General features: G+C 40.1%; 2 protein-coding genes across 2 annotated transcripts in view; both read right to left on the bottom strand.

Moving 5' to 3' along the window:
- Nucleotides 1-18,594: 18,594 nt before the first annotated feature.
- On the bottom strand, nt 18,595-21,027 carry LOC148012513 (pentatricopeptide repeat-containing protein At3g09040, mitochondrial-like). Its single transcript, XM_087669161.1, has one exon. The coding sequence runs from the start codon at nt 21,025-21,027 to the stop codon at nt 18,595-18,597; it is 2,433 nt and encodes an 810-aa protein (XP_087525287.1).
- Nucleotides 21,028-63,384: 42,357 nt separating this feature from the next.
- Nucleotides 63,385-72,089, bottom strand: part of LOC148012512 (fimbrin-5-like) — a 24,094-nt gene continuing 15,389 nt past the window's right edge. Inside the window, exons 9-14 of the mRNA XM_087668937.1 lie at nt 65,396-65,542; nt 65,065-65,264; nt 64,319-64,473; nt 64,090-64,186; nt 63,882-63,973; nt 63,385-63,759 (exon numbers count right to left, since the gene is read on the bottom strand). Of these exons, the coding sequence (XP_087525063.1) occupies nt 63,631-63,759; nt 63,882-63,973; nt 64,090-64,186; nt 64,319-64,473; nt 65,065-65,264; nt 65,396-65,542 (820 nt within the window). The 3' untranslated portion in view covers nt 63,385-63,630. The remainder of the gene's footprint in view (nt 63,760-63,881; nt 63,974-64,089; nt 64,187-64,318; nt 64,474-65,064; nt 65,265-65,395; nt 65,543-72,089) is intronic.

Here is a 72,089-nt window from a genome sequence, read left to right as displayed (position 1 = left end):
ATCTTAACCATAGGAGAAAAGACCTCGTCAAAGTCCACACCATGCTCCTGCTTAAAACCCTTTGCTACCAATCTAGCCTTGTATGCCGGCTTGGGGTGTCCAGGGGTACTTTTTAGCTTGTACACCCACTTCCATGGCAAAGCCTTCTTGCCTGTAGGCAAGGAAACCAAATCCCAAGTGTTATTCTTATGCAGGGAGTCTATCTTAGACTGCATAGCCCTCTTCCAGGAGTGACTGTCACCCCTGCGCATAGCCTCATCATAAGTAAAAGGCTCTCCCGCATATGTAACCAAGACATAATGCATCGAGGGCTGAAATCCATATGGTGGACGTCTGTCTCTAGTAGACCGTCTCACGGCAGGCTTTGCTGCCTGCCCAGTTGCCTGTCCAACGCCCTGACCATGAGCATCTACTGCAACTGTAGGCTTTCCAACTGGCTGTGCGGGAGCTCTTGGCTCCTCTTGAAATATGACCCTGCGGATCTCAAGAACTCTCTCAGCCTGCCTATGCATCTTGTCTTCATGGAAGACTATATCATGACTGCGGATGACTTTCCGCGCCTGCGGAAATCCCAGAGACAGTAACCCATCTCGCCTGCATTCCCATAACCAAGGAAAATGCATTTGACACTTTTGGGATCCAGCTTACTTCTCTTGTCCCTTGGCACATGGCAAAATGCTTCACATCCAAAGACACAGAGATGCACATAAGAGGGGGGTTTTCCAGTCCATACCTCCTCTACAACCTGGAAATCCAAACCACTAGAACGTGATCTATTTATGACATGCATAGTTGTACTAACTGCCTCAGTCCAAAAGATCTATGGTAGGCCTGTATGGCTAAGCATACTGCGTATACGCTCCTGGATAGTTCTATTCATCTGCTCAGCCAAACCATTCTAGGGGGGTGTAGGGGGCGGTCAACTGACGCTTAATACCCCTCTCATCATATAACTGCTCAAAAGCACGTGAGACATACTCACCCCCATTATCTATCCATAGGCATTTTAGCCTATACCCAGACTGGTTCTCAACCAATGCAAGCCATCTCTGAAACACAGCGAAGACATCGGATTTTAGCTTAATGGGATAAGCCCAAAATTTCCGTGAAAAATCATCTATGAACGTAACAAAATACTTTGCACCACCCATAGACATCTGAATGTACTAATGCCAAGGGCTCACTCATGCGTGGCCTACCAAACTTCTTATACATAGACCTAGTCTGCCTGCCATAAAGACAATGCTCACATGAATCAAAACATGCATAATCAAGGGGCGGCAAGTACTGCAAACCAGAAAGCATTTTCATTCTCTTCAAAGACATATGGCCCAAACGGGCATGCCAAAGAGATACATGTGGGATAGAACCCACAGACAAAACATAATCAAGGGAAGAAGCTGATACGATCAAGGGGTAGAGACTGCCAGCCTTGGCACCTCTCGGAATCACAAGTCTGTCACGAGTGATCTTCCATGCAGAGTCTCCAAAACATACATGATATCCTGCGTCATCAAGCTGTCCAACTGACATGAGACTACGTGTCAAAGCAGGTACATGACGTACATCCTGCATAACAAAACTACTGCCAGAAGGAAACTACAGCCTAACATCACCAATGTCCACAATATCAAGAGAGCTGTCATCACCCAAGCGCATAGTACCCGAAACAGTATGGTATGAATGAAACCACTCTCGGCAAGGTGTCACATGAAAGGATGCACCTGAGTCCAAGAGCCAACACTGTGCCTACATAAAGTGTATCTCTGTCATCTATGAAGCACTAGAAGAAGCTGCAAGGATATAATCATCATCATCAACATCCTCAGGTTGCATAACATTGATCTCTTCAATTTTAACACTGGACTTTGCAGGCACTATGCTGCGATCAGAAGACTTATCCTGCACTTTGTCTTTCCCCTTATCTTTGTGCCTTTCATTGCGCAATTCATGGCACTCTGGCCTAATATGGCCCTTTTTCCCACAATGGTGACAAGTAACATCTGCATTCCTGCCACGGGATTTGCTACGTGACTTCCCACAAGCTTTGGACCGAGATTTTTGAGAATCCTGTCCATGGCCACTGCCACTGCCATGCTTTCCATATACATCATTCCTGTCTCTAACTGTCATAGCATGTAACACACGAGAGGCATCCAAATTCTTATGGTTAACCTCTTCTTGCTGAAGAGCACTCTCAACATCAGATAATTTCAAGGTAGCAGAAGAGGCACATAATTGAGTGCGGAATACATCCCATGACTCATTAAGAGTACCAAGTAAGAAAAGAGGAGTGACATCCTCTATAAAAGTGATGTCCTGTGAAGTCAAGTTCTTGAGTATAGCATGGAACTGGCTCAAGTGAGCAGACATAGTCACATTCTTCTTCATGCGCAGATCCATAAGCTGCTTCAGCCAATACATCTGACTCGCTGGACTTTTTTTGTCATAGAGATTTTTTATCTTTTCCCACAACTGCCATGCACTCTGTTCTTCCTCAAAGACATTATAGTGAACGTGTTATGTGAGAGACAAGACAATAGTGGACTTGCATAACTCATCAAGCTCAAGCCATTCCTCATCTGGCATAGTTGCAGGCAGATACCTGCTTAACCTCAAAGGTTTGATCTGCGATTTCTGCACCAACACCTGCCAAATCTGGCTCTTCCAATAAGAGTAATTCGTACTATCAAGCTTAGTGATGTTGAAAATAGCATGATCAGTGGACGAACTCGCCATAATGCAGGTTGGAAGACTGTAGACAGCTCAAAACTGCTTGCTGTTTACTGCAAAAAATGACCAAAAAATCACAAAAATCGAGGAAAAATGGCAAAGAAAGTGGAACCAAAGCTGCTGCCACTAAGTACTGGTGAAAGTACATCATTTCAAAGTGTTTCAACATGAAAAATCCATGTCAGTCCATACATACGTGCTTGCTGTAATAAATTTCAGATTTTGGTAAAAGAGAGCTAACAGTGCCAAAATCGGATCCCAAGGCAATCAGATACTGCCAAGACCAAATCCGGCATCATGCGAGCATAGCATAAGCATATGACAGTTGATAAGCATGAATCCAACACCCAAGTATGTCATACAAACATCTGCCAGTGAGTAGGCACACCCCCCAGTCAACGGGGCAAAGTGTTCCTACCACTACCAAAACTTGACACAAGTAGGTGTCAGTTCATAAAGATACGGATCCAAAATTGAGACTTAGCTCATAAGCATACAGTGAACCAAGACATATGATGTATCATCCCAAAAGGTAAGAAGTCCCAAAGTCTCAAGTGTCTGTAACTGCTCAATGGCATGTAACGGCTCAATGCATAAAAGTACCGCCTGCTCAATGTTTGATAAGCATTCAAGAATGCTCCCACTGGCACAAAAGTCATATGTATGAGATCAAGATCTCAAGCCAAGGCAAGACACAGTGCCAATGACATAAGTCCAAGACAATACATCAATAGTACATCCCGAACATGTAGGCGGTAGAGCATCCGTATGTAGCATCCGTAAGCATGTAAGACATTAAATACATCCCAATCCAAACTCTGACAAGCCAAGTAACATCCAAGACTACTCTAAATAATCCAAAATGCATCCAAGGTGGAGCTTCAATGAGCACTCAAGCTCAACGTATGCATAGGGTAATCAACCGTGACATGAGCATCAAGCCATAGGCAACGGGTATGCATAAACCCAAGAAGCATCACTATCAAAGCATATACCAATGTCAATAAGTGTGGGCTGAAATAAGCTCAAGCTTCCAAAAGCATCCGGATTCAATGACAAGCTCAAAGTTATCCCTCGATGATCAATACATCATAGCATAACCCAAGACGTACATCCGGAACCAATAGGCATATGTCAAAGCATGAAAGATAGCTTCAGTCCAAGAGTATTCAGCATGCATTTATTGTTATAAATTGTGTATTTCCAACCCCAAAATCAGGCCAAAATCATAGCATTACATGTAGCTTCAATCCCCCAATCAATCAGGATGCAATAGGCATCAAACCGGTTATGTAGTCATGCCCAAACAAGCATAGGCATACAAATACATGCTGTCTCAAACCTGAAATCTGTTGCAAAAGATTCTTTCATTAGAATTTGGCAAATCCAACATCACCATCGTGTCCGGAGTGTGCCAAAACCCCAACTTAGACTCTTACCTTGCCTGAATCGGGTTCCGAATGCCCGAGATATGATAAAAAGAGTGATTTTTGGGCTAGATTTTGAAACAGGCACAAAAAAAACGTGAGCTAGCTGGGGGGTCTGTTGTCCCATATGTCAACAATGGGGCCCAAAGGGGGCACAAATAAGGGCCAAAGAAGGCCTACACCAAGCCTCAGCAAGCCTTGATAGGCTGGAAGCAAGATCCAGGTGAAGGAAGCTCCAAGAGGTGTGAGCTATGGCTGCCCACAACTTGTTTACAGCCTGTGAGACCTGAGAACTAAAGTAAACCTTTCAGAAAATGATCAAATACCTCTGATGTAATGCCCTGAAGGTGCCCAACAATGCTGGAAAGGTGCTCAGGAAGTCGGGAGTGACGAGAGCTCGAAGGAGTCGAATATGGCTGCCAAGAAAGAGACCCAATGCAAGTAGGGAGTCGATGGGATGCTGAGAATGCCACGAACCAAGCTCAAGAGTCGGAAAGCAAAGCTCTAATACTAGTTGAAAGGGAGCGATGGATCGAAGGTTGGACTTGAGAGCTATGGCGGGAGAGCAAGAGCAAGAAAGGAAGAGACTAGAAATGGGAACTCCAACAGTCACAATGTGTGACCGGGCCTTCCTTTATTCAAATTGTCACTAAAAGAATAAAGAATAAAGTGACGGTGACGGGCGCCTGCCATCTACAGTGTGCAGTGGTGGTGACTGTCAGTGTAGTAATACACGGGCGGCTAGGCAGAGACGCCTTTACCCCCAATAAAAAAAACGTGAGCTGGCTAGAGGTTTTGCTGTCCCATGTGTCAACAATGGGGCCCAAAGGGGGCACAAATGGGGGCCAAAGAAGGCCTACACCAAGCCTTAACAAGCCTTGATAGGCTGGAAGCAAGATCTAGGTGAAGGAAGCTCCAAGAGGTGTGAGCTATGGCTGCCCACAACATGTGAAAACCCTATTTACCTAGACCTGTGGGCTGAGATAAATCTCTGAAATAATGAAGCAATACCTCAATGTCAATGCCCTGATGGTGCATCAATAAGTTGGGAAGAAGCTCAGGAAGCTAGGGAGTGATGAGAGCTCAAGAGAATGAGCTATGGCTGCCGGGAAGGAGACCCAATGCGAGTGGGGAGTCGATGGGAAGCTGAGAATGCCATGAGCCAAGCTCAAGAGTCGGGAAGCCATGCTCTGATACCAGTTGTTGAAAGGTGAGAAGGATTGAAGCTTGCACTTGAGAGCTATGGCGGGAGAGCAAGAGCAAGAAAGAGAGAGAGACAAGAAATGGGACCTCCAACAGTCACAATGTGTGATTGGGACTTCCTTTATTCAAATGGTCACTAAAAGAATAAAGAATAAAGTGACGGTGACAGGCACCCACCACCTGCAGTGTGCAGTGGTCATGAGTCGATTCAATGGCCCACCGCTCCTCAATGACACCATGTCTTATGAGCTACTAATTCAACCTGACACCTTGGCAAAATTTGAGTACAGTCCAAACTTTTATGACTGGTGGATTCGTGAACCCTCATCTGTAGTACATCCTTAAATAACCAATTTCCCTTGTAAATAATAATAAAATGATTATAAACCATGGAAACTCTACACACACACACACAATGACCTACTCTCATAAGCTGGGAAGCTTGATCCACTTTTGTAAGGGGAAGATAGGAAAGACTAGATTGAACAAGACCAAAATCAACATTCAAATGGATAATACCAAAGTCAAAGACCACAACCAGGACTTCTAAACATTTAAAGACCTCAAAAACCAAAAGACTAGCCTCAAGAACCAAAAGGTTAAGATATCGACTAACCAACCAAGAACTCAAGCAAAAAAATTAGTTATCTAGTAAAGGTAAAGATATGGGTAATACTTTTGTGATTCCAAAATATGCAAGGTCATAACCCAAATATTTAAACATGAAAATATCCTTCAGTAATGAAGAGTACCTAGATGGCTTATTGAAGACATCCTTAACTGAAACTTGGAAAACAAAGACCTTAATGCTCTATGGCTAGAGTGCATCACAGAGTCTCTCGCAAAAGCTCACAAGGTATTCTACCAAGAAACAAACATTAGGCTGAGCCGCATGGAGGCAAAGAATATCATCATCAAATATGTCAGTGTCCTCTCCCAATTGATAGCTATCCAAATTGGAATTATCATAGGATCCCATATGTTCCATACCCACCACCAAAAGGAAGATAGGGAATAAAAGAGCCTTAAGAGCACCAACATCCATGCAAAAGACGTAGAGAAGGTGGTCTCAACAAGGACTCACAAGATACATATATGCTTCAAAAATCCCTTTAGCAATGTGAGGAGGAATTTGACAAGAGGGAGAATCTCGTGAGAAAATAATGGGAAGATTATCTAATAACAATAAGAGCATCTCTCAAGGAGTTAATTCATAAGCAAGCTAGCGAAATTGCAACAAAGAGAGGTGAAAGTAGCTCCAAAAAAGGAAAGGAAAAGGCAACCAAAGAAGCACAATCGAAGGAAGACTAGAGAGGACAAAGGAATACAAAAACTTCTTGATAGATTCAAAAAACCAATCTAAGGATATTCAAGCTCAATTTTGCAAGCACGTGACAAGGCACTAAAAGAGATTCAAGTAAGGCAAGAGCAAGAACTCCAATACTAGTTGAACGAGCACCACTCGGTACTCATAGAGCTTCAAACCCAGTTGGAAGAGCGTGACACCACACTCAAGGATCTCCAAGGGAAACATGCCCGAGAGCTTCAAAAATCAACTAAAGGAGCTTGACTTAGCACTTTACAAGCTCCAGGATTAGCTCGAGGAAATTGAATTAGTATTAAGAGGGTCCAAGATTAGCTAAAAGAGTGAGAGACTACCATGAGTGCTTCAAGATCAACTCAAGGAGCAAGATCGGTCGCTTGCAATCTATAGAACTAAAATAGCTAAGTTGAGCACCCAAATAATGGTGATCAACTGCTAGCTTGCTGAGGCCAAAATTAAAGTAGCCCAAGAGAAAGAAAAGGTAGAATTGAATGAAAGAAGGCACTTGGAACACCAGCAAATACAGGGCCAATGGAGTGGCTCATATGCAAGCTTGCAAGAAACCATTTCTAGTAGTTTGATAGGGGTCATGAGCATGGTGGAACATGACACACAAAGGCTCTATGAGACTACCTTGATGAAGCTCATGAATGGCTTAGGGGTATAACTATACAATGAAAGCTAGCATAGAGTCCAATTAGAAGCTTACAAACTAGTCATGGTGAAGCAATAGGAGTTGTTCAAGGAAGCTATAATGACAACCTACAAGCCTCAATCGAAGAGTCTAGAAGAACTAGAGGCCCGATTGGAAATTCTTTCCAACACTTTTGCAAGCATGGTCAAGGTTCAGGAAATCAACTCAATGAGCCAAACCAATAAAACCTAATCTGATAGCTAATGCAAATCAAGAGTATGAACTCAAGGCAACAAGATCGATAAAAAGCTGAGTAGCTCCAGCCAACCTCTCCCACTACCCTAGACCCACCTATAGTCATGACACCCCATGGATCTACCTGATCTACCAAAGTTTGAGACAAGGGAGTCAGAGGATCTGTCGATATTTGAAGAGAAAGACCTAAACCGGGAGAAGGCCTACATGGTCATGATCCAGACCTTGTAGGCTCACCTGCAAAGAGTGATTGAATATCCCATCCCTCCTAAGCTCTTGCTATAAGAAGAGGAAGAAAATATTGAGGAGACGGTACAAAGTATCAAGAGAGGTAGGAGGCCAATCCTACAATGAATTTTAACTTTAACTGAATGAGGGGGAGAAGATTTAAAAAGCCACTATCCTTACTCATTGTGGCTCATATGAATAGCTAAAAACATTGCTACAAAGTGGCTCAGCCCCTTAGATGTGGAAGCATATCAAAAGTCTTACAAGATTTAGGAAAGTATCTAAAATTGAAGCATAGGGAAGTAAACCAAGACTACCCAAATGGTGATACCCTCTTCTGGAAGGCAATTTGATAGCTTGGGAAGCTTTCATCTATGCTTGAAAGGAGAGCAAGAAAATCCATTGTCCCTACGCAAGAAGACATGGTTAAGATTATCAGAAAAAAGAACATGGAAGGCACAATTTTCCAAGGATCCCTAATATTAGAGCAATCCCTATTGATAGAGCGTACTTATTTCAACATGTTGACCTAACCCCCTCCTGTGTACATTTTATGAGAGAGTTTGCTAACTACCCAGACCCCTCCTTCATCACCACCTACAACTACCGCTACCTCCTCATCAGGCTTCTCTAGTAACCATAACTCCTTATCAAGATAGGCTAACCCCACTCTTCTTCGACATCAAAGCTAGAATTGATTGGGTGGCTATGGTTCATCTTCACCTTTGATTTCTATTATTACCAACCTATTATATCATGTTACTCAAGGACATGGTGGATAGCAAATTCACCGTGTGTTCACAACCATTCTTTCCAGAGACTTCATGCAACTATCGGAGCATGTGAAGGAGTACCTTCTTAGCAAAGGATATCTCGAGCACATAGACAAGTAGACACAACCCATAGGTAGAGCACAATAATATGATAGGTACAAGAGATTCCTAAAAGATCCATTGCCATTGGTGGCCTACAAGTACGTTGTTTTCATCCATCAATGGCGGCCACAACCTATGTAGTTTTACACCACTTGCTCATTTCCTTCTTCCAACAAAACCTCCTCACCCCAATACCTCTTGCTAGTCACTCAATTCATTCTGATATGAGTACCATGGGACTATAAGGCCCGCAATTTTTTGCAAAAAATTATCATTGTATGAAATGCTATAATGAGAACCAAGGCTCCCTCTTGTGCAAGTTGTACTTATGATGAAGACACACCAAAGACTAAGCATGCACAACTCATTTGTAATTAACTTGTCTGAGGCCATATAAGAGAAATGACCGATCACAAGGTCCAAAAGAGGGATTGGATGCCCAAGAGGGATAGGATTGGATGGAACAAGCTATTCATGTGTATGCAAACATCTTGTTCCTACCTTCTTGTTTTTGTTGTTGTGAGGGAGTGTGTGTGTGTGTGAGGAAGAGGGTGAGATTGAGAGCAAGGAAGTGGGAGTCTGAGGTGAGGGACCAAGTAGTGAAGACGCCTTCCTTATCTCTAGTACTTTCTCATGTATATGTGCCCATGCTTCTCTCTTGTATGTGAAGACCACATAGGGTCTGAGAACCAAGGAAGTGCATCATGGATCGTGGAGCTTGCAACATGCATCCTTTGTGCTCAAAGGAAGGCCATACATGCTCACTACAAACGGATTGTAGCATCATGATGCATGAGAGGTTAGGTGAGAGATAGCCATCATGCTTTGTGATTGAAGCTCTTAAAACAATAGGAATGTGCCCAAAGTCCCATTGTTGAGTGTATTGCCCAATAGCAATTTTGTCCTTCTTGATGAAAGATCCTATGGAGAAATAGTCTTCAAACCAACTCAACCATGATAAAACACGTTTTCCATTTTTTTCCATCGAATTTAGTAAAAATTAAAATGACTTACGACTAATCTTTTTTTTTTTTGCCTTATTGGAAATTGAAGGCACCAATGAGGATGAGAGTGATACAATCATCTTCATTTTGGGTTGTTTGGCTTTGGGGCTCATGCTCTTGAAAAATCCTTCTAGTTTTGGCCAAATTTTGTTCATGAAGGAGCTCCATAGTAATTTCGAGAAGTGGATATTCATTGTTAAATCCTTCAACTTTATTTATGTCCAACATTAAAATATATTGATTGAACAACATTAGATATGCTTTGGAAGGAAGAATCCATCTATTCTTAGATATGTAGATGTCGATTTTGTAAGGAATGTAGACTCTAAAAGGTTTGCTATAGGCTTTGGCTTCCCTTTCATAGGTGATATAGTCTCTAGGGTCTCTTGATTGCAACCATATATGGATTATCTACCATAGTGAGGTAGAGTATGTTGGAGCCACTAAGGTGTGCAAGGAAGTTATATGGCTTACTTGTCTAGTGGGAGACTTGGGTATTATAAGAGAGATGCCTACAGTCATAGTTCCATTCAAGTGCCACAAAACCCTATATTTCATGCAAAGATAAAACACATTGAGGTGAAGCTACTCAAGGATAAGCACATTGAGCTTATCAAGATTCATACAAATGATAGCCTTGTAGATCTTCTCATGGAGAGTTTACCTTCTGAGTGCTTGGCACACTATAGAGTGTTGATGGGCATTTAATAGTATCTTCACTTTCTTCTTATACTCCCACCAATGCATATTGGCCTTTAAGTAGGAGGTTGTTAAGGAAAAGGCCAAATGGGCACCCCTTGTATATATACACCATGAAGAGTTTACCTTTTGAGTGCTTGGCACAATATAGAGTGCTAATGGGCATTAGATAGTATCTTCACTTTCTTCTTATACTCCCACAAACACCTACTAGGAGGTTGTTAGGGTAAAGGCCAACTGTTTATCGCTAGATGGGCACCCCTTGTATACATACACATTGTATGTATAGTCATGAAGATAACAAAGAATAAGGGTATCATTCATTTTGTATCTACATAACTCTTTTGTCTTCTTCTCTCTCTCCACCCTCTTGTACTCCATAGCTTCTAGCTCACATCCCACCATTTCTTTCATCTTTGTTTTTCCCATCACCTAATTTATTTCTTTCTCCAAAAGCACTTTGGCCCCTACTCCTTACATGCAAGGTCTAATGTACCCCTAGTGTTAGATTAACATGTCATAAAATTGGTCATAAAATTGTAGAGTAATTCATTTTTCGTGACAAACACGTGTACATTATTAATTTTTCCATCTTTAATGTTAAATAGTCCAATTTAAAATGTGTAAGCTTTCCCATATTTTAATGTTATGAATTAACTTTTACTAAGTACACATGCATCTTTCATTAACAAAATCACTTATCCTAGGTTTTTCACATTAATCAACTTTTTTGTAAAACACATATTATTCTTCTTGAAGTGAATAGTGTATGCACATTATCTATTGGATTGACTAATGGGAATATTATATCTCTCCCCTCCCCTGCTTTTAGAGAAATCAAGATGTCCTCACCTCGAGAGAAATTGGGGATGTTCTTTCATAAGGGTTACCTCTTAGTCCCATGATTCAAATAGTTCCTTCCATAGTTGTTATTCACAACACATTTCCTTTAACCATTCTAAGTAATCTCTTTGACTATGGGCTTTGCTTGCATTAGGGCATCCACAAGGGTTGCCAATCTCATTGATTCAAGATGAATGTTCAGAGGTGGATTTAACCCTTGGTGGAATTTTGGAATTGGTTGAGTAGATGTCATTTAACGGTCTATACTTGCAAAGATTCGCAAACTTCGAGTAATATATTTCAAGGGCCAAGTTAAGTTGATGAAGACTAAAATTCATTCATTTTGATGGATTCAAAAGACAGAGGTAAATATTGCCCTTTCATTGCTTCTTTAATTTGCTCCTACGTTTGGGAAGATTCAGTCACTCCCTTATCTCAACACCATTGTTTCCACCAAAGTTTTGCCTGATCAGTGATACAAAGATGTGAAGTCATGGATTGATTAGCAACAATAGTTTCTTCAAACAAAAAATGATTATCCATGGCTTTGACCCAAGCTTATGTGTCTTGCTCTACCTTGGATCCTTCCCCATTAAACTTAGATAGCGGAGTTTTCTTTAGAAAGGAACCCATAGTTATCCTCACTGTAAACATCCTAGATATTTAGAATGGGATCTCACCTACCTCATTTAATGTACCATGTATATATATATACATCTACTTGCATTGAAATCATCAACTACAGTTCACTCTACTTTCCACACTCTCTTCATTAACATTGCGTTTAGCATATGACAAACGCTTCAAAAAATGTTACTTAATTCAAAAAACATATATATAACTATCACTTCACAAAGTGGCACAAAAATCACTCTCTCCATAGAGAAGACATTTGTCATGCCTAGGATAGGTCCTTCCAACACTGTAAGGTGGGGCTATATGTAACCATACTCGTTCTGCAAACAATAGGGAATTTACTAACTCAAAGCTCCACTAAGCTTCCTTGAGCCACTAAATCCATCCTAAATAATAGAGGCACTTCCACTTGTCTCTTTTCCCTCTCAGTTGCTCGAATGATTCAAAAACAGAACCACATATCTCTCACAAGAGCATACTATCCCCACTCACATGTGAGTTTCTTCACCCTCCCATATGATGCTAATGTGCATTGGGCTAGGAATCCTAATGTCTTGAACCAGCACAATAAATATTCCATCTAGTTGTTACAAGCACGGAACCATAAGATACTATATTCCATCACATATCCAAATCCAACAGTAGCCATAACCATAAAACAGTGTTTTTAACACACTTTTACACTTGGTGCATAGAAACTACTATTTTCGATCCCATTTTATTGTCCTAGAAATCAAATAAATAATTTAATTTACCTTCAATATTTTCAAATGTATTTTCAAATAGTTTACAACCAAATATACTTTTATGAAGTGAAAAGACCATTCTACATGCATTTTTTTTAGTATTTCAAGCTTATTCTTTTATTTTTCATTAAAGTGTATGTGATCAACTGCATGAAAATAATTAAGAGAATTGATATTTTTTGGAAATATTTTAGAATATCATAAGCAACCATAATATTTACCCCACACCTGATTATTAGCATATGACCATCCATTGTTACATGAAACTACTGCAACTTCGGCTTGGCATATGACCATCGTGTCTTTTGATTGCATGGGTTTCAAGGCTCCTTTGGATTGTGCTTTAGCCTCAAGATGAACCTCAAATTTAGTGACCACTTCATTGTTGATGGGAGAGCGTACACTCTCTCTATGTCTCTTGGGGGCCGTATTTAATGATTTTTGGGTTGCAATCTTCATGAGCACGCATAAACCCCTTAAAAACTTGAATCTAATGTTGCTTAGGGCTAGAGCAAGGGTAGGGTAGGCTACAACAGTATCCTCAAATTTTCTTTGCTCATTTTGGTGTCATCTTCTGATGACCTTCGAAGTTTAATATGCAAAAACAAGGGGCTTGAGAAAGTGAGGAGAGGCTAGGAGATCATGTAAATAGAATTTAGGAAGATGTTACAATTGATGTTTGGGAAAAAAGAGGGAGAGAGATTAGCAAACATGCACCATCATGGGAAGATGTTTGACGAGAAAGCTCATAGCACCAACCACGAAACTTCGAATACATATAGCACGGCTAGAATCCTTATGAAGAGTAGATTAAAATGCTTAAAGGATTCGACCTAACTCTCTAAGATTCAAATCCATGGTTTTTTCCCAATATAGAAGGTTTGTATAGATGTTTGGGGAGAAGAGCACGACATGATTTTCTCTTCTCCTTACTTTTTTTTAAATTTGGCCTTAAGAACTTACTTTTCTTCAAAAAGCGTGCCTTTCTTTTGGGCTCCCCCATTTTTGCACGTAATGCAAATTTAGATTTCATTTTTTCACTCTAAATTTTTTTTCCCTTCTCCTTATTTTTTTTCTTACCCCAAAAGCGCTTTAGTCCCTATTCCTTGCGTATAAGGTCTAATATGCTCTCAATGTTGGTTTAATATATTGTAAAATTGTAGATATTATTAACTTTTCGAGAGGAATGTGTCTCCGCTATTAATTTTTCCTATCTTCAATGTCAAATGGCTTGATTTAGAATGTGTAAGTTTTTATGTATGTTAATGTTACATGTTAAATTTTACTAAGTAGCTTGCATTAACAATTTATGAATGTGTAAATGTGACAAGTATTCACTTAACAATGTCATTTATCCTACATTTTTTGCACATTAATTAACTTGTTTCTGAAACACTCATTATTATTTTTGAAGTGAACTATGTATGCATATTATTTATTAAAGTGGACTGAGTAATGGGGACATTACATTTATATAGAGAGTTTTGAAAAGTATATTGGTATCTTCATTAACTTTTTAATATAATACCAAGCTTACATAATTATGTTAGATAGGTATTTTGCATTTCATGTTTTTAACTTTTACCTTGCCATCACTTAAAGTAAACTTTTCCAAATATTATTCATTTCAGGTTACATGGTAGCACAAATTCCTAGGCTACTAATCTAGTACTATTCAAAATCATTTGTGCTAGATAATCTCATTGTGTATGATCATTCATGTATTGTGTCATAAGTTCAAGACATGATTGCTAAAGCTTGACAATCTTATACTACTCAACCTAATAAGAAAAACTATGGAATTTATAGGAAAGTGATCACCAATGCTTTTATTGACCTATCTTCATAATGGATTACTCACAACAACCTTTGTTAAAAGAGGAATAAAAGTTTAGAACCCAGAGCTATCATAGATACTAACCAAAGCTATCTAGACATTTAGTTAATTTCAAAAACCACCCTGTTGAGGAATCCCAGTGGATGACAACGTGCACATTGTGCTCTTATCTTACTTGATTCTTTATACATCATGTCACATGTAACTAAAGGTAGTTATACCCTCCTCAAGGATATGTTTCTAGGAGACATTAATTTAGCTTGTGTGAAATGTAAGCCCCTATGAGGTGTATTATTTACCCTATATTTACTCCATATGAGGCATTCATTAGCTAGAGTGTTCTTCTCTATTGGTAAGATATGTTATTAGTCGACTGTCTTTGAAGTATCCTTTAATTGTTTATTTTTCGTAAAAGCCAATGTTCAATCATTTATATTTATATTGTTTTTAAAAATGATTTATTCATTAAAAATAATTATTCTCACATTGACTTATTTGTTGTTAGGTTGAATTGATATATAAAGATAAGTGAAGATACATCTATGGTGTTGGGCTGAGCACTCTGCCAATCCTAGATTATTCACATTTATATATTGGCATCATTGGTATTATTAGATGTGTGCTGATGGATGTATTTACTTTTACAATGTTGCCTACATTGTTTGCCAATTATTATTTGTAAGGCATAATGCCATTAGTATTGGACAATTATTTAGACACATTTATTTAGGCATAGATATAGATTATTTATTTGACGCCAAAAGATCAAAAACCTTAGGTGCAATCAAGCAACCGAAAGGCTTGTTATATTTTTGTAAAAATGACTATTTTTGGGTAAAGGTCAATCAAATTACTAAATAAATACAATGAGGACAATGTCGATACATGGGAGAAGATTGTACCCAATGTTGATCTCATGCCCTCCCTCTTACTTTCTCCATGTTCATGCTTTCTTACTTTTTTGAATTTCTTATGTACGGAAGATTGACATATGGTGTGAGGTTCTAATACTAATAACATGACATGCAAGACAAACTCTCTCTTATGGCCCAAAGCCCTCTCAATGCATGGCAGGAGATTGTACCCAATGTTGATGTCATGCACTCTCTTTTGCTTTCTCCATGTTCATGCATTCTTGCTCTTTTTGAATTTATTATGACTGGAAGAGAGCTATGGCATGAGGTTCCAATATTAATGATGTGACAAGCAAGACAAACTCTCTTCTGTGGCCCACCAAGTTGCACGCACTTGCCTCCAATGGAGCTTCTTTAAGGTTAATGTCCCTCATGAGGTTTTACATATAATGTAATAAGTAATGTTCCTTGTATACTTCATGCAAGTCGCTTCACAGTAACTTCACATAGTTACTGCGAAGTGGCATTGCTAGCAACATAAAGTTACTGCAAAGCGGCATTGCTAATAGGAAAGCCAAATTCTATTCTTTGTCTTCATTTCCTATGTGTTTGATATGGGGGATGTTAGGGCTCTCTCTCTCTCTCTCTCTCTCTCTCTCTCTCTCTCTCTCTCTCTCTCTCTCTCTCTCTCTCTCTCTCTCTCTCTCTCTCTCTCTCTCTCTCTCTCTCTCTCTCTCTCTCTCATTCATCAACATGTGAGAAAGAACCTTAGAGAGAAAGTTTGAGGTGCAAGGGAGACACAATATAGAAAGAGTGTGCATTTGTGGGTGGGGAGAGTGAGCAAGCGAGGGAGAGAGAGAGATAGATGAAGGGGAAGAGAGATAGATGTGAGGGAGGGATGTTGGTGGTAGTGGAAGAAATCATGGTGGTGGTGCTAGTGACAAAATTGTTGCAAGGGTGAAGCAACTCGAATAAGTGAAACAAAAAACATGGATTACCGCTTTCTATGTCATTATGTTGCCATACTTGGCAAATGGTTTTCTTAGATTGTTGAATGCAGCTTCAACAATGTAGAGACTTGGAGGACCAATTAGACTAGGACACATGCACAAGGATGTATGATATTGTAGATGGGAGCAAGAGACCTAGGAGGCCTTTGTTTTCACAATGGGGATACCAAAGATGCTTAGAAGGACATGACCTTCTATAGGAGAGATGCATCTCTAGAGTGCTCATAAGACTGCATCTCGGAGGCAACCTCCTAGAGTGTCTTGACAACTTTTAAATAGGATACTGAGGCAATTCACAAGGTGGGAAAGTTGGGCATAACACTCTTGGACTATGCTCTTATCCTTCTTATACTTGTCTCCTATGTATCCACCTTGCACCCTTACTCTTATCAAATCCCCAATGTAACTACTAGTATGAACCAGTGTGCAAATGTACACAAGAAGAGCTTTGTGCTAGAGATTGGGGTCGCGTAGAGAAGAAAATGAGATGGCACAAAATCTTGGAGAGAGCCAATTAGAAGGGATAAGAAATGGGATGGCACAGAATCTTGGACAAAGTCAAGTAGGATCTATCAAGAGGAGGCCTCGAGAGCCAAGTGATAGTGTTGAAGGAATTGCACCCTTCAACCCTAGGATCTTGGTGTGAGATTATCCCTTACCAAATAGAGTGCATGAGGATGGAGTTCTCCTTTTTTGCCTTCGCAACTTTCCATGTGTCTAAGGGAGGACACTAATTGTTTTAACGAAACCACATTTATGGAAATGCCCTGATGTAGGGAAGGTCTAGAAATGCATTTCAACTCTCATCACAAGAGAGATGGATTGCTCCCTCTTAACACCCCTCATCAACTAGAAGCTACTTCAAGCCTTCCAAGCTCAAGAGGGGAAAATATACCCAAGGAAGTATTTTCTAGGGCTTTTTTCCTTCACTTTCTAGGAAAAGGTGAGGCACCTAGACTTTCCAAGAAACCATTAGCTACTTGGTTGGCCTAACTTGTCTCCTTCCTAAGGGCAAGGATTAGCAAGATGTCAACTAGTGGCACCTTATCACTCATTTGTCAACGGCCTACAAGCTCTAGAAAATGTGATTAGCATCATATTACACTCCCCTCCTATAAGGTATTATTCACAATAATCAAAATAGTTTTTATAGACTATCCTAAAAAATACTTTTACCTTCTTTGAGGCCACAAAGCAGGCCAAATACAATGGTTTCAAGGGCGCTCTTAGCTTCAACAAGAGCTAACCTACCTTTTAGTCTTGCAAAATCCCTTGAAATCTTCTCTTGCACACCTCAAATCACAAGCAAATATTGATGTAGGATGATGCTAACCAGTCCTCTATTCTTGAAGCCTAACATGGGCAAAGCATCACATAGCCTATTAGACGCATCTTCTCGAAGTGCCTCTTAGACAGCTAGCATACACAAAGGGTCTTTTTGTGGTTGGTGGCTCATAGGAATCTTGCACCTAGTAGCCAACTAGCCCAAATGTAATGACATGAGATCTACCAACTTTGCACGTGCCATTGCCTGCATGTCAAGAGCACTGTCTAGGGTTGTGTGAGGCAAGCCACTTACGGAGACGGACTTGCAGTGTTCTCCATCATGCAAAATCCAATTTTCGGTGCATTACTCGGGGGCCTTTTGTTAGCAGTCAATGAACCAAGGTTGACATTTGCTCTACAAGGTCGAGATTCAATACATGATCTTCATCATCAAGGTTGGTTCTTGTGCGGAGGTGGGTTTGGAGACCTTGCCCAGCCAACTATTGTTGAAGCCCTCAATTTCATGATCAAAAGTCTGGGAGATCATTGAGACTCATTGCCGATTGGTCTTCAGTAGGGACAGCCTTTCAATATGCACCACCTGTACAGGGCTCCAGTCCTCAATACTCCCCCTTCACAAGCATTCAGAGAGGCTTCAAGGGAAATCTTGGCTTCAGCAAGAGGCCTTGTATACTTGTGATTGAAATGTTTTAGCTCCGGCCATGCTGTTGTGCTCATGTAATTCTTTGATTATTTTGAATTATACAGTCAGCCACATTATTTTGCAAAATACCAAAATGCAGCAAAGCTTTATGAGGTTAACGATTATCTAAAAACATATCTGCTTTGTCCACTTGAGACTGAAGTGAGTATGCAAATCATATTTGATATGTAATTTTACATGCTCTGGTTAGAAGTAAGAATAGTGTACATGGGTGCACAATATATGCCATCAACCGTTGCACTTCCATGAAGCATTCTATCATGCCAGATATTTTGCTGACTTGTAAAATGTTACTTCTAGTCATCATGGGCATGTGCAAAAATTACATCTACATTTGGCACATGTCCACATGTTTTCATGTATAATTTCAAATCATCTAATATCTCTAATATCTTCTTGCCTTGATAGACACCCACCACAAATTCCTGCAAGTCTTTGTTTACCTCAACTGATGCTCTTGCAGGCATCTTCTTTGCCTTTGCACATTTCCTCGCTTTCTCTAATCTATTTGCTTCTTCCCCCATGCCAGCACTTGCATAAATGTCTGCCATTAGTGTGTATGCGGAAGCATCTTCTTGATTCATCTGAACAAGCTGCCGAAAGTATCTGTGTCCTAGTTCCACCTCCCCATGGATCTTACAACCAGTAAGCAGAGCTCTGAGCGTTCCTTCTGAAGGAAGGCACTCCATGATTTCAGCATATCTGGCTGCTTCGTAAACATGTCCTGACCGTGCAAGAAGATCAACCATACAAGCATAGTGATCCACTGTTGGTTCAAAGCGATGATTCTCTCTCATTGCATTGAAAAACTCCTGGCCCTCCAAGACTAGGCTTGCATGGCTACATGCAACAAGAAGACATGTGAAAGTGATAATGTCTGGCTTAACACCTTCCATCTTCATGTCTTCAAAGCATTGTAGGGCCATACCAGCCTCGTGGTTCTCTCCATACCCAGTTATAAGTGCATTCCACGAGACAACATTTTGAACAGACAGCATATCAAACACTTTGCGCCCTTCTGCAAGTAAGCCACATTTTCCATACATATCAACTAGTGTGTTGCCCACACTAGGATCTCCTTCCATTCCTCTTCTAGCTATCTCAGTATGTAACTGCTGGCCTGTTTCTACAGCTCCTGTGATGCCACAAGCTTTCAGGCCACAAATATATGTGACAACAACTGGAATGACCCCCTCCAGTTGCATTTTCACATGACAGTTCAGTGTTTCTTCACCTAACCCATGTTCAACAAACCCTGATATCATTGTGTTCCATAGAACTTCATCCCGAGCATGAATTTTTTCAAACACCTGGTATGCTTCTATGAGTGATCCACATTTGCTATACATATCCACCATTGAGCTGCCAATATGAGGATCCCTTTCCAACCCCCTTTTGCTGAGCTTAAGGTGAATATCTTGACCTGTACCTAAATCATTTGCAATGCAGCAAGCTTTCAAAGTGCTAATAAATGTGGCTTCATCTGGAAACCTACCCTCCAACTCCATCTGCTTAAAACAGCTTATCGCATCAAGACCAAGTCCATGTTCCATATAGCCTGTGATAAGTACATTCCATGAGACTACACATTGATCAGGAAGCGAGGCAAACACTTCACGTGCTTCTGCAAGCAGGCCACATTTGGTGTACATGGCTATTAAGGTGTTGCCAACAATAAGACTTTTTTCATAACCCCTCAAGACTAATTCAGCACACAATAATTGACCTTGCTCTATGGCACCTATGCTTCCATAGACTTTCAAAGTGCAAGCAAATGTGACATCATCTGGAGATATATCCTCCAGCTGCATCTGATTGAAGCAGCTTGCTGCTTCCTCACCAAGACCAACTTCTGTGTAAGCTTTTAACATTGTATTCCATGAGACTGTATTACGAACAGGTAGCTGATCAAACAGTTGGCGAGCCTCTGCAAGTTGGCCACACCTTGCGTACATATCAACTAATGAGTTCACCACTATAACATTGCTTTCCAATCCTCTTTGGATTATTTGAATACAAAGTAGATGGCCTTTTTCTATAGCTCCTGCACTTCCACAAGCTTTCAAGCTGCCAACAAACGTGACATGATCTGGGGATGCACCTTCCTGCTGCATCTGTTCAAGACAGCCCAGTGCTTCCTCACAAAGTCCATGGTCAACATATCCTGCAATCAGTGCATTCCACGATACGACATCCCGGTAGGAAAGTGTAGCAAACACTTGCAATGCTTCGGCAAGCAAGCCGCACTTGCCATAGGCACCGACCAAACTGTTACCAAGAAAACCATCTGTATCAAGCCCACATTTCACGATGTCAGCATGCACAGATACCTCGCAGGCAGCACCTTTGAGGCCATGGCAGGCTCGCAAGAGCGCGAGGAAGGTATGATGGTTTGGCTGCACGCGATCACGGAGCATGTTGTGGTAGAGGCGGAAGGCATGGTGAGAGTCGCCGGATCCGACATAGCCCAGAATGAGGGAGGTCCAAGAGTAGACGTTGCGATAGGGGAGGCAGTCGAAGACGAGCTGAGCATCGCGCAGGCCCCCGCAGTCTACCAGCGTGGGCACAAGGAAGTTCCCCACCACGCCATGGTCTTCAAGCTGATGCTCGCGAATGGAGGCCAGCAGTTGCTTTGCGCGAGGGAGATCCTTCTTCCGTCTGCATTTCTGCAACAGATCCACGAACGTTTCTGCAGCCCCAACAACTACAGGGGGATCAGCCCTCAACATGTAAATGCATCAACTTTCTTCTTCTTCTTTTTGATCACTGCCATGCCACCTGGCGCGCATCCGGATCCTCCCGAGTCCCTGTATGCACCCCAGCGACCATGGTTCATGACGTAGTTTCAATAAGCGTAAGTTCTCACCGAGGCGTGAGATTACTGGTTGCGAGCCATGGCTGCCAAGACTCGAAATTGGCCTTGGCAATGGTTTTCACCAAGCTTTGGACAATCTCTCCTAAAATGTCTTGGCTCATTACAGTGAAAGCACCTAAGATCATCCATGTTTCCTTGGGTAGGCATAAAATTTCCAAGTGCATTGGATTTTACCTTTTTTTTCTGACCTTGGTGAAATTGGCCTTGGGTTATTTTTGCTTAACCTTTGAATCCTCCTTTGTTCTAGTTATTGTACTACAAGCTCCATAACTTATTATTTTTAGGCTTTGATTATACTTCCAGTACAATGGGAGTAGGTCAAATCAAAGCATCTTGGAAGTCTATTGGACGCATTGATTCCAAACGAGTGTTCAGATGAGAATTTAGCCCATTGCGGAACTAAAGGCATGCAAGTTGCAATCCATGGTCAAAACACGAGCACGCATAATAGGCCTTACACAACGAACCAACGTGTAATGTGTGTCCAAATTAGGGTCGCTACCAAGGGTGGTTACACACCATTGATCCCCCACCACTGACCCAACCTTCAATAGTGAAAACTAGGTTGCCATATGCAGCTCAACTCAGTAAAGGAGTTTGAAGTTCTATATGCAGTTCTTGCATGTTTGTTATGTAGCAATTTTATTGATGGTGTTTAGGCATGCGTCGTGTTTCGAAGCGAAGTACATTTGTAGATAAGTCTTTGCGTTGCTTAAATATACGGAGGATGTCCAAAGGAGAATATTTTGCACTCTACTGGGCTTGATATGCCCTCTCATCATGATGTATGGTTAGCATCCATGCCTAGTTGCTTTGAGCTATTCCTTATTTGCCCCACTCTCATCACATCACCTTATAGCACCCTCATGGCTCTAACCCCCAAAGTCACAGTGTGGAGAGGATTGTGACAACACACCTCTCCAAGCCTCCATCTCCAGTGCCATCATTGTTTACACTGGCAACTTTGAGTGAAGGAAGCCTGAGATGTTGGAGAAGGTAGAATAGATTGTGTAACCCTACGAAAGGCAAAGCTAAAGGCATAAAGGTGATCAAACAATGGAAAGAGGAGAATATAACATACCCACCCATAGCTAACCTAAAAGAAGAAACATTTAGCAAATCACTTGGACAACTTTTGTTAATGCTTTTCAAGGTCTGCTATACAACAAAAAGCAAAAAAGTAGAGCACATTGAAAATAACAAAGAAAAAAGTAAAGGTTGAGATGTGGCAAAAGGTGCTTGGAAATACACTGACCACATCCAAGCAATAAAACTAAAGCCGAAAGTGAAAAAGCACTTAAAAACATAAAAAGTTAAAATAGCATGAAGGTTGAAACACTCTAAGATGATTTAGAGATTAAATTTAATGTCCAACTCCCTTGAACATATATTATAATATTATTTTAGAGCTTCAAACTTACTCTCATGCAAGTTGTAAATTAACTTTATGTGCACTTAAAGGCATCATGCATGTGAGTTAATGGAATTAAATCTAGACACACCTTACATGCCAAAAATCGTACAATTGAATGCAATAGAGTGCCAACCATGGTGCTCTATAGTAAGTGCCCCTGGCCACATGTTAAAAAAACCCACTCAATATTTGAGGTTTAAAAAATCAAATGAAAATGTTCCAATGGTTTGCAAATTGAATTGTGGCTTATCTCCCTACTCATTCTCGCTTCTCTCCACCATCTCTTATGCATCCACAAATTGTGGAAAGAGGGTGCCTTTATCTCTAGTGTCTATTGAAAGAAAGAGGATAATTTTCTCTCCATTTGTTTTTTTACTTCTTTCCCTTTCTTTCTTTCATTCCACGGGGAATTCACTAGTAGCAATAAGGAGACGTCACCTGCGTGCAAGAAATATATAAAAATACCCCTTATCTACCCCCTATTTATGGGACCTTACCTTATAAAATGTGCATTCCTTCCCTTAAATAACCCCCCTCCCTTACACTCACATGGTACTATACGGTAAATCCCTAGTGGACCCCCCTAGGGTTGCAGCCAATAGTCTAATCACAAAAATCCACTCAATACAAGCATCAACAACCCAAAAATGACTAGCTAGTCATGCTCGAGGACTAGCTAGTTCAAATTAGTACTATCTATTTGAACCACATGCATGAATAAGGATGATGTCAAATCTTTTTTTTTTATAGAATAACTAGCATATTTTTTCAATAATTTTTTGTAATTCACTGAAGCTAATTTCACTAAAATAAAATCCTAATTAATGTAAGTAATTATAAGGTGTTTAAGACTACCTAGTCAAGCACTCAACTAGCTAGTCCTAGTGATATTCTAATGGTATTCCATCATCCTACTCATGAAAAATCAGTAAACTCATTAACAACATAGCAAATGATTAGGGATTTATTGATCACATAACCTCACATGACACACAAGAATTATGCCTCTTACATAGCCCATTCAAGCACATATATAATGACAATGCTAGAAAAGAGGGTAGGTCTATTTTTGGATTTTTTTGGTTTTTTTATTTAAATGAAGAAAGAGTTCCTAATTTGACACATAATCACTCATAGTTTGGTCGCATTTCAACCCGTCCTTCCCATTTAATGTTGATGAGGGAAAATTCAGCTCTACAAATGCTTCATTGCAATACTTCTTATCTCGCTTGCATCTATAACCTATTTCTCTCATCAACAATGAGAATGCATGGATTACATGATAGCCCATCCATTGGTCCTAGCAATGGAACCAAAATGTAGGTCACACTTCTAGTATTGCTAGATCTAGATGGATGCAAGCATATTAGTCATGCTCTCTTAAATGCTTATTGCTCTTTATCATGGCCTTTCACACAATGAAAGAATTTTTGCCACATTGATTTCACAAGCTAGTCTAACCAAGAATCTAATCTATAGTCAAGTGTAGCTCTCAATTCAAATAAATAAGATTAATAGGGGCTAGATTCACCAAGTTGTAATCTAATGATGTGTTAATGAGCTCCAAATCTCTCATTGATTTCTATAGGCATGTCTTCTTGAAGGTCTATGCTCCTCGATTCTCACAAGCTCCACATACAAAAGATTGAACTCCACCAACTAGATTCTTCAAGCTGAAAGGACTCTCTCTCTCTCTCTCTCTCTCTCTCTCTCTCTCTCTCTCTCTCTCTCTCTCTCTCTCTCTCTCTCTCTCTACACAGGTCATGATGGAATGAAACCCAGGGGGTCCACTAGGGTTTACCATATGGTACCATGTGAGTGTAAGGGAGGAGGGTTATTTAAGGGAAAGAAGGTACATTTTATAAAAGAAGGTCCCATAAATAGGGGGTAGATAAGGGGCATTTTCATATATTTCTTGCACGCATGTGACGTCTCCTTATTATTACTAGTGAATCCCTCGTGGTTGCAACCATAGCAAGCCCAAATCCTACTACATATGGAGTTTTTGAGTGGTATATGCATGCAACATAAATTGTTATTTGTCAAGCAACAGTGGTATAATGATAGAGCTTGACTAGCTCATATCAAATTAGCACAATGAAGATAGTTTGGGCTCCAAATACCCATTTTTATGGAGGTTTTAATAACCATGTTATATCAATCCTTTGAGTTGAGATTTTTAGGCTAAATACTCAATTTTCAGATCAAATTTGACCTTCCCCCACTCAAAACCTTGATTAGAGACAACCCAATGGATAGATAATGACCCATAGGACCTAGCTTAGGTCATAACTTGGGACTCTTAACATATCAACATGTTCTAACACTCAAAACTCAAAGTTACATTGATATTTTTTTTATTTCTCTAAATTTTTATTGATTTTCCACTTTTTCTTAGGGGAGAAGGATCTTGCGACTACCCAAGCAACTAGAACCACCTTTGTGTCCTAAACACTAGAGCTCTAGACCAATTACCTACCCCAAGTTTCTAATTGACCTACCTTGTGTGGTTTTTTGGACTACCTTGAGTTAGAAGAACACATGACCTATGATGACTTGGACAAGCTACTAGGGGAAGGGTGTACACTTTGAGAGATAGCCACTAAAGGGCACTTATCTCAAATTGATGCTTACATTGTGTTGGCACTTACCTCAAGTTGCTTGCTTCAAGTGAGTGTTACACCTTCATTGCCTTGAGTTGGCACATCTACTACCTCAAGCTATTTGCTTACCTCAAATTAGTCACCTATCTCAAGTTTCTCCCAATCTACATCTTTTGGACATCTTGGTTTTAGAAGTCACTAATCCAACTCTTATCTAGTTGCGAACATTGATACAAGGCACTTGGAGACACATTTCATCCTTGAAGTGAGGATTTGAATCTTATGATCATTTTGACTTGAGAATTGTGAAACCTAGAAATACATGGGATTTGTATTCCCCCACGCACATTGCCTAGTCTAATGAGAGTAGCTTGAGTCAAAGGAAGAAAGTGTTTTGATCCAGGTGGATACAACTTTAACTTCAAAATCACACCTTGAGTCATCTTAAACCTAAGACCTTGAGCTGTGAAATAGTGAGACTCTAAAACCCCACTTGAGACACACAAGAGCACAATGATAGAACCTTTAACTGGCATACACAAAGCACCTCTTAGGAGAGATACATTTATAATGTGCTTGAAGAAGCAACATACACTAAAAGACTTGGAAATATTGAGAGCACTCCTTTCTAGGTGAGTTATTTGTAAATCCTATATGGACTTACCCTACTTTCCATGACCTAGATGGGTTGTGAGCCATGCCCAATAAGAATAATCTCTCTTTCTGTTGTTGTAGTTTGAAACTTTTGGTTCTTGTAAGTCTCTCTCTCTCTCTCTCTCTCTCTCTCTCTCTCTCTCTCTCTCTCTCTCTCTCTCTCTCTCTCTCTCTCTCTCTCTCTCTCTCTCTCTCTCTCTCTCTCTCTCTCTCTCTCTCTCTCATAGGAGTCACACACAAATACTTTAAGTGAACCTATAGGTGGTAGACACCTTAACCTACACTCATCGGAGTTAGACACAAACATAGTCTAAGTGAACCTATAAGAGGTAGACACCTACCCTAGGCTAGATCAACCTAGACTTACGAGCAAATGACACACTTATTCTTTAGGAAACAAAGGACTAGCTAGGGAGGCAACTACTACAAAAGAGAGCTCATATGCTGCCAAGTCACAAACCTAGGGTATAACACCATAATCCAAGTAGACAAAGGACCTAGAGTAGATCAACCTCCATAGCAAGAGCAATGACCCATAGATACATCAGCTTGAGAAGAGGTAAGAAAGAAAAGAAACCCAAAAGCATAGAGCCAAAAGAAGTTTACATTGTATACCATAAGGAGAAAAGTGTCGCCCTAGTTAGACACACAAGAAAACCTAAAGTTAATAGTGCCTATCCAAACAACGACAACATGGCAACATATTCTAGCACCAATAAGTTGAAGAATTTAACGCCCTTAACAAATCCAAGTAAGAAGTGTCTTCCCTAAGATATCAAATTGTTGTTTCTATCCCCTTTCCTGTTCTTATTAATTTGATTGAAGCCCTGATAAGGAGAGAAGAGCCAAGCATAATGCCCAAAATCAAACTCAAAGTTTGAAAACATGGGGTTTGAACCCACAAGATATTTGACAACTCATCACTTACTATAGCTACTAAATGAAAATATAGCACACAAGGAGACTAGTGGAAGAGGTATTAGTAGACAAAGCAATAGAAATAATATTAAGTAGAGACCTTTGGTAACATTTAGCTAGATACATAAGAATGCAAATCCAAATAATTCTAGACCTAGTAGGAGGACCCAAGCCTAAAGAAGATGGAGAGGGTGTTGAACTACATTGGACAAACCTTACAGCTTCAAAAGTCCTGATTAAGTAGTTACTCAATACAATAATTGAAAAAGTATTGCCACTCTAGCTACTTCTATCTTAATAGGTCTAGAAGTGATGCAAAGCTAAAGAGCCAATCAAAAATCCCTATTGTCACTAAGCAAGTTGAAAAAAATAGAGCAAAGTATATCCTATATAGTTTTATCGAATTGTTTGAGCAGGTCTCTTATGATAACAACCTCAAGAAACTAACAAAAGAGCACAAGCTTTCAAGCTATGCTAGGAGGGAAGAGAATGACTCGATTTACAAGTTTTGAGGATGCTAACAAGCATAACTTTGGCATGCTCGAGGATTTTTTCAAAGGTTCTTAGAATTGGTTGGATATGTAGACAACCTCATTTTCAAGCTCTTGAATGTGAGCCAAAAGCTCAAGGAGGGGAGTCAAGACTATATAACTCATGTACATAATTTGTATAGGAGAATCCTTGAGATAGAAAGGCCAAATTAGAAGGCCATAGATGTGGCCTTTATGAATGTGATTAACAAGTAGGAATGCTACAAAGCTTTGGCAAGCAATTCCATCCTAAGATATGATAAATTAGTGAATGTCTATGAAGAAGCCATAAGGTGATGACCTATTGAAGGAGAGGAACAATAAATCCATTCAATCAATAGACATTATTACAATGCAAAGTGAAAGAGCCACTATTCATGTGAATGAGGAGCGAATAGTCCCTTATTGAGCAATCAAAAGGAAAGGGGACATACATTTCCCTAGAGATATCAAATCTCAAGATGGAGCAAACAATCCCACTTTTGAATTCTCAACTGTACCCTCAAAAACCCTATCAAATCAATCAATAGTTCCACCATGCTAGAGGAGCTCCTTTAGCTCTACATGTGCCGAATCAAAGACATTTAACACCTAGGGTGGACATCAACCCTATAGGGACTTGTGCAAATTCTAATACTTCCACAAAGCAATGATCCCATTCACTATGTGAAGGAGCCACTAGACAAAGAACCATGTATGAATTAGGTGCCATGCATTTGGAGGCATGCACCACCTACGAGAGACCATTGACTATTGGAATTGCAATAAACCTAGAAACAACTATCCAAAGAAGCAGGATCTTAGATTGGAGGATAAGGTAGACCCAAGATGTAAAGAGTGCAACATTATTCATACATATCAAGATTTTCCTAATTGTCAATCATCCAATAGTATTCCATTTGGATCTATAGGTCCTAATATTATGATAAGGAAGGAAGAAATTTCAACCATGCAACCAAGTTTAATGATGATTGTGAAGCACAACACATACACTTGAGTGTACCAAGTGGCAAAATCATCACAACTTTTAGTAAAGGAAATCTTGCCTATTCTCAAGGGAGGGGCAAGAGACCAACCTTATGGTCACACACAAGCCCTAGTGAGGATATCAAGGAAGTGCTTACACCTACCAAGAGAAAAAGAGACCAATAGGAACCAAAGTTGCTAAGAATGGGACAATAGCTCCCAAGATTTCCAAGAAAACAACTCATGAAGAAGAATTGTGAGACTGAGAGCTTACCATTGTAGGTATTGATAAAGAGTTTTCCTAAGGAAATGATGAGTCCCCAAGCCCTATTGCACACTCAAGGGTGCTATATGGGAAATTATTAGATATGGTTGCCTAAACCACCCACACAGACACCTCCACAACCATAGCCAAAACTTTGTACAAAGAAATGAAAAAGAGACCCAAACCAAATACAAGTCTAAGCCAAGATCCAAGTTACCTAATGAGTCAAAACCAAACCAATTAGTGTCTCACAAGCTAGCATTTGTCTATCAACAACAAAAGACACTTAAGCTGACATTGAACAATATGCAAGAGTCATAAGTAGCTCTATTACTTCACAAAGAAAGCCAAATGTTTCTGAAACACAAACAATTCAAAAAGAGGAAATGAACCCAAAACCTCCCCATGATTATGCTTAATCTAAAAGAGAAAATCCAACAAGGGAAATAATATTACTATCTAGTGAAGACAAGCAATCGTCCAAAGCCATTGCTTTCCTATCCAAACATCCAAAGTTGCCCAAATCCAAGGAACCTTCATCGCCAGAACAAAAATGAAAAATGCAATAGTAGTGGCCTCTTGTGCCACTGCCTAATCTAAGAAAGAAAATCTTCAAGGGACAACCAAGGAAGAATTAAAGGATCAATTGCCTCCCTCTAAGAGAGTTCTCACAGCCACATCCAAAACTGTTGAGTATTTGGAAAGAAAGAGAAAGATTGGCAAGAGTGAAAAACTCACAAACACAAATACATTAGGTTAGGAAAAACATAGAACATAAAAGCACAAAAACACAAAAAAAAAGAGGATATCTAAACATGGACGCACTTCTTTCCCATTAGGTTTTGTGGTGCATCAATCAACCTTCAACTTCATGATTGTCGTAAAAACCCCTAAAGAGAAGTAAATCTTAGTGCAAAGAAAAGAAGAGAAGGGAGATGCAGCTTATGAACGGCCCTTGTCTACATCATCGCTTCAAAAAAAAGAGCAAGGGAATCATCACATCATAAAGGTTTATAGACAAGTTAAGGAAAACACAACACTTTTGTTTCAAAGGAGTGTCCAAGTGTGCTTGATCAAGGCTTCTACCATCATAGGGTTGTTTCCATCTAGCACAAGGTGTACTAGGCAAGTTATTGTATTATTGTCTCCACCATGCCTTCAAGAGGCATTTTCCATCTAGTCTCATGACATTGTCAACAAAACCTAAGGTATAGTGGCCTTTCTTTTACCACTCTACTCTTTGCCAAGCAATGTCTTTTGGTTTCCTAGTCTATTGAAGTATTGAATAAACGGATTGTGTTGCATGTTGCATGATTGGGCTTGCACCAAATTGCATCTATCTTACTTGTATCTCTAGCGTAGTCATCATAGACTACCTCCACTATGCTAGAGATATAGCTAGGGTTTCAATAGACTACAATGTTGTGTGAGTTGCAGATTGATGCATGCTTCTTGCATCAATTAGGTTTATGCATTAGGGTTTGTTTGGAATTGTGTCTCGATGTCATGACATCACGCATTTATGCTTGAAAAACCTAGTCGGAAAATTCACATGTGAAGGCATCATTCTTGTCTATTTGACAAATTTTCTTGCATGCATGGGGCCCTTTTTAGGGAGTAGCTTACATTGCGTAGAAAAGGGAAAGTTGGGAGAAAAAGTTAGGGCCACCACGCAAAGTATTTGGGAGGCATGGCATGCTATTAATAAAAAACAAGAGGAGAAGATTAAAAAAGTGGTTATGGATGCACAAGAAAAAAAATAGTCCTTGATCTGTTGATGTTGCTACCTCAGCACAAACAATGCTGAGCCTGTAAAGACAACAACATATTTGTAGCATTATTCTCTAGTCCAAGCATGTTTGATGGATAGGAGAAATTGAATCCAAGACAACATTGTCAACTTTAGAGCTGAACCTACAATGGAAAATACAAAATAGTAAGGCATAAGCTTTCAAACTCATGTAACCATCGTGATCGTAGTCTCTAGCATGATCGAAAGCAAGCAAAAGGTGGTTGATTAGTGCTAGTGAAGAGTTTTGAAGGAGCCTTGATAGCATTTGCTTTAGGCTCAAGCATGAAGGTGGCGATTTTAGTACTAACACATGGGATAATGAAACAACCTTTGTGAACCTCAATGCCTCCACCGACTCCACTTTCCTAAGTGGAGCATTGTTTTTTAATACTCTCTATATTGATTATCTTATAATCTTACTTTATGGCCTCATAAACACCAACATGTCCAAGTTCTTCTGCCACAATGATGTGATAAAACTATTATCTCTATGTACTAGCAAAGGACTTGTACTTCAAATATTAATTCAAAAGCTTGCTTTGGATTCTGTGCTAGTGAGCTCTTTCATCTTGCTACGTTTGTGATCCTCTATGGATTTGTGGCTTGACATAATCATCCTTTGACATTGCTGGTGAACCCGAGGTGAAATCACTACTAAACTATCTGCATGATGGAAGAATCATCATTTTCTATAGGTCTATTCGTGTCTGAAGAGATGAAGTAGCTTCTCCACACACTTATGGAGCAACAACAACAACATCGTCAATATAATAGATGGTGCAATAGATGCAACTACAAGCCAATGCATGGTATGAAATTGCCGCTCTTAAAGCTACGGAGGCAATAGAAAGCCGAAGGCAGCTTTTTGATGGCTGCAATGTTACGAGCTACTTGAAGCTCTATGAATCGAAGATGGAGTTCTTTGGTGTGCCTACTCACATGGTGAGTCGGTTTCTTGTGCGATTGGCTACTTCTTCTTTGAAGTCGCATATCAAAAAGTTGTATTCATTACATGTGGTTTCAAAAAGTGGGGTTAAGGAAGGAGAATATTCATCTTCTATTCACTTTTGTGAAGTTGCATTAGAGGAGAAGAAAGGAAAATTAAGCCTTAAAGCTTAGTAAGGAGTTAAGAGTCTAATGTCCTTTGTCATGAGTGCTTTGAATGTGAACAAGAGGAAAAGAATGGTCACATGCTTGAAAGTAGAGAGAGAGAGAGAGAGAGAGAGAGAGAGAGAGAGAGAGAGAGAGAGAGAGAGAGAGAGAGAGAGTTAACCTTAAAACCTAGTAAGGTTAGTAAGATAAGCTAACTTGGCATGCTTTTCTTGAATGCATGGAGTCCTTTTTGGAGAGCAACTTACGTTGGGAGAAAAAGCTAGGACCACCATGCAAAGTATTGGGAGGCACGGCATGCTATTAATTAAAAAATGAGAGGAGAAGATTAAAAAAAGTTGTTATCGATATAAAAGAAAAAAAACTATCCTTCATCTATTGATGTCGCTACTACATCACAAACAATGTTGAGCCTACAAACAACAAGAGATTTGCAACATGATTCTCTAGTCCAAGCGTGTTTGATGGATAGGAGAAATCGAATCTAGGGCAACAATGTCAACTTTAGAGCTAAACTGCAATGGAAAATACAAAATAGCAAGGCATCAGCTTTCCAACTTATGTAATCATTGTGACCATAGTCTAGCATGCAAGCAAAAGGTGGCCGATTATTGCCAGTGAAGAGTTTTGAAGGAATGTTGATAGCCTTTGCTTTAGGCTCAGGCATGAATGTGGAGACTATAACACTAACACATCGGATAATGAAACAACCTTCATTAACCTCTACACCTCCACCGACTCCACTTTCCTAATTGGAGCATTGTTTTTCATAATCTTTGTATTGATTCTCTTATAAGATTACTCTGTGGTGTCATAAAGACCAACACGTCGAAGCTCTTCCTTGCCACAATGACATGATAAAACTATTATCTCTCAATACTAGCAAAGGACTTGTACTTCAAATATGAATTTAGAGGCTTGCTTTGGCTTCCATTCTAGTGAGCTCTTCCATCTTGCTATGTTCCTAATCCTCTATGGATTTGTGGCTCAACACAATCGTCCTTTGACATCATCAATTGTCTCCAACCTTAAGCTAAGTGTTGCATGGAAGTCTATGCTTCCATTGTGTCCCATCAAACTCTAGCCTTAAGTTAGGTGCCAGACGGAAGTCTATGCTTCCATTGTCCTTAGTCAACTCATGCAATGACTCGACTACGTGACGATCAGTCTTCACTCATATACAAGACGATCAACCTTCACTTCTACATTGTACATGTCACACTTGTGCATAGCATGGTCATTGCCACCCCATGTTGTATAATGCACCGGTTTACTTAGCAAATCACTTGATCACATAGCATTTGGTTTACATTCGTGTGCTTATTGAGAGCACTCATGCAGTAAGTACTCGCACACACACATCACACATTGTAGTCACTCAGTTACACAACCATTTAGATATGCTCGAAAAAAATGATATCATTTTGAACATTTAGAGAGGTCTCCATGTTGTCAACTTTCTCACTTTTTGAGACTAGATGTCCTCATTTGCTTTGAATCCTATACTTAATGAACTTCATTTACCCTCGATGATGCCAAGGTATATATTCTCTCCTCATTCAAAACACCTCTAGTCTTCAAGCCCCACTCCAAGCATGTGACCATTTTGCAATGGGGAAAAAAACATTTATTGTAATTCAATGTGTCATACATATACATGAGTGGCAACTATTAAGGGAAAGAACTTAGTGGTACCACTTTTCTCCAAGGTATGGATAGGTAACTTTCAACTAACATTAAGTTTTCTTTATTAGCCTCTTATTGATGCTATAATATGCCTCACTCCACTTGGTTTAGATGTTCAAGTTGGAGAATGCACCCACTTTTGCTTCATTAGCTATACAAGCATGTCATAGTAGTTCTACATTTAGTAAATTGTAGTTATTTAAGAGTATAGGCTTGCCCTAATATTCTCGGTTATGACATGCCCTAGTATAAGCATGTCATAGTAGTTCTACATTTAGTAAATTGTAGTTATGTAAATTGTAGTTAGTAAATTGACAAGTGGTCAGCTTGCCCTAATATTCTCGGTTCATTGACGAGATCTATATATGGTGTAGGTGACCCCCTTTTGAGACAATCTATATATAGACATTGGTTATGTTACAAGCATGTTAGTTCTATTAATTAGGGGGCATTGTCGACTCTTGTATCATTTGCTTCAAAATATGAGTGTTCTAGAGAGGGTGTAGGAAATCCCAACTTTGTACAATTGCAATGTGATATGACCTTCCACTAGAGGTAGACAACATGCATCCCATGGAGGGTATGGAGCAAAAGTACAAGGGTCATTGCTAGACAAAGCCCACATCAATGTTGATGATATTTCATGGCACAATTTATCAAAGCAAGTGCATTGGAGAACCAAAGTGCCCAAATAGGCATTGGTATGGTTGGCCACTCAATCAATGGATGACCAATCTATGTGGTATGGACAAGTGGTAAATTTTTCCTCTACAAAGTTTTTAAGAAAACTATTGGATAGCCTCCTATCTTTTTCACCCTATCCTTTTCAACTTCAATGAATGAATACCCAACTCCTACCATGTAGGGATATTTAATACCAAGGTACTAACTTTCAGAATGTCTTATGATGGTCTAGGAAGCCTTGCATCCTTCTATTGCAAACATCCCCCTATTTCTTTCCAAGTGCAAGTGTTTAGTACATTATGTGATGTCAAGGAGCACAATGATAAGATTTTTCATCCATCATGCCACATATAAACATGAGGTGCAAAGAGACACCTATAGAGTCAATGTGAGAGATCTCTAAATAACTATAGAGAAAATAGTGAGAGACTTCAATCCAACTGGCCCTTAGCACCTACAAATGATAGTGCTTAGAAGACTTGTGACAAATGCTCTAGTTCATGAAAAAGTTATTCCTATGGGATTGATACCAAACTCTCAACAATGCTTGAGAAACTTCAATCACTTGTTCAAAAGGATAGGTAGCATATGTTTCCAATTAAGTTGTCAACTAACAATTCAATGCTAATGTTGAAAGGGGTGAGCACTAGTAAGAGCGAGAGAGAATCATGATCGAAGCAACATAGTGATGGCTATGGAGGTTTGAACTCAAGAGAGCAAGTTTGGTATATGGAAACCTTAACAATCATAATGTGTGCCCTACCTTCCTTTTATTATTCCATAGTAAAGAATAAAGAATAAACATGATAGTGATGGGTAGCCGCCACCTATAGTATAGATGTGTGTGGATACCAAGTACAAGATAAATACAAGTGACTAGGCATGAGCAGCCTTTAACCCCGAACAACCTCCCACTTAAAGGGGAATACACCTAGTGTGAGAAGAAGAAAATAATGCAACATGTACATATAAGTATAACAAGATAAGGAAAGATGTCATCTCATCATATACCCATCATCTTCCTAAGGAAGGCATAACATTCCACTATGGGAGACTTTTAGTGAGAAAATGAGCAAGATTCTCATATGTATAGAGATCTTGATAAGATCTATCTTCTTGTCATCAATCCTCCCTCTGATGAAGTGATAATGGACCACAATTTGCTTGGTCTTTGCATGAAAGATTGGATTATATGCCAACTAGATGGCACTTATAGAGTCCGGATGTAGTGTAGGAGTCATAAAAGTGATACCAAGGTCTGCAACAAGTCTCTAGATGTACTCAACCTTGGTAGTATACAAGGTAGTATATTTCACCACCCTAGATATTCGAGTAAGAGCATCTCCAACAAAGATGAAGACATAGGACTCCCTACTATCTACATGTTTTGCATAATCTAAGTCAGTATAGCCCATGACTCTAATATCATGGCCATCATAGCAAAGGTGCAAGTATACAATGTCCTTAAGATATCTCATGATACCCTTCAAGTCATTCCAGCATCACCTGCCAAGTGTTGTCATATAAGAGCTACAACTACTACTATAAATACTATGTCATGTCTAGTGGCTATCATGGCATATATCAAGCTAGCCACTGTAAATGCATACGAGATCTTGGCCATCTCAACCTTCTCATCATCTAATTGGGAACATTCTGTTTGATTGACCTTTACATGGGAAGGTAAAATGGTGCCAATGGGTTTACCACCCTACATATAAAACTACTCAAGTACCCTACGAATATACTCCTTCTATGATAAGTAGAGAAGTCCCTTAGAGTGGTTGGATATGATGTGCATGCCAACTATGTGTGAAGCATGCCCATATCCTTAATCTCAAAGCTCCTCTTAAGCTGAGTCTTCAAAGCATCCAACTCATCATGAGAGCTCCCAACAATCATCATCTCATCAATATATAATACTAAAATGATAAGGCTACCATTGCAGGCCTTCTTCATGTAAAAACATGGATTCATAGTGGTGTGGATATAGGACTATGAAGGCATGAAGGCATCAAACTTATGATACCATTTCCTAGGTGCTTGCTTAAGTCTATAAAGACTTTTTCTCAACTTGCATACTAGGTGTTTCCTACCCTTTTCTAGAAAGCCCTTAAGTTGCTGCATATAGATGTTCTCATGTAGGTCCCCATGTAATAAAGCCATCTTAGCATCCATCTAGTACAAGTCTAGATCCAATTGTGTAACCAAGGCCAAAACCAAGAAAAGGGTAGTCATTTTGACCATAGGAGAGAAGATCTCATCAAAATTGATTCCTTTCTCTTGTTTAAAACCCTTTGTACCCAATTGGGTCGTATATCTTGATTTAGGGTGAGCAAGGGTGCTCTTTAGCTTATACATCCACTTGCATGGCAATACTTATTTTTCATTAGGCAAGGAAACCAAATCCCAAGTATGATTATTCTGTAGGGAGTCAAACTTAGACTCTATAGCCCTTTCCCAAGATGAATTGTCACCTCTAGGCATAGCATCCTCATAAGTAAGGGGCTCATCAAGATCTATCACCATCACATAATGTATAATAGGCACATAACAATCATGAGGACATGAGGCTCTAGTAGAGCATTACAAAACTGGTTGTGGAGCAAGTATATCATGTCCTCTCTGTCCATCATCAACATGGTCCTACATAACAGACTAATCCTGGGTCACTAGAGCATTAACAGCAAGTGCACGCTATCTAACTAGGGCTAGCTATATGATAATATGAAAGCTTATCCTAAAAGATCATATTGCGCACCTCAATCACTTGATTAAGTTTTGTCTGTATATTTTCCTCAAATACAACATCATGGCTACAAATAACTTTCCCAACCTTTGGGATGTGATAGCCCATCTCACCTGCATCACCATATCCAAGAAAGATGCATTTGACAGACTTTGGATCCAACTTATTGTGCTTGACTTTGAGAATATGGAAAAAAGCCTCATACCCAAAGACTTGCAAGTGTGTATGACGAAGGTTTACCAGATCACACCTCCTCAGTAACCCTATCACCAAAAGTAGTGTATGGGGATCTATTGATCAAGTGAACTATAATAGTAACTACCTTATCCCATAATGTATGAAGTAAGATTACATGCCTAAGGACCCTCTCATGCATGGTCCTAATCATGCACTCTACAAGACCATTCTAGGGTTGGGTGTAAGGGGTAGTCAACTGATGTTTAATACCCCAATCATCACAAATTTGCTCAAAAGTATGTGAGACATACTCACCCCTATTGTCAAATTGTAGACATTCCAGATAATATCCAAACCAATTCTCAACTAAGGTAACAAATCTCTAAAACATGGCTAAAACCTCTTACTTTTTCTTGATAGGATAGGCCCACACTTTATGTAAAAATTCATCAATGAATGTAACAAAGTACTTAGTGCCACCCAAGGTCTAATAAGGCATGGTCTACAAACATCCAAATGAACAAAAGCCAAGGGCTCATCCAACTAGACTTCTTCTGCATGTTTTGTGTTTGCATGCCATATAAGCAATGACCATAAGAATCAAAACGTAAATAATCTAAGGGCAGGAGATACTGCAAATGGGTCAAAACTTTCATTCCTTTGCTAGTCATAACTAGCTTTAGTATCATTCTTACCTCTAAAGAGCATGAGAGGCATGGGTTGCATCGACATTTTTCTTGTTTACTTCCTCAGTAAAATAAATAAGGCTCCCTCTACATCTAAGCATTAAAATCCATCCTCATGACCATTAGTACTAATAGTAGTATAGAAGGTATCTCAAGACTTTAGAAGAGTGACAAGCAAAAACATAGACTATGTTATTGTCAAAGATTATCTACTATGAAGTGAGCTAGCTACTAATAGAGTAAAACTCATTCAAATGAGTAGACATAGGCCTCGCTTTCTTTGTATGAAGGTCCACAAGATTTTTGAGCCAGTACAACTATGAAGCAAGGCTTTACTTATCATAAATATGGCATATATTCTCCCATAACTGCTGTGCACTACACTCAATCTCAATGATATTAAAGTATACTTGCTTAGACAAATACAAAATGATAGTGGACTTGCATAGCTCATCAAGATCATACCAATTGTCAACATCCATATCTTTCGGCTTTATGCTTTTGCATTTCAATGGTCTAACATGCTTCTCTTGCACCAAAACTTGCCATATTTGGGTCTTCCAATAGTTAAGGTTATTGCCATCCAACTTATCAATGTTAAAGATGGCAACCAAAAGGCACTAGAAGCATACGCCATTATGATTACAAAGCAAAAGAGAACGGGTTGCTATAATAGTAGTAAATCAGCCCAAAAACTAAGCAAACAATGAATGTAGCAGGGGGAGAACCACCCAATATATTGTTGTCCCACAAAGTAAAAGCATTACAGTCCTTGATACAAGTGTCTAATCTCAATAAAGTAGCTCAAAGCTAAATTTGTCCAATGCTAAATTGTAGTAAATTAGCCTTGAAATTGAGCAAAAAAAGAATGTGCCAGGGGAAGAACAACTCAATGTATTGCTATCCACAAAGTAAAAGTAGTAAAGTGCTTTACATAAGTGTTTGCTCTCAAGAAAGTAGCTTAAACTTGAATTTCAGCAATGTTACCCATAAAACTACAATAAATAATGAGAAAAATATAGGCAAAAATCCAAAAAAATAGAGTGCTCCCACTATCAAGCAAGTCTAGATAGGAACAAAACTTACACTACAACTAGCACTATCCAAATAAAACATGCAACTCTAAGTACCAAATACTATGAAAGAATCCAAAAATGTCTATAACAAATGCATCCCAACCATGGGATAACCATGTACATAAGGTAATTATGCATAAGAGATCTCCAAGAAACAGTGAGATCTACCAAACTCCAACTAGCTCACTACTCATGGACAATGAAGCTTGTACATAATGAAGCATGTATCCACGAGTAATAATCTAGCTAAGGAAATATTGGATAACCAAATATCAAATAGAGATCAGACCATAGTGATCAATGACTACAAGGATAAGCTTTGCATAAACTAATGAGCATAAAAGAGATCCCATGAGCTCCTTAGGCCAAGCTTTGCTATTCAAAACTAAAAATGCTCCCATTAGAAGCAAACCAAAGTGTTGGAGATTAAAGCAAGCTCAATGCATATCCATCATGACATCTAAAATCCAATAATGCCAAGTAATACAGTCAAGCATACACAAGCAACATAAATATCCAAGTACATAAGGGTAAAGCACTAACCAATGTAACCTCTGCTAAATATGAGTGTAAAGGAGCTTAAAATCAAAGCTCAAATCTCAAGCAAGAGCATATCCAATATAACCAGTAGTAGGAAGCATGCATATGATATAAGAGCATTCCTAAGTAGCATAAAAGGATGGATTTCATTGATATTCAATACATAATCTTGCTATCCACTATTTATGATATCAAAAAATCTTCCAATGGCTAAGCAAAACAAGGTCTAATCGATCTACAGATCCTTCTTGACATGAATACATCATCCTAGTGTAAAAACTTCAATGTATAAGCATCAAAGAAGCATAAACCTTCAAGAGTTTGCTGCCCCCAAATTGTGAATGGTAGGTGTGCTTGCAACACTGAATCAATGGCTAATCATCTCAACCTAGATGATGCCCAAAATGGAGTCCAAGAAGTTAGAATGAAGCCCCAAAGGTTGGGAAGGGAGTAGAACGAATGTTATGAGTAGGAGATTGATGCAAGGAATGCAAAAATAGTCCCCCTAAAATTGCACCATAATTTGCAAGTTGGTTCCTAGGGCTCGTGCCAACTATGGCTTAATGTCTAGAGTGCTCTGATAATATTGAGTGGCTAGGGAAACAAGCTAGGAAGAAGCTAATGTATACCTCAATTGGAAAAAGATGTATTTGGCATGGAAGCTTGGTTAGAGATCTCTTTCTCAGGTTGAAGAAGAATGGTTGAAGCTCCTTGAATGCCCACTTTGACACCGATTGAAATGAGCAAGCAAGAGTGAGAGTGAGAGATAAGAAAAAGCAAAAAGAGCAATGGCTATGGAGGTTTGGAGAGCAAGAGCAATATGTGATAACTCTAATAGTCACAATGTATGACCTACCTTCCCTTTATTGCTCCATAATAAAGAATAAACTTGATAGTGATGGGCGGCCACCACCTACAATATACAGGTGTGCAAACACTAAGTACAAGATAAATATATGTAGCTAGACATAGGTAGTCTTTAACCCCCAACAAATGTCCTAGTACAATATCTCATAATTTCCCTAACCATTGAGCTTGAATATTCTAATGAGATTTCAAGCATGTGTGTATGATTCATACAGCAGGACCAAGATGAATAAAAAGAATTCTACTACTAGTTAATAGTGCTAGCATAAATTTATTTTCTTTTATTAAGAGATAAAATTATCACAACTCATATTGTTTGCATTGATCCAAATTCTATCTATCTTTCTCTCTCTTTCTCTACCTCACTCTGTAGTATAGACGTGTAATTGGATGATTAACAAAAGTGATGTCAAACATATTTTCTAAGAAGCATTGGAAAAGTTCTTGATTTTTTCAAAACTTCTTTCTTTATTACTTTGGTTCCTTCAATAGCAACACATATGCATGCTTATACACATGTAAACAAGAGAAGTGTCTTTCTTGAAAGTTGATCACACACATACACAGAACCACTTTGATTATCTTTGTTATAACACTCATCAATAGACAGTGGAATCCAAATCCTATAGAACCAAAGAGATTGCACAAATATTTTTGTATTACCAAAATGTTTTCCTTTATTGGTATGGTTCCATCAATAGGAGCAATAAGCATGCATTTAAAAATCTAAATAAAAAATATATTTCCCTTGAAATTTGTTGAAGGGGATGGAGAAGAGTCCATAGAGAGAGAGAGAGAGAGAGAGAGAAAGCAAAATCCAAATCCTATAGAACCACAAAGCTTGCACAAATGTTTGTGTATTACCAAACCTTCTTTTTTTATTTCCAACGAGAGACAAAGAGAGAAGTCTGTGCATGAGGGATGTCACAAACAAGGGTAAACACTTCTATCTCTCTTTCCCTAAATTTCTAATGCACACCTCTCTCTCTCTCTCTCTCTCTCTCTCTCTCTCTCTCTCTCTCTCTCTCTCTCTCTCTCTCTCTCTCTCTCTCTCTCTCTCTCTCTCTCTCTCTCTCTCTCTCTCTCTCTCTCTCTCTCTCTCTCTCTCTCTCTCTCTCTCTCTCTCTCTCTCTCTCTCTCTCTCTCTCTCTCTATCTCTCTCTCTAAGAAATCTAAGAGATACCTCACTCCATCACATGATACTATGATTGGGTGACTAGCAAAAGTGATATCAAGCATATTTCCTAATAGATAGAGACATGTTTTAATCATGTTTGTGATAGCACTTATCAATAGACGACGGAATTCAAATCCTATAGAGAAGTGTGTGAATAAGAGATGGAGAGAAAGAGAGGCAACAAGAGATATTACATAGAGAAGGGGGGGGGGAGATGATGCTGGTGCCAAGGGGGAGAAATTGTGTGCATATATATATATATGTATGTATGTATGTATGTATAAGTGTGTGCAAGAGGTGGGGAGAGAGAGAGAGAGAGAGAGAGAGAGAGAGGGAAGAGGAGGAGGAGCATGAGAAAATTGTGGGGGAGGGAGGAGGGGCAGAGGAGGAGGAGAAAATTGTGGGGGAGGGAGGAGGGGGAGAGGAGGAGGAGATGATGGTATTAGAGGATAGAGGGAGGGAAAATTGTGCATGTGCATGTAGATGTGTATGTGTGTGTGTGTAAGAAGTGCATGCATGAGAGATGGAGTTGTTAAGAGAGAGAGAGAGAGAGAGAGAGAGAGAGAGAGAGAGAGAGAGAGAGAGAGAGAGAGAGAGAGAGAGAGTGTGTGTGTGTGTGTGTGTGTGTGTGTGTGTGTGGGGGGGGGGGGGGGGGGGGGTGCAGGGGAAGGGTGGGTGGGTGGTTGTGAGGGAGGGAGGGGGGGAGGGAGCGTGGGTGGTGGTGGAAGTGGAAGTGTAGGTACCCTAAAATAAGGGTAGAAGAAGTGACCTTTGTGGAATAAAAATAGGGGGCTGCCAAAAAAAAAGGTTACTCAAAATCTATTTTTCAAAAAACTCACTTCTTGCCCATTCCTTACTTCACACAAAATGTATTACTGTTATTGGTGTCTAGTGGACTTCACAAACAACATTACTACTATTATGACCTTCAATAGACTTCACAAACAACAAAATTGCTATTACTCATCTTCAATACAATCCTCTATGTTTTTAATGTTTGTAATCCGTTCCACATCATATATCTTTGTATCCTCCTCCTCCTTGTACTTGTTTTGCTTCTTCTTCTTCTTCTCTCACCCATTGTTTGCACTTATTTTGCTTCAAGCACACCAAATGACTCAATCTTTCATAAGTTTTCTCATCTTGTTCATCTCATTAAGTTTATTTGAATGTGTGTTCATCTTGCTATCTACTAGGTCAACTCATGCATACACCTCTATATACCATGTGTTCATGTGATTGCAAATGGAGAAGGTAGAATTTGGTGTTTTCAAATGCTTGCATGTTGAGGGTGACCCAATTGAGCTCAATGTCAAAAGCTTACTTGAGGGTTAATTGGCATGGTGGCACCTAAGGAAAAGGAGAAAAGCCATCACAGAAAATCACATGAGAATTACATTTTAAAATCCAAAGAACTCCATTTGAAATGAGAGATATCAAGACACAGCACTAGATCCCAAAAGGAGACAATGTAAAGCAACAACTCGTCGCTCTAGTTCAAGAGCAAGAAAAGCACATTGCAAAGGTTGGAATAACAATTCAACTCTCATTCTATTTAAAGAGGATTTTACTAAGCTATGCTCCCAATATGTCAATAAGTGGAGCAAATGAAGTGACAAGAGATTACTAAGGGGAAAACGATGAAAGACAAAGGTTTTCGTTTTCAGTAAGTGGGTTTTTTGGGACACCTAGTTGCTTATATTCTAGTCTTTGGTATAAGTAGGATCCTTTGTATAGTGATATACATCATGTGCTTGTGTAAATATAATGTGGATACCTTTGTTTAATAGGTTTCTCCTTAGTATTTGTGGATCTTACTCATTAGTTATCGCCTTATGCATTAATAATACACATGATTCTAGTTATTGATGATATGGCATATCAATATTCACTTTAGGTTCTTGAAAAAGCTTTATTATTTATCAGTTTTCGTATTTGCAATTTTCCACAGTGCAAATGCATGCACAAACATATCAAAAAAAATATTGATAAAAGGATTTGATGTTGCTTTATTACCTTTTGTTATTAATATAGTCATCTAGGGCTCAAGTCTTCTCTTTTACATGTGTGATAATGGTGTTTTTTGTAGTTTTTCCCATTGGCTAATCATTTTGCAATAGATGTAGTCAATTTGGATAATAAAAATATAAATATCCTCCTTAATTAATCTACAATTTGCTTGCACACAACAATGGTATGTTTCTTGAGAACTAGCATTGCTTTTTCCCCTAAGTTGCCTACATTATTCAAATACGTGATATTATTCAACACTAATGAGAGTTTTGTTTGTCAAATATTTGTATTGTGAATGTAACATTAATTGTCTTTGTTCTATTGTAAATATTAAATGACAAGCAAAAACAACATGACATTTCTAGTGAAACAAACTAACCCTTGTCATTATTCATGATGACAAGCAAGGCCATGTGTTACTAAGCTACTACATCATGACTCCATAAAAACAAGAGACATGATAGATCATTGAAGAAATTTGTAAATTTGGATAAAACAATATATCATACATGTGATGTCTTCATCTACATGAGTGCCATGCAAAAGGTGTGGTGGAGATATGGCACAAATCTCTACAGTTGAGAAAAAAACAAGAGACATATTGTTTGTCGTTGCCCAATCTGCATGCTATTTTATAGAGCACCATTTTAATAAATGGTACTAGTGTTCTAAGTAGCAGCTCTCTCTCTCTCTCTCTCTCTCTCTCTCTCTCTCTCTCTCTCTCTCTCTCTCTCTCTCTCTCTCTCTCTCTCTCTCTCTCTCTCTCTCTCTCTCTCTCTCTCTCTCTCTCTCTCTCTCTCTCTCTCTCTCTCTCTCTCATGACACAACCCCCTATGGTACAACGGCAATACCTAGGAGTGAGGGTTAGACATTGGCTCTTGCCCTAACATGTATCCAAATACTTTCTCAATGGACTTGGCATTATTGTTGCCCAAGCAATGCCCAAGCCAAATATAGAGCCAAGCCCATAGAAGGAATATATGTGTCAACAAGTTTGCAAATTAGAAGTAGAGTGTGGTTTTGAAAGACCCACTTGCCAAAGTGCTTATACACTTGGTGAAACTAAAGGGGGAGCTAGAGATTGATATGGCTACAACTAATAAGAAAATTTAAGATGAAGTCTACAAAATGACAACTTACATGCAAGAGGAGGTACAAAAGAAAATTGAAACAAGGAAAGAGAGAGATAACCAAAACTATCTTTTCAATAATAGTTAATGAAGCTACATGCAAAAGAACATTACATTTCAAATGTCTAGGAGGCCTTCTTGAAAAATGGCATGAAGAAACATGAGAAAATATATGATGAAGACCTCTAAGGATGTTCAAAGATAAACATTTGGAAGAAAAAGATTCAAGTGGATGACATCAAGAAAACCATCAAGTAAGGAGAGAATCGAGTAGTTTTGGAGTTTGAAAGCATGTGAGATAAAGTCCAATTATTAAAGCAATCATAATGTTTCAAGGGGACCAAAGCAAGGATCACAAATGAACTTGCACTATCACAACTCAAAGCAAGGGAAAATGGGTAGTTTATCGAGGTGGCAAGCTATCATAAAGTAGCCTAAGCATTAAAATTATTTTTGGGTGACAATAAATATTATAGCTTTAGGAGTGAATTTCTTTTTGTAAAGCCAAAAGACCACCAGAACACAGCATGCAAATATTAGGTAGGTAGCACAATAGGAGTGGAGTGAACAATATGAAACCAAGGAGAGTAGCCACATCAAGGAGGACCAAGTCTATCGAAACCATGGTAAAGATCTTCCATAACAATAATCCTCAAACATGGGCAACATGACCATGGATACCCAAAAATGAAGGCATTACGGGTGCAGCGAATGTGCCAGAAAGCTATCCACTGTGAGGAGATGAAAGAGGCAGGGATGATCTAAGTACAAAGGAGACAAAGAAGGCATCTTGCCCATAACCCAAGAATGATGTGGGTATGTGGAGTCACCAAGATCCAGACATGGAAAACAAAGGATTGTATCAACAAGATGGAGGAGATTCGTGATGAATTGGCATCACTTGGGAAGTTTTTTGATATAGAGGATATGGCTGTGACCCTTTTGTCACATCTCCCCTTATCGAAGCACGATATCTTGCATTCTAGTTTTCTTCCCTTGTGTGTGTGTGTGTGGGGCACCGTCACTTAGGACAAATTGGTTCCTAAGATATTGACACTAGAAAGAAGATGGAGCAAAGTCAGTGAACCATGTTTTTGCGGTTCATTTATTCCGAAAAGGACAAAAGGAGAAGAAAAGAAGTTGAATTGAAAGCATCATCGGACTAGAGCATGACAAAGAGGTTAAATCCAAGCAAATCTATCTTGCAACAAAGCAAGAGATGAAGAGATGGATCAAGCTCTCATCACATGTACTACAAAAGATACAACATACATGCGAGATCATGTGAGCCCATAACATATCTCCAATAGGCCCCATTAAAGGAACCACCATATGAAAACTTCCCCTTGATAAGGAATCTTGGACTTCCATAGTTGGAGAAATTTGTCCTGCCACTTCCCTTTGCTATCTCAAACATGGCATGCTATACTAGCTTTCTCAGTGATCCATCTCTTATCCACTACCATCCTATGGTAGATTCGATTGACTTTTTTTTGGAAATCATCCAGTTTCATAAACATCCAATCCTGCCAAGGACCAAAAGGCTAAAAAGCAAGCCGTTGAGTATACTACTAAAGTTGCTCTTGCAAGGTCAACCAAATCTAGCTATAGCCTCTAGGTACCCAAGAGTACTGGTGAATGGGACAAAACGAATAAGATGGTGCTGCCCAAGAACAATAACATTATATACTATCTATAACCCCGATCTAGCGATTTGGTTAAATTTATCTTGCTATAAGTCTTTGTCATGCCAATCTAGCAACCTAGAAGTGGCTAGCACTTCCACATATAATAAATTAGCCTACTTTCAAAGGTCAAACTCTAAATGGAGAGTCTCCTATCAAGAGCCAATCAATTGAGTAAGGATAAAGTACTCTGCAATTTTTATGAGAGTGCACAATGGAAAGAGGAAAGTGAACATGAAGAGGAGACAGAGAGAGAACGCAGGAGAGAGAAAGAACAATGTGATTGTAGTGGTGGATGAAGGCATAAGGCTACAACAGTCAGCCCAACCACAACTCTATGCATCAATGTGGGCACCAGATAGTAGCAAAGGGATGAGATAATGAGCAGGGTTGGCTGATCATGAAGGATCAATGATAATTATTGGATAATGGATAATAAAAGTGGGAGGACATGCTCCCTATATATAGGCAAAAACAAAGGAAAACCTTAAATGTGATCAAACCCCTAAAAAGTAGCCAAAAGTGCACAAGAAGAAATGCACTAATGTGCCCTCTACCTAAAGTGTCTAAAGCACATAAAATGACAAACAAATACAATGTCAAAGCTCTTAATGTCCTCATCTAACTCAGGTTAAGCCTCATAGGTAGGAGATGACCACACAAGACACACATGACCATTGATACCTCCTCTTTGATCCTGAATGTGTTGGAAGGCCAAAGGAGATGCATATCCAAGGGTGGCAAGAAGAGTGCTCGTGCCAATGTAGTCCATCAATGAAAAAAGCTAGCCAAGGAGCGCAAGCCCCCTCTCCATTGGAAAATTTGATCAAACAAAAGTCCACCAAAGGGCAAAGGAAATGGAGAGGCCTTGAATGGATCACTCCATGAAACTCCAATTGGGGATGGGTGAGCCAAGCCTCTAACCCAACTATGAGACAATAGCAAGGAACTATTGAAAGTGCCATAAGCTACATAGAAACACCAGGGACCAAGGTCCAAGCGACACGGGATGGTAAATCAATGATGAAGAAAAGGAATAGATGCATAAAAGAAAGGCTCAAAGTAGAGTGTAAACCCTAAAGAAACTCTCACAACCTTGGTTAGCCCCTTCTCAAATACAAAGGGCCCGAAAATCCATAGCCAAATCACTAATATTGTCCCCCTTTGAAAGGGATGGATGGGAGGTATGAAGGAACCACCAAAGGAGATGGCACAAGATGGGATGAAACTTGAGGAATAGATTGTGCACAAGCGAGAATATGTATGGTAATAGAAAGCTGCCTCAGAGGGCCCTGCACAAAGGAAGGGGAATGGAGCATACATAGCACCCTCTCCAACCAACCTATCACAAAAGTAGCTCCTGTAGAAGAATCCCCAACAAAGATGGCTGGCTCAATGAACACAATGTAGGTCTAGTGTCTAGGAAGGCCATAAACTGCGAGGAGAGGGAAGCCTACCTATGTCAAAAACAAGGAGGACCTTAGAAATGGAGCTCAACGGATGGTTAGACAATAGAGGTAAGGTGCCAATACCGCTAATAGGCACCAAAGAAATGTCACCAACAATGATAATACCCTCTGATGAATAGAGATCATGTAAAAAATCACCTCGGGGAGTCATATGACTTGATGCACTACTATTAAAGATTGCTCAAAAGACGAGATAGTCCAAGAAGGCTCCTCCACCGAATAAATGTGTAGAAACATTGACTTGGAGGAAATAGTGGGTGACAAAGTAGAGGTAGACGAAGGCTTCGATGTAGATCCACCCTTTGCTCCCGCACCAAGGCGATATACCTCCAATACTCCTCAGGGTGCAAGGACTTCCTACAATGAGGAGACGTGGGATATCCTCTACATTTCCCCACAAAATATGTATTAGAGTCAAAAGATGACTCCAATTCTTCCTCTTCCCTTTTATCTACTTGGCTTGTCCTGTACCTATAGATAAAACCGCATAAGCATAAGCATGTGCACAGGATCTCCAAGAATTTGGTTCATTGTGATGCGCATCCCACTCAAGCACCAATGTGACTAGCTCCTCCCAAGTAAGAGTCTCCTAGCTACAAGAAGTGGGAAGATTGGTTTAGAACACATCATATGTCTGTGACAGAAGATGTGAAAGAAGTGTCACAGTTAGGTTCTCTGAAGCAATGTATGTGCCAAGGAATGAAAGCTCATCCCGAATCTCCTCCATCCTGTGAATGTGGTCTCTCATCGTAGGGAAATATACAACAAAAAACTATCGTAGATTCAACTCAAGAGATAATCGATGCCTTAATGTTTGGATCCAAAAGAAAGATGCCAATCTCCTCCAAATCTTTGCAACAATGTGAAGATGTCTAACATGGACAAGCATAGAATCTATACAGCTCAAAAGAAGAGAAGAGTGGGCTTTGACATTCAACCAATCCCATAAAGTTGCCAAATCTGTCTGTGGTCACACCGCCATGAGGATCCATGGTAGGTCCAAGTATATGGATTGTAACAAAATCCCAAAGATCACAATCATTGAGGAGACATTCTATGTGGCATGACGTGTGAAGGGAGCTACAAGCTCAACCCCCGAGACCTACGGACCGCTTATTGGTTAAGCGTCTCAAGCCGAGCGGCCATGGCTACCTCTCATATAGCTGACGCACCCTCCCTACCTACGGGGTGTAGTGAGCTTACCTTGATGCCCGATCGAGTACCCTTCTCTCCCGTGCACGCCAATAGCTCCACGATCCTTGAGGCAAGCTCAAGCAACCTTAATCCCTCTCCAACAAGCTCCATCCTCCATAGCCGCATGAGACAAGAGAAGAGTAGAGAAGAGAAGAAGATGAAGAGAGGAGATGGGGAGCTTATTCCCCTTGATTCCTCACTCTCACACACTCACTCACTCCCTCTCTCAAGCACAAGAAAGAAGGCAAGAAGAAGAGAAGAAGAAAAAGAAGCTTTTTGCCACACACAAGACTTATTATTCTTCTGGGTGCCTTCTCCATGCCTGCCCTATGCATTTTCATGCTTCTCAAATTTTTCTATTTTCCTGCTTTTTTCCTATTGCTGGTGTTGCAGTAAATATGTAAACATTACCCCCTTCTAGCCGAGTGCCACTCCCATGGCATTGATGGGTGGTAACTTGGAAGGTGGTAGTCTTGGTGGCCGGGTGGCCTTTTGAGTTTGTATACATGCCCTTGTCGAGGATGGTGTTGGAGGGATTCATCCTTGAAATCAAAAATGGTGTTGAATTGGGTCCCTTCGGAAAGGTGTCTTGACAAAGATCTACCCTTGAAATTAAAAATGGGGTTGGAACGGATCCATTGGTTGATGTGCTTTCTCCTTGATACAGCCCGATCTTAATCTGCAAGGCAAAGTTGTGCACTTCTTAAGGGGTGTGTTTGCCTCTCCATGGTGTGTGCAGTGCACGTGGCGGTGGAACTGGGAGTTGGGTCGAATGGGCAAGCCCACGGTATTGTCCCACACTTGAGGACCCATTTCATGCATCGTCATGGGTGCGGTGCAGAGCTTAGGGTGACAGGTTTGGTAGTCCTGCCCTTGATGGGGCTCTATGGCACCCAGCTACATCTCAGGGTCTACTTCTACTACTAGGTTCTTTGAATTATTATGCTTCTATTTGAGTTCCTTGTTATTGAAAGTAGCTATCAATTTTATTCACACTTGTGCTTAGTGCTTTCCAATGCACAATGCCAAATCAAACTTTCTCTCTTTTAGTGTACTTTAAATGATGAAATCAGCATGGGGTGCGAATGCAAAATGAACAATGTAGTTCCCGCTTTTCCCCCTTTTTTTTGTAGCCTAGTATGGCTCTAAGCATATTTCCTAGTTGTCATATTATACTGTCTAGGATCTATGCTGCACACTCTACACCCTGTCAAGGCCGAATTGGAATTTGAGGGTCAGTTTCAGCTCTAAGTCTCGTCTATTCTATGGCCTGCTACTAGAGGTTGACTCTAGGTTGCCCATGTGTGGTTTCTCAAATTTTTGGCTTCTAAGAGCTGGGTCAAGTACTTAGAGATGTTTGGGGATGTGTTCGGAGTGGCCTTGACTTGAGGAGGTGACTCACTTACTAGTTTAAAATGTTCTGCACTGGTGGTCCGATTCTGGGTGGTCCGACTATCCAAGTCGGACTGTCCGATCGGACCGAGTGGTCCGATCCTAGTCTTGGTCGGACTGTCCAAGGCAGACTGTCTGATCGGACCGGGTGGTCTGTCTGGCTGGTAGAGTCGGACAGTCCGAGTGTCCGATTCTAGGAATCATGCACCTACAGCAGCCTGGTCTAATTGTGTTTTCCGCGGCGTAGTTGCAAGGATGCAAGTGACGAATGCTACGCATGGGGGTCCTGATACAAGCTCCAGCTTTCCAGATCAAACAAGCACAACTCAAAGAAGGTCAAGGAATACATGGATTGGCTGGGTGATAGCAAAACGATCGGATCGAACCCCTTCTGTACCTGCACTCACACTCTCTCTCAAGCTCTCTCTCTCAATGTCTGACTGCAAAATGAGCCCTCCCTTGATCTTTTGAGCCTCTTATTGCCCTGCTCAAGTCTCCTTCAACCTTATGGTTGCCCCTCTTGCACCCATCTACTCAAGATTTAGATTTTATGCCCCTTTCTCCCAGTTTTCAGCCTATTTTCAACAGCAAAAAACCCTTCTGTTTTCCCTATTTCCTTGGTCCTAATTCTATCCAAGCGCAACAAAAATCAAAACAAGTGGTTGAGGTTGATTTACCTACTTACCTACTCAACAACAAACCAAAATACTTACTTGTTCCAAAGATCAAACCACCCAAATCTCCTATCTATCTCAAGCACCAATTCTGACTGAAAACCCTACCTCTATGCTCGATTTGAAGCGCGCAGTGCTCAAGGCTCGATTCTGTCGGTCCCGGCAACAAAATCAAAATGAAGGGAGCTACAAGCTCAACCCCTGAGACCTACAAACCGCTTATTGGTCAAGTGTTTCAAGCTGAGCGGCCATGGCTACCTCTCACATAGCCAATGCGCCCTCCCTATCTATGGGGTGTAGTGAGCTTACCTTGATGCCCGATCGAGTACCCTCCTCTCCCGTGCATGCCGTAGCTCCACGATCCTTAAGGCAAACTCAAGCAACCTCAATCCCTCTCCAACAAGCTTCGTCCTCCATAGCCGCGTGAGACAAGAGAAGAGTAGAGAAGAGAAGAAGATGAAGAGAGGAGATGGGGAGCTTCTTCTCCTCGATCCCTCACTCTCACACACTCACTCACTCCCTCTCTCAAGCACAAGCAAGAAGGCAAGAAGAAGAGAACAAGCTTTTTGCCACACACAAGAATGAGCTTCTCATTCACTCGGTCATCCTCAATTTTTACATAGCCGGCCATGGCCTAGGCCCTTTTTCTCATTTCTTTCACTTCCTAGCTAGTCCTACCACCCTTGTAAGTTTACAATTTGCACAGGAGGGAGCCTGGCGCTCTTTTACAAGGATTTGAGAGCACCTTTGCATTTAAAGGTACACTTTCTTGTTTTTAGCTCCTCCAGACTTCGGTGACTACGTCTTGGACTTTTGGTGGTTGTTCTCATGCTTTTGGATTTTTTTCGGACTTATTATTCTTCAGGGCGCCTTCTCCATGCCTGCCCTAAGCCTTTTCTTGCTTCTCAAATTTTTCTATTTTTTTGTTTTTTTCATGTTATTGGTGTTGTAGTAAACATGTAAACAACGTGAGAGAATAGTTCATCTCATCCAGCTTATCAAATGCAAAGAGAAAGGGTAGGACTGGCACTTGCTCAAGAGATACCATCAATGCCAATCGGAGACTAGAAGCCTCCGAAGAATATATGGGGAAAGATAAATAAGATGATGGTTGATCTCTATGATTCTGAACCACAGGATGCCCAAAGCATACACATTAACCATAGATGTCCTTAAATAAAGTACCTGTAACAAAACAAAAGAAGATGCTACCACTAGAATAAAGGTGACCAATAAAATGTGTTCTTGGGATAATTGGGATTTGTCGAGCCATGATACAAAAGAAGATTGACTCGGGCAAGGTACACAAGGGGTATCAAATGCCAAAGGGAGCACACAATGATGGGCAAAGAAAGAGATCAATAAATGTAGAGAAAAACAAGCCTTCAACCTATAAACGCAACCAATCTAGGGGTTGATAATGTACTAGGAGTGCTCGAAAATGGTGTACCTACAATAAACACAAATGTACCCTTGCTGCTAGCTTTTAAAACAAAAGATCAACCAACACCGAAAAGAAGTCGTCCTAGTAAAAAAAACTAGCCTGTTTGAAACACAACAACGAAAGAATTTCAACATGTAAACAGATCACCCAACAAAGAATAGTGTCACCCACCTAAAAAAAGCTGCTGCCCAGCCTTAAAGGCTGCGACCTAGTAGAAAGGAGATTACACAACAACAAAATGCAAATTCAAGGGGGACTGCAAAAAACATAGGCAATGCATGGCTTATTCCTGCACTAATCATCCCAAGGATTGTCTGCACAAAAATGCAATTGATTTAGAGCCTAATTCTGTAGCACGAAATGGGGACTTCTTGCAAAAAGCACAAGTCTATTTTGGCATCACCCAACCGATAGAATGGCTACCTAGCTTTTTTGACCCAAGTGCAATATTTGTACGGCCCAACCTGGTAGACATCACCCACAAGCAAAACATGAATCTGCCCTTGTAAATGCAGCCTAAAAATGGGCTAAAAACTAGCCACCTTACATTGTTTGACTCCAAGCACAAGGTTTGCAACACGTAAGGATGACGCTTGGCAAGTTTTACCATGGACAATACGCTGCTTTTCAATATCTTAGACTCCCATGTGTGGCTCTGATACCACGTGTGCGCAGCAAAAAGAAAAAAGTGAACACAAAGAGGAGAGATATCACACACAAGAGGAAAGGAACAATGTGACTACAGTAGCTAAAGGTACAAGGCTGGAACAATCAACCCCAACATACAACTATGCATGTCATCATAAACACCACACAATAGGAGACGGATGAGAGAATGAGGGTTGGCTCATCATGAAGGATCAATTATGGATAATGGACAATGGATAACAAAAGGGGAAGGACATGCCACCTATATATAAGCAAAAAAGATGAAAACCCCTAAATGTGATCAAACCCCTAAAAAATAGCCAAAAGTGCACAAAAAATGCACTAATGTGCCCTCTCTCTAAAGTGTCTAAACCACATAAACTAACAAATAAATACAATGTCAGAGCTCCTAATGTCCTCATCTTAACTTAAACTACGGCTCACAAGCAACAGATGATCACACAAGACACACGACTACTAACAATTTTAAGAGAGTAAAGTTCAAATATGCCACCAAGAAACCCAAATAACAATGCAACCACATACCCATCTCCATGAAAAATGTAGCAATACCGATCCAAGGATGACTCTACACATAGGGCTTGCAAAAGCACCATTCTCAAAGCTATCATATGGAGATTTGGCATCCAACAAAGCAACTCCCCCAACCGTTTTGGAGTAGTGACATGCTAGCACAATATCCACACTTGACCCAAATGATTCTCTTTCTTTTTCCACAACATAAATCGAATGGGCTACAACTTTCCAAGAATGACTTCTTAGTCCAAGAAAGAAAGGGTTAGAAATATGAAACTATACTAATCATGATGGTTTAGGCCACTTTCAACTACTCATAAAGAGACTAGCTTTGACATTTTCAATACATAAGCCTGTGATGAATCGAGAGCATCCACACCAAAGGATTATCCCTAGTATCGAGTAATTTTACATTTAGAAACAAGAGCTCCATGCTAACACAAAATTTGCAAATCAATCTCTTTACAAGAGATCGAAGTAGATTTTTTAAGCATTAATTTGAAGATCCAAAGCTAAATCAAACTAATTTCAAATAGACATTACTCAATTCACATTGGTCTGGTCAACCTTAAGAAACATAAAGGAATTGACTACCAAAGATTAATCCAAAAGTTAAGCACCCTTCATTATCAAAAAGGAATTGACTACCAAAGATTAAACCAACCATCTCTTCATTATCAACTAGCCTATCCACAAAGAGAACATTAATAAGTAACCAATGCAAATAATAAAAGACAATAGGGCATCCTTAAAGAAGAGAATGAGACAAGACAATCTCATCTATTCAACCATTCAAAACACGTGACCAAATCATAGTGATGTCTGCTACCTCAAACAAAGTGTCATAATCAAAGTCCAATTCTTCATCTTCCCCTTCTCAAAAAGGCGGATCAAGAAAATCCACATCTATACAACTAGATACCTACATCTCATCTAGGTCAGAGCGCCAATCTGCCTTCCAGTCTTTAAGTCTGTTGTATCACTGCTACCTGGCTCTATCCTTGTCTTACATTGTTACCTGAATATGTGCAGCTGATTGTGTATGCTAGTGTGATACATGCCCTGTCTAAACAAAAATCCATTTGTATTAACTGCTTACCTGTTAACAGTGTGATTGAGTGCCAAAGTCTGCACACGCCTAACAATATCTCTACAATTATGTGCAGAGTGACAATTGACTACAAGAAAACACGATCTAGTCTGATTTTGAAGATACGTTGGATTGCCCAGTGTTACGCAAGGCAGATTGACTAGAGATTCTCTCTCTCTCTTTTTCGTGAAGATAATTGAATTTAGTAAATATTTACACGAGACCATCACGTCAACATTCTCTCTCTATCTCTTACATTCTATTACATCAGACCATCAGGTCAGCATACTCAATCTCTCTCTCACTCTCTAGAAATTTACAAGATGCGAGCAAGCTCTCAAAACGACCTATTACATAACCAATTCTAATAAATCAGACAGAAAGAATAGCTGGAGTAGAGCGAACAATCGCCAGCCAAGGAGCAACAATGTCCGAAAGGACCAGGTCAGCTGACATCATAGAAGTGATTTACCATAACACCAATGCACGCACACGGGCCACATGCCCATGGATGCCCGATGCCGAATCAAAAATAAAGGCATTACAAGTACGCCATATGTGCCCCATGGCTGTCCATCTAAGAAAATGGAACAGGTAGGAACAATCTAAAGACAAAGAGGACATAGAGGACAATTCCCATAGTCCACAAACAAACTGGTATGCGGTGCTGGGTCATTGAGAATCACACACGGGAAATGAAATTCCAGATCTGTCGCACAACAGGGCAAGAGACAAAGAGGTGAAGCAATGTCTCATCGCATGTAGAACAGAAAACACAGCGGCCTGCAAAGATCTTTCGAGCACTGAGCACTTCTCCCATTGGAAAACCCTACGGAACCATAGACTTCCAAAGCTGGATAAATCTGTCCCGCCACTTCTTTTTGCTATCCCTAAGATGCCAGAACTTATTAACCTTCCCCCTGACCCATCTTTTAGCTTCCACCATCTAATGGTATATCTGATTCACTGACCTTTTCTAAAAGTCATCCAAAAGCACAAACTTCCAGTCACGCCATGGATGCAATGGTTGTAACACAGGCAAAGAAGAGAACCTCTGAAGACAGCCTTGTATTGACGACCAAATGTCCCTATATCCACGAGGCACTCTAAAGTACTGACGAATACGCCTAAAAGAACAAAGGCAGAGCTCCCCAAGAATAACCCCATCACAAATTGTCTTCAACCCTAACCTAGCCATCCGATTAAACTTATCTCGTTGCAAATCTTTGTGTGGCCAATCCAACAACCTTGAGGAAGCCAGTATTTCTCCTTGCAACGAATTTTCCTCCTTATGAATATTCGAAGGATGCCAGACAACTGTAGGGACCGATTAGACACGGAGATCGAGACAGACAGTCGTTACGCACAGTGAGAGACAGAGAGAGTGAGATAGAGCAGAGTAGAGAGTGAGCACGTTTTTAGGTACAATGACGAGTGTACCTTTAGGTTTTTAGATAGATATATATGTGTAAGTACAAGTGCTAAGGGTGCGTTCACACCCGAGTATATTTAAGGCACGAGGTCTTTATTCCCAACGACCTCTCACCTTAAGGCAATGTGCCTAAAGAGGAGAAAAGAATCAGCTAAGTCTAGGTATGTACAAAGCTGAAATACATATATCCATCCAACTCCCATCATCTGTCGGCAATGAGCAAACCGCTCTGCTGGAAGACCCTTCATGAGGTCTGCAAGATTATCATTTGTATGCACTTTGATTAGCTCAATGCTCTTGCTATCAAGTATATCTCTAATGAAGTGATAATTCACTTGTATGTGCTTTGTCTTTGCATGAAAGACAGGATTCTGTGCTAGCATGATAGCACTCTGACTATCACAATGGAGAATAGGTAACTCTGAGATACCAAGCTCTCCCAAACGTGAAAGCCATAAAGCCTCCTTGCATGCCTCAGTGGGAGCCACATACTCTGCCTCTGTAGTAGACAATGCATTACACTTTTGTAGCCTGGAGATCCAAGAGACTACTCCTCCTGTGACAGTAAACACATATCCAGAAGTGGACTTCATACAGTCTGCATGACCAGCATAGTCTGCATCCGTAAAGCCAACAACAGATGCATTCTGCTTTCCAAAGCAAATGCACAACTCCTTTGTGTCTTTGAGGTATCTCATAATACCATTCACAACATCCTAATACTTCTTGCTAGGGGTTGCCATGTATCTGCTAACCACTCCTACTGCAAAGGCAATTTCAGGATGTGTAGCAACCATAGCATACATCAAACTGCCAACAGGTGAATCATATGGTATCTTGGTCATTTCAGCCTTCTCATCATCAAATGTAGGGCTGATCCTCTACACTGAGTTTCACATATGGAGGCAAAGGAACCCCAATCCCCCCCCCCCCCCATATTGAAACACTGCAAAACTTTGGAGATATACTCCTACTGAGATAGATAGAGTAAGCCTTTCAATCGATCTCTGAGTATTCGCATGCCAAGGATGTGATTTGCATCACCAAGATCCTTCATGTCAAAGATGCCATGAAGACTTTGCTTCAATGAATCCAAGGCATGAGTATCCCTGCCAGCAATCAGCATGCCATCAATATACAAAACCAAGATAATCAAGCTGTCATCTGCTACCTTCTTGGTGTACAAGCAATGATCCACTTCACTTCTATGAAAGCCTTGGGACTACATGAATGTATCAAACTTATGATACAATTCTCGTGGTACTTGTTTCAGCCCATACAAACTCCTTTTGAGTTTACATACCATTTTTTCTTTCCCTTGTTCAATAAACCCTTCAAGATGCTGCATATATATGTCTTCATGCAGATCACCATGTAAAAACGCAGCCTTTACATCCGTCTATATGAGCTCCATATCCTCAACTACAACCAAGCCCAAAATGGTTCTCAATGTAGTCATCTTGACTACAAGAGAGAAAATCTCATCAAAGTCAATTCCATGCTCCTGCTTGTAATTCTTTGCAACCAATCTTGCTTTGTACTTTGGTGAGGAACTAGAAGTGACCTTCATCTTGTAAACCCATTTGCATGGAAGGGTTTTCTGCCCTTTAGGCAACTACACCTAGTCCCAAGTGTCATTTTTTTCAAGAGATTCCATCTCTAACAACATGGCTTTATACCATTTCTTGTTGTCATGTCTGTCCATTGCTTCCTTGAAGCAAGAAGGTTCACCACAGTCTGTCAACATGACATAATCAGCCGCATTGTTTGCACCAAGAACAAATCTGTCAGGTTGTCTAGTAGCCCTAGACCAATGGTCATTATTTGCTAGTTGTTCCTGCAAATTTTTATTTTCAGCATGCTATCCTGGCATTTCAACCTGCAAATCAGCATTAACATCTTGTTGTCCTGGCTGTTCCTGCACATGTAATGGCTCATTTTCATGGGCAATAGTTGGCTGATCATTTCCAGCATCATTTCTTACATTTACATGTTCATTTACAGCGTATATTTTCTACTATACAGCGGGCACATTTTACTGTCCAAAATGTATTTCTTCCCGGAATACAACCCTAAAGACCTCCTTAGTCTTTTCAAGCTGTTTGTGCATGCGATCTTCCCGGAAGATAACGTCATTGCTGCGTACTACTTTCCTTTTCTCGAGATCCCACAATTTATAACCCATTTCACCCTCATCACCATATCCTAGGAAAATGCATTTACAGGACTTTGGCTCAAGTTTGCTGTGTTTTTCTTTACGAATATGCACAAAAGCCTTGCAGCCAAACACTTTCAGGTGAGCATATGAAGGTGGCTTGCCCGACTACGCTTCTTGGTCTTTTCAAGCTGTTTGTGCATGCGATCTTCCCGGAAGATAACATCATTGCTGCGTACTACTTTCCTTTTCTCGAGATCCCACAATTTATAACCCATTTCACCCTCATCACCATATCCTAGGAAAATGCATTTACAGGACTTTGGCTCAAGTTTGCTGTGTTTTTCTTTACGAATATGCACAAAAGCCTTGCAGCCAAACACTTTCAGGTGAGCATATGAAGGTGGCTTGCCCGACTACGCTTCTTGGGAAACTCCCCCCCCCCCCCCCCCCCCCCGCCCCAAAGACCTGTTTGGTGACTGATTAATTAAGTGAATGGCTGTCATAATAGCCTCTACCCAAAAGCCATGGGGTAATGCAACATCAAATAGCATCGTACGGACCTTATCCTGTATAGTCCGATTTATACGCTCTGCAACTTCATTTTGGGGCGGATTATGAGGGGCAGTGAGCTCCCTCTTTATCCCTTTGCTATCACAAATGCCTAAAAGGCCTTGGATACATATTCCCCACCATTGTCACAGCGAAGACACTTAAGTGTCTTATTTTCAACCAATGCCAAGATTTTTTTAAACTTGTCAAGCATTACATCCTTGCTATGAATATAGGGGTAAACCCATACTTTCCATGTAGCATCATCGACAAAAGTGACAAAATATTTCTTTTCCCCTAAAGATAATCTTGACATTTGACACATATTCGAGTGTACTAACTCTAGAGGAGAATATTTGAAAGAAAGAAACTTTTTGGAGAGACGTTTGTGCATGTTTGTCATAAATGCAATGATCACAATGCTCAAAATTAACATAACGAAGACAAGGCAAGTAACCCAAATGAGAAAGCACTTTCATTCCTGTTTGACTCATGTGTCCCAACCGGCCATGCCACAAAGAAACGCTTGGCTGCTCGGTCACGACAACAACATGGTCATGCACACTAGATATATGAAATGGATACAAAGTATCACTCTTGCAACCTCTGGCAATCACTCTTCATCCCTTACAGATCTTCCATTTTCCATTACCAAAAGTGGTATGAAAACCATCATAATCTAGCTGCCCTGTGTTAATCAGACTCTTCTTGAGTTGAGGTACATGCCGTAAATGCTGAAGTGTAAAGACAGAGCCGTGTTGAAATTGTAACTGCACATTGCTAATACCTGCAATCTCAGTCCCCAAGATGGACAACACCATGTTGACCCCCTGTATACCAATCACGATGAGGGGTGATATGAAAGGAAGCACTTGAATCGAGAATCTAGGTATGCATGTCATCATCTGTATCTACAAGTAAAACATGTACACCAAAGTGTGAAGAGACAAAGAGTACGTCACTCCCACTCTCACTATCATGAGTGACTACATTCACCTCTTTAATTTTTACGCTGCCCTTCTTAGGCTGGTTGTCCTCTTCCTTGCTATCATATATCTTCTTGTCTTTTCCTTTCTCTTTCTTCCATTTGCAGCAGTCATGTTTAAAGTGACCCTTCTTGCCACAACGATGGCATTCAACATCTTTGCCATGTAATTTATTACGTCTGTTGCCATCATATTTGCTCTTTTGCTGTGATCTGCCCCTAGTATGCAAAGCACTGAAAGACTTACTGGATGAATTGTTTTGCCGATTCATTTCTTCCATAAGTAGAGCACTTTCTACATCAGCATACAAAAGGATCACATTAGAATTGCTCATAGCAGTCCTGAATGTATCCCAACTCTCTGATAGAGTGCAAAGTAAGAAAGTAGCCTTAAATTCCTCATCAATCATGAACTTCAAGGCAACCAACTGGGTGAAAATGGAGTTAAACTCACTCAAGTGAGTAGACATTGTTGTACCCTCTTTCATACGCAAATCCATAAGCTTTTTCAGCCAATATACTTTGCTTGCAACACTCTTCTATGCATACAGTTCTTCCAGTCTAGTCCATGTAGCATATGCAGAATCCAAACCTTCAATGTTGAATAGCAAGGCATCAAAAATCGATGGCTCTATGGTTGAGCTTGCAAGCTCATTTAACTCATCCCAATCGTCTTGTTCCATGTCCGTGGGCTTTGCCCCTTTGGTTTTGATCGGCTTTGCCTGCTTCTTTTGCAACAGGATATTGTAGCATTGCTTTTGCCAAACTGCAAAGTTATGTGCACCTTCAAGCTTCTTTATGTGTATCAGATTACTGTTGTCATTGCTGCCAGCCATGATTTTCAACCCAAATGTGACCAAAAAAACAAATGCAAGCCCAAAACTGTTACCCAAGTGACCAATGTACAAACAAGTACCAATCAGCAATAAATGACCACGCAGAAGCACAGATTTCAAATCTGTAATTAAATTTTCAGAAGCACCAAACCATGTGCTACAACATTCCATATCTGATTACAGTTGTTCCAAGGACATATGCATCACATTACATGAGAAATCCCAAATTTTAGCTGCAATTTTTTATGTACATGTATCCACGGATATAAAATTTGACACAAACGACTAAAAGCCCCAAAATTTTGTACTCAAAGCATCAAACACGCATCTATATTTTCTATGTCATGCATAGAACATGCCAATTTTGCCAAAATAGAGCAATTTCAACAAAACCCGTCCAAATTGCGTGGAATGCAACCTGCATGTACATAAAATGACCAAATGCTGCACAGATTTCGCCCAAACTGCAAAAGGCCCAAATTGCACGAGGTCCAATGTGCATCAATGTCAAAAAATTGGGTAAATTTCAGCCCAATTTATCCATGTACATTAAAAGCCCCAAATGTCGAGGACAAAATGTCACAAATTCCTACATATTCTGAGACAAATTTGCTTGTCTTGCATCAAATTCCCCAAATCTGGAAAAAGCCCCAAAGATTGCACTGTTTTTAGTGAAATTGACTCTAAGAAAAAATCTCATTTGCATTTGAGAATCCCCAAAAAATTTATGAGACGTGCACATTCAATGTTTGCAATTTCTAGTCCAAAGAACACTGCAATGTGTGTCGAGCACAAATTTGGAAAAACCCCCAAATTTCAAGACAGATTTGCACTCTGTGCTTATAGATGTGAACACCTGACAAAGAGAAAAAAAAATAAAAAGTAAATTTTTTAAAAAAGGTCGTTGACGTGCTGCCCATCGTCCACGCAACCCACTTGTTGCCTGTGCAACCCGACACCCTGTCCCCTTTGCGCGCGACCCTACCGTCGTGTCACACAGCAGTCGCCTCCAGTCGTTCGTCAACGCTCCAATCATCAACTACCGCCTCGTCGAAAACTTGAACCTCTCATTGTCAACTCGTCTGCACCGTCACCTTTTGCACGCTGTCAGCCGTGACCCGTCTGCCGCCTTTTTACCCGTGACCCATCTATCAATGCGTCAGACATCCATTATGCATGTACCTGACTAGTTGCTTGGCACATCGTGATTGCTGCTGCCCTTCGCACTTCTGCACCAATCAACTATCTCCTTTGCTCGTCGAGTCCTGTAGAGACCTGTTAGGCACGAAGATCGAGACAAACAGTCGTTACGCATAGTGAGAGATAGAGAGAGTGAGATAGAGCAGAGTAGAGATTGAGCGAATTTTTGATGAGTGTACCTTTAGGTTTTTAGATAGATATATATGTGCAAGTACAAGTGCTAAGGGTGCATTCACACCCGAGCACATTTAAAGGCACGAAGCCTTTATTCCCAACAACAAAATGAAGCAATTAAAGACTGGGAGACCTTTTCTCCCAATCTTTTCTCCTTTCTCATTTAATTGCCAAAAAGCATTTTAAATGAGAAAGGAGAAAAGACTGGGAAACCTTTATGGGCCTCGTAGAATTAAGTGCATGCCATGACGAAGCATATGAACAACCGTGCTTCCATGAGAGATGCGAGTCTTTTCTATGAACTCTCTCTCTCTCTCTCTCTCTCTCTCTCTCTCTCTCTCTCTCTCTCTTATAAAATATGCCCAAAAATGTGCATGGAATGATAGTTTGCTTCTTTGTGAGATATTCCAAATGTCCTCCATAAAGTCAAGCCTGAAATCACAAAGCATATGTGACTTGATTGCAAGAAGACAAGAGTATGTGACGTAACTAGTATTCATAACCCCCCCAAAATAGTCCCCACGTAGATCTCACATTTACAAGACAAATGTTTAACTGTTAGAAAATTAGAATTTAAGGCGCGTTACAAAGACTTGTTTTCATCTTGCAAATGAATACATTGCAAAAATGCCTACAAGAATAGAATATGGCACTGATTCCTCTATTTCTTCACCTTAGTGTCTCCAAGTATGCTGTCCAACAGAGCACATTCTCATTGAAAGAAAGTGCAGAAAAGGGCATTTCTACATGAGAAAGTTAAGAGACGTGTAAATAATACAAAGAATCAAAGAAAATGATAGAGCTAGCTGCTCGTATTCTAGCATTTGTACCACTCCACATGTAACTGGGAGAAGTCCCGTGCTGAAAGTGATAGTTTGACTTGATACCTACTCATATTCTAGTGTTTGTACCACTTCTCGTGTAAGTGAGAGAAGTCCCATGCATTATACTGTAGCATACTGATGCAATTTGTGAAAATAATTCCACATCTACAACCATTTGTAACTGAAGTAAAACTCAAAGCCCACCAACTATCTACTAAGACATGCGAATTACAGCTGGATGAGGTGTACCAAATAAACACTAGCAACTTACAACAATGGCAAGTCATTCCTTAACACAATGTCCACTGCCAAAGTTAGCTGGTACACACAGCAGCTTGACTACTATCACATCTCACTCCGTGCACATGGGCTTAGAAGTTTGTTGCCTCATACCTCTCGTATCTTTAAAAGAAGACTTGGTTGTACATCACAATTGTTTTGGTAATGGTTGGCTTTAGACTTCACCATTTGGACAAGCTGAAAACACAGCAGGCCGCACAAAAGACCCCTTTAACATTGAATTGCAACTTCCGATAATGCTGAACTACAATTTGAAACTACATGATTCCTTAGCCTCGAAAGACAAAATCCTACTAAATTAAAACAGATGAGTGCAACCCAGCACCATCCCACGCCAGGAGGAACACCTCAGTTGAGGACCATTCACACTTTTGATGCCTTTCTAAGTTCCAGCATTTCAGCTTCAGCATTGCTCTTACAGATCATCACCCATTTAGTAGAAGAAAACAAAAAAGAACAAGCAAATATTAGGTTCACTGATAACATCTCAATGAGAGTGCAAAAGAATGCTGAGCATCTAATAATCAATCCATTCTAACATTTCTTAAAATATTCAGCTTAACCATGAGTAGGACTTACCAGGAGGCACTAAAAATTTGCATTATAATGTGTATTGAAATACACTTTCTTTCTATGTTACATGACTGGACTACCCTCCAGTCTTACAACACCAAAGGCCTATGAAAACCCCGTGTGATTTTTTTACATTAGAATCAGGAGAGATTCTAAAAAATAATTACTCAAAAAAATGGGTGCCTATAGCTTTACAACTTGAATTTTTGAAAGAGAGTAGAGAGAACACAATTATGGTAATGTACTCCTGAGACTTTTAATGTCCTGTAGTAGACCCACTTCCATTTTCCACAGCAGCACGTACCAGCTCAGGATCTTCCAGTGGATGAGACAAACTCCAAAGCATGATGCTTGCTGTCAAAGTTAGAATCATTTTCGGTCGTACCTGCCATTGTAGTGGATTATTGTAATGAAAAAATTAGATAAACTAAGCTGAGGCATGGCTAAGAAGAGTGGAGCAGGTAAACTGCGTTTCAAAACTTGATCTGCAAGATGAGCCAAATGTACCTCAACAATATCATCCCACAATAAAAACACAGAGCATCCAAGCTTTCTTGCCACACTAATAATGTAGTTGGCATTCTGTTTCTTTTCCTCATCTGTTAAACAACCCCAGCCCCCCCAGCAACAAACCCACAAAGGGCTTAAAGTCAGGATGCTGCCACTTTCTAGACAAGCTAAAACATTAATAGCTTAAAATTAACATAATACAGACCAGTTTCGCCCTTGGTAACAAGACTCCAGTTGACCACTCTTGGTTCCACGGCACCCAGAAGATCAAGAAAGAATATTCCGCTTGACAAGCTTTTATCCTACACAGGTCCACAAGATTCCACAATTCAAACATCTTCATCAAGTAAAAACAGAAGAGGTTGATGAAGCATCAACTGAAAATAGAAGACATGAATAAAACAGTAGTAAGGTTAAATCGAAGTTGGACACACCTTGAAGCTCTCCATTTGGGAATCCTTTTCTGCATTCTTTACTGTATCATTCGCCCATTGAATAATGTCATGATCTGATATCTCTTTATTGCCATGGAATTTCAGGTTTTCTAACAACTGAAGTACGTTTCGCCGCATAAGTTGCCAAAGATACGCTGTTTTAGCCCCAAAACTCATGTCAATGACACATGGCTGAACTTATCCGTGCTATAGGCTGAAAAAAGCCAGACTCTCCAAGGTAATGCAAGCTTAAGGAGTAAATTCCAGTTAGGCCCATATTTTATCACTTTAATTTCTCTACAGCTAGTAGGACAGGCCATCGGAGAAAATGACTGCAGCATGGCAACCATATTAACTAGTAGGGGGATGCTGTGGCTCTAATGCTCACTTGGCTCACAAGACTAGTAAAGCAGGAAAGAATGTCCAGGAGTTTGAGTGATATTTCCTGCACCATGAAGAATTCCTCTTAAAGATTTCTGCCATGCACTGAACCCATGTCATTTGTAACAGCAACTAAATACGGTGGACGTGTTTTTGTTCACAAAAAAAAAATTGTTGTCTGCACCATCCCGATTTCCACTTGAAGACTTTTACATCACTTAACCTACTTTGGTTGCACTTAATACTGTTACTGATACTGGACAAATGGCTTTCAGACTAAAAGCAGGAAAATAATTTTTTAATTATGCAACAGTGATATCAACACAGAACAAGCTGTATAGTTCAATTCAAACACAAAATCTTACCTAGAATCAGCTTTTTATTCCCTTGTACAATGTCATTTCCAGCAACATTAACAAGGGAGAACTTGAGCTGTTTCCCAATGCTTATAACCTGGTTGCAGTTCTCAACCTTTTTGAAAGGCATCTTAATTGGAGGTTTATTGGCCCGCTTCCAGTTTACAGATCCAGGAGAAACTTTATCAAGAACCTCCAAAAGCACCCACCTACATTTCAAAAGCTCCTTACAAAAGGTCACAAAACTAAAAAAAAACTAGATTACATTAAAAAGAAACTCAAAAGTGCATGGAACATTTCTGTGCTTCCAGGAACTAACTGTAGCCTTTCACAGACTTACCCATCCCGAACATCCTCAAATAGATGATTGACATAAGTTTCACCCCCAAGACTGTTAATCCACATACGAAAAGCTCTTTCCTCTCTTGAATCTTGCTCATCATCTAATACCAGCTCCGCAAATGCAAACTTATTTGTTAAACCATTCCTGCAAACATTATAAGAGAAGTGTGTTCATTGGATATTGAACATCATACATTAATTGGATATTAAAACCTCGTACATTATAAGCTTTTGAACAAAAACCAAAAACTTGTGAGCCTCTCAAACAGAAGCCAAACTGAAACTCTTAGTTGCATTCAGCAGTCCACGGACAGACCCTTCTACTACAATCCATCCAGTCCAATTGGACATGTATGATCCCTTCAGGACTCATACAGTCCACACAGTGAAAAAAGGTTGGTATTTTTTTGTTTTTGAAAAGTGAGCATTGGAGCTTAACAAAAGGTGACTTGCTGCCCCTTATTTTTTTGCTTTAACATCTACCTCTATTTCCTCCTTTACCCCTTCTTCTTTCCCTTCTCCTATCTCTACCTCTGCCTCTATCTCTATATTCGTTTTTGCCTCTATCATAGCCTAAGCCTCTTCATGAAGCCTTGACATTGCACATACAACTCACCTCAAGAATGTGCCACAAATAGAACCAATGCATGTTGATGGACTTGCAAATCTTGTGGCATGATCCAAACTAGTAACATCCAAGTTAATCAGTCCCGCCTCCCCCCCCCCCCAAAAAAAAAGCGTGTGCAAAGAGAATGTGTTGGACAAGATGCCATATTTAGAGACATCTATACAGACCTAGAGGAGATTAATTAAAGTAAGTCTCACGTACTTGTAGGGAACAACAATCACTACTCAAGGTGTTGCAATGAGTGGCAATACAAAAAGTGGTAGCCAAGACTTACGTAAGGTGTGGCTCTAGCAACTCATCTACTATAACTACTCATCCTTGTGAGGATGCTCCTAATTCAAGGACCAAAGTATGATGATGATAGCAATCTTCTTAGTGATGGTGATTTTGATGTAACCTCATGAGACTATCATGAGTCTCTCCTTAGTGATGGGTTTGATTACTTACGTGATATCAGCTCTTATGTAACAAGTCCTAGGCCCTATAGAATCTTTTGTTTAGTGACTATCCTTTTTATGTCCTTTAAGTCACTTGAGTGGCAAGCTGACACTTGTCACTTTCCTAGCTCTCTTTTTTACATACATCCGGACTTCTATATTCATGAATGATATTTGAAGATCAATGTCAAATGAACACCTATCTTGCTAGTGGTCACTCTATTTAGATTTTGTATAATGGGTCGTGACTCATCATGTTGAAGCAATAAAGCATAAAGGTTATATTTCATTTAATCATTAATTTCTTGTGTAATTTATTGCCGTATTCTATTTGAAATTTTTTATGCATGTTCAGTACCGTACTACGTCCACAGACTGGGTCAATCGACCGGATTGTACCCGACTACCCAACTAAAAATCAACTAGGACTTCAAATTTGTACGTGACTTTTTCTTTTGTTAGTAAGTATCAAACTTGACTTGTCAAACTGCATGCAAAAGCAATAAAAGAGTGAAATCATGTTGAAACACTGGAGAGAACTAAAGGTGATTGAGTGACCAGCAAAACGAGGAAGAGGACTGATACAATGGCAGCCATGCAGCAGACACAAACCACAACAAAAATGAGGCCACTAATGAGTGAAGAAGACTAGGACAGATGACAAGAAGTGTCTAATAGTATGTAACCATATGCACAAACTAACTCAATAAAGGTAGACATGATCAACAATGACCTCAACTAGTGTAACGGACCTCCAATGGTGTCTACTACCCAAAAATATGGGCAAAGCCCAAAAAAACCAAAAAAATAAAAAAAAGGGAGCACAGAGACCAAAACTGAAAAACCAAACAGACTACTTGTGTCAGCCATAACAAGCATATGACAAACTACTACCTCAATAAAGGTAGCTCTAATTGAGCAGCATTTGAGAAAGATCCCCACTCATTGGACTCCAAGGATGCTGTCTTAAATCGGAGTTCATTGCTAGTATCATGCTTGGTTCATTTGGACTACAAGATGTAGCCACATATTGACCTTCAAGATGCTTTGCGGCAAAGACTCACTCTAGGATTTGGCCAGAGATCATCCACTCTCTACAAGAGATGGGAGAGGCTGCAAAGTGATTCTCAGCAGATGAGGAGGGGAGATCCTTTCATGCAAACATGGGATTCACACACCTTTTTCCACCTAGCTCTTCATATTGTCTAGCACTATAACCCATCACATCAGCTGTTTAGTCAACCATTGTACTTTTGATTTACTTAGCTGCTCTTCCTCACCTTGCTCCAGCGATCAGCCCCTCTAACCTTCCCTTATTGCCACGCCCTCATCAGGAGCTGCCAACCAAATTCCAGAGGTGCCACCCATTGCCTAGAGGTTCCACCCTACCTGGGTACTGCCACCCAATTGGCACTGGCTGCCCCTTAACTACTGGAGCTGCCACCCCACCTGGAGGAGCTTTCATCTGTTTTCCCTATCTATCGTTTGATGTTCCAGCCTACTGTCTGCCACATCATTGTCTGGAGATGCTGCTGCCTGCATTTTCTGCACAACAACCTATATTTTCAGCTGACAGGTGGACTGTTCATGTCATCATCAACTTCATCATTTGATCGAGATCAGGCTGCATTTTAACCTGCAAACTTGTGTTGTGCTGCCTCAAAGTCTTCACCGACATCCTACTGCCCGGAGGACTGCATTTTAATCCTCCACAACTGCCCACATCATTAACATTGGTGGACTACTATACTCAGAATCCATCCCTCAGGCCACTCCCACGACAGACTGGCTTTTGGACAGCCTCCAGCTTCTTGTGCTGCCCCATTATACTTACATTCAAAAGCAACTAAGAATGATGATCCTAGAGGATACATCTGACCAGGTATGAATGAGCCAAACCAAGCACCCAACAAGTCTATTAATCTTCAGGCATCCGCCAATTCACTAGGTACATGCTAGCAAAGCCTAGACCATAGATTCATAGAGCAAGAAATATCATTGCACACAGCCATGTAAAAGCTTAAGCAACTCAACAGTATACCTCTCTTGAGATGCAAAACCTGTACTGGCTCAAGGTTAGAGATGGAAATGCCCAAGATCTATCACTTCAAATCCCATATTTAGTAACTTCCTAGTGTGATACATGCCCACTATGACTCTATACAAGGATCAAATTCATCACATACAAGATATTGACTGTGAACAAACCCTCATAATCCAACCTCCAAAGACCATGCTAACGAAACAAGAAATCAATCCACTAGCACCAAGCTCAAGGTGTTTGCTTCAAGCCATAAAGGGCCTTCCACAAGCACATAGTTGCCAAGGGTTTCACAAACGGGAGGTATGAAACAGATTTCCAAGGTTTCATACGAGATTCGTAAAACGTAGGAAACAGGTCTCATTTGTGATGAAATTTATTTATATTTTTTATACATATAAATGTACTTTTAAGTCCTATGGGCCACAACAAAACACATATTGCACATGATTCAACATTGTATACAAAACCTAAGTGAACGATTAGTAGACCAACAATTTGCATTCACGGCATACCATATTTCACAATTCATCATGCAGATTTCATAAATATAAAAGAAGCATAATGCCATATTTTGGGACTGCTTTAATGAGGTGAAATGCCAGAAAAATAAAATAATGTAAAGGCAAGTTTCGGTGGCTCTCAAGCCCAATCCCTATATCTGAGGGCATCCATGGTGTTGTCTTCTCTCAACTTCATATTCTACCTCTACTGCTTGTCTTTGTTGGGGTCTCAATCTCTGAAGTACACTTTCCTTACTAGCAATGCCAAACTTTTGAATCATAAAGACTTCATGGCCAAGATTGGGCTTTGAAGCTGTAAGATTTACAAGAATTCAAGATATTGTGGATAATCAAATAGACACCATTGTTGACTAAAGTGCATACAAATCATATAAGCATAGAGAAAATATTAAATACTGAAAAGACACATAGAGATAATATTGAAACCATGTAAATGCATGTAATCTGATTTTGAAACAGTGCATCAAAACAAACACCTCTAACACAACCTTGTAGGAACATTTACGACTTTGTTTCAAGAAGTAAGGCCAAACATAGTTAAAGAAGTCGTCGTACAAAGCTTTGCCCAATGATGGAATATGCATAAGCCCAAAGCTCAAGTCAAGAAATAGCTTTGTGGGTAGCCTTTTTAGGAAAAAGAGTCTCTTAACTTCTTACCTAGTATCAACTTTGACAAGGGGTCAAAAGACACCCCCAAAAATTAGGTATCCCTTCAATGAGCAACATGGTTGGCCTCTCACAAAGACCTAGATGTTGGGCTAAAAGTGCATTAGCGTTACTTAAACAGCCCCAAAACATGCTTAATTAAGGAAGAAACCTTGTTTATTTAAAAGAAATGTGATCCTAGAGAGTTTCTGTGTCTAACATGTACAAACCCTTTTGGGAGGGCCCAAACTTTCTATAAATACATATGCTGCCCTCCATTCAGCCCTCAATCTCGTTTTTGCAGATTTCAAGTATTTCAGCTTGCTGCCCACACCCTGTACGCAGAGGACATCTCAACCAAAGCTGTCCATTGCTGTCTCTTCTCCCAGTTTGGAGCTGATCCCAGCCAGGCGACTACTGTTCCTGCACAGACCTGCTGCCGTACTGCCTGCCACGTCATCTGCAGCAGCCTGTGTTTGGCAGTTTTCTCTCTCCTCCAACTATCGCCCAGCTTCTGCAGGCTGTCATCAGGCTGTCCAGCCTGCGTTTGGCAAGTTTCTCTCTCCTATAGGCTGTCCTGACTACGTTTTTAGTCTCTCTCTCTTGCAGGCTGTCTTGCCTGCGTTTTTAGTCTTTCTCTCCTGCAGTCTGTATTTTTAGTCTTTCTCTCTCCTCACTGTTGTCTGCATCAGAACCAACTTCTCATTGCTGCATTTGCTGGTGTTCGACATCTGGAGGCTGCCTTGATGCAATTCGGGATCTATTCAGAGTACGACACACTCTCCAGCTCATTACCCCTGCCCTGATTCTTGAGATACAGGAGTTCGAGGTTCAATATTCATTCACTACATAGTGTGTTTGCTGCATGAGCATTGTATATTCAATAGTCATATCACTTCATTCATTCAATGTGTTCATTGTCTCTGAGTTAACCTAACCCTAACTGTGTTCTTTTATCAGTTTGTGCTTTATCGTACGGTTTCTGTTTATGTTTTTGTGTTAAGAGTATTTCTTTACACTAGACGCCCTTCTCCAAGAATGTCCTCATTGCTAGGGCCAAGAACTTATACAACCAACTCTCCTATAGATCTATGCAACTCATTTCCACTACCACATCTCCGCTAGTGAAGACGGCCCTAAAACCTAGCTAAGAAGACTAAAACCCAAATTTGGAATATATAGAACATTAGAAACTAATCTATGGCCCTACCCGCATCATGAACTGACATTGATTAACCCAACCCCCTCTATCACAAAAGTATTATAACTTGTCCCTATGATATGTCATGTACCTAGTTGCTCCACTATCCACACACCATGTCTTCAGCTTGAAGGAATCCAAAGTAACCTCATGTGTGTCACACAAGTGAACATATACAAACTCAGTAGGAACTATCATTAAAGAGGGCTCCATCACACTGGTACGGGACTCCTTCGATGGAGAACAGTAGGACAACTTTTATCAATACTGGACCTCTATATAGTTATCCCTCTTGCAATCAAAGCATTTCCCATGGAATGGCATATCCAACTTCTTACCCCTCCTCTCCTCTCTTCTTCCTCACCTTTCTTCTCTGTCCTCTTGCCTCCCCCACTAGTAGAACCTACTAGAAAAGTGTGTGGATATTAAAAGCATAAGAAGGGACCTTTCAAATCTAATGTTGGATGATCTTTTTGCTACAATAGATTATAACATGCGCTTCACAAAATGACAGGGAACCATGATTCATTCCTTCTCTCTCAAGAAAATCCACATACCCTGGTCTTCATGTGACTTTGAGTGCCTTAGTTTTGATATAGTTGCTGAAATCTCTAAGCAAGCAACTAAGATCAATAATGCAACGAATAAACAACCCCATTTTAATCCAAACATACATAAGCAAGTATTAATACCTATTAGGAGCATGGTAATGCAACAGCCTCAACATTCCTACATGAATACTGTGTCATATTAACAAAATCCATAGCAACAGCCTCACTACTCCCAATAAGCACTAGCAGAAAAGTTCCAATCCAAGGTCTTTAGAAAATCCATAGCAAGACAATCATTTTGGATCCCAATCATCATCCCAAGTGATTTTCAGCATGGTCTGTATAGTGGCTCTCCTAGAACTGAACTAGTCCTTTGGATTTCTGTTGAATCCTGATTTTCTAACTCATATTCTATTATCGATTCATGTACCAATGGCCTCGATGACTTCTGTTATCACTTCATTATTGAATTTCCAACTATTCTCATGTTCTGCTGATTTTTTGAACTGTGAGTCAAGTAGACATACCGGCATCTCAGACTAGAGCTTAATACACTAGGGAAAGCTAATCACACAATTACTGCACCAGTGATGTCTTTTTTGGGAGGAGAATGTTTCATCTGCAGAAGACATCAAGTGTTTCCTATTGGGCTAAAACATTTGATG

This window comes from Lygodium microphyllum, chromosome 27 (genome assembly GCF_053477565.2).
Source record: "Lygodium microphyllum isolate KBCC chromosome 27, Lygodium_microphyllum_v1.1.10, whole genome shotgun sequence".
In the NCBI taxonomy this organism is placed as follows: Eukaryota; Viridiplantae; Streptophyta; class Polypodiopsida; order Schizaeales; family Lygodiaceae; genus Lygodium; species Lygodium microphyllum.
The sequence above is the reverse complement of the archived record's forward strand: the minus strand, read 5'-3'. Positions and strand labels throughout refer to the sequence as shown.

Coding starts and splice junctions, on each gene's coding strand:
- LOC148012513 (XM_087669161.1), bottom strand. CDS start 21,027: ATGTTGAGGGCTGATCCCCCTGTAGTTGTTGGGGCTGCAGAAACGTTC.